This window comes from Cibotium barometz, chromosome 17 (genome assembly GCF_041138505.1).
Source record: "Cibotium barometz isolate CiBa-2024 chromosome 17, ASM4113850v1, whole genome shotgun sequence".
NCBI classification, from domain to species: Eukaryota; Viridiplantae; Streptophyta; class Polypodiopsida; order Cyatheales; family Cibotiaceae; genus Cibotium; species Cibotium barometz.
Genome location: NC_141062.1, coordinates 3,924,076 through 3,996,164, shown reverse-complemented (window position 1 = coordinate 3,996,164; position 72,089 = coordinate 3,924,076). Strand labels below are relative to the sequence as shown.

Sequence of the window (72,089 nt, the reverse complement as noted above, 5' to 3'; positions counted from 1 at the left end):
TCAATTCGAAGGGCCTCAAACTTAGTTTCAGATTTGGCAAGAGTTTTAAGTGTATTTTTCTAAATTGGTCACACTTTCTTTCCTCGAAACTGACGAAAGAGTTTGGTCTTGGTCATAGTCTGATTCAAGGTTCGAGTCGGATAAGATTTTTCCTGAACTATCTTTCTCGAAAAGGTTTGGTAATTCAGTTACTATTTTACTGAATTTCTTTCTTTGAATATTCACTTAGCTGATTTCTAAATTAGTTACGAGTTATGAGGAATAAATTAATCATTTATCTGAATATTTTGATCTCGATAGATTTCTTGAATTTTCTTTTTTACAATCCGTGTGAACATAAAACGATAGAAATTTGTCTCTTAGAGTATTTAACTATTCATTTATTAAATACTCATAGAATTTAGACCTAAAATTTAAGAGATTTCTAATTTTGATATAAAATTTCTTTCTGCATCTATTTATGCATAAAAATCAACTTCAATGGGAATAATACTTTTATTAAAAAAATCCTTTGATGCATCTATTTATGCATAAAATCAAATTTATTAGGAATAACACTTTTAAAATAAAAAGAATTTCTTTATGCATCTATTTATGCATATAAAAAAATTTTATAAGAATAACGCTTTTATAATTTAAAAAAATCCTTTATGCATCTTTCTATATATAAAAATCAAATTTAATAAGAATAACACTTTTGTAATTAAAAAAATTTCTTTATGCATCTTTCTATGTATAAATTTTTTTTATAATAAGAATAACTCTTTTATAATAAAAAATTCATTTATGCATCTTTCTATGCATAGAAATTAATTTTAATAAGAATAACACTTTTATAATAATAAAAAATTCCTTTATGCATCTTTCTATGCATAGAAATCAATTTTAATAAGAATAACACTTTTGTAATAAAAAAAATTCTTTATGCATATTTCTATGCATAGAAATCAATTTTAATAAGAATAACACTTTTATAATTAAAAAAAATTTCTTTATGCATCTTTTTATGCATAGAAATCAAATTTAATAATTAATATCAGTGATATCCATGCATATTCATAGGTGAATATGTACAAGTAATTAGAATATTTCTTTTAGGTGCAAAAATGGTGGGCATTACTCTTTTGGAATAACATAAAAACAAACTTTCTTTTTCACAAAATTTTGGAAAATTTTACCATAACCTCCTTTGTATGGCTGACCATTTCTCATTTTTATCTTTCTTCACTTAATTTAATTAACCCAATTTAGAATTATAGAACTCTAATCCACACAATTTTCTAAATTTAAGAGAGTAAACAATAAGAAGAGTTTAATTAATCACTTAGTTAATCTTTCTAGGATTAAGAAAGGTTGGAATGTAAAGACGAGAAGGGGGTGGCCTTTTCATCAAAGGCATATCATTTAAAGTTAATTCAATCATTTGCAAAACATAAAAATCAAGAAAACCATAGATTTTTCATTAAAATTCGTAAACAAAGTAAGAAAATTCGTAAACAAAGTAAGAAAATTAGCTTACATGGAGCTTGTAAGCTCTCCTTTGGCTTGAGGGATTGAGGGTTCTACTCTTGTTTGAAGCAATAGTGGCCACCAATTCACTTTGGAGAGGATTAGGCCAAAAATAATTAAATCAAATCCATTGATTAATGAAGCAAGAGAGAAGATCATGCACGATAGATTCTTTGGCCCTATTGCTACCCTACTTATATCACCGAAGTATCGGGATGAGCCCTTTCAAAGCTCTGTATGGACAACACTGCCTAACACCATTAACTTGGTCTGACGTATTGATTAGGATCGAGATGTCCAGACAGATGCTTCACGACATGGAGCAGCAGATGTAGTCAATCCACAAGGATATAAAAGCTACCCAGGATAGACAAAAGCAGTATGCAGATAAGAAGAGGTTAGGTAGAAAATTTGAAGAAGCAGATATGGTCTTCATTCCAGTACGCCCCAAAAGAAGTTCTCTATCTCTTGGGAAGGACAAGAAGTTATCCCCCAGATACTGTGGGCCATATCTGATTACAAAGAAAGCAGGTGACTTAGCATATGAACTTCTGATGCCTCCTCATCTCAAAGTACATAATGTATTTCATGTCAGCCTACGTAAGAAGTATGTACCGAGCCCGAATCATATGCTTAATGTGATGAACTCTTAACTTCTTCAACCCAAGGGCAAATGGAACTCCAACCTAAAGAAATCCTTGATGTTCGCGAGAGAAGGTTCTTAGGAACAGAATTCTGAGAGAATTATTAGTCAAATGGAAGTTCTATCCTTTTGAAGACGCCACCTAGGAGAAAGAAGTCGAACTGATGCGGGATTACCCCCAATTTGCGAGATGAGGACATCTCCCGTTTTTCAAGTGGGAGAGGATGTAAGATTTCTCCCCAGTCCCTCAAGATGTCTTATTTCTTCCCTTGTAATCAATCCCCTTTTTAGAATAATAAAAGATCTTGTTTCTATCTGTTTTGGCCTAGAGAGCGAAAATATTCTAGAGAGAGGTAATTCAGTTTTTAGATATCTTTGGATGGAAAAATATCCCTTCTTATTAAAATAAATACACCAAATACAGAAGTTTAAAAAGTAATTCCTAAGGTGCATTAGAAATAAATTATAATGTGCACAAAAGACCTTAGCCTAAGGGCCCCTATTTTCAGAAAATTTTGGATTAAGGTCCAAACAAAGGTTTGATAGGCCAATGAGATTAATCCAAATGTAAGGAGGAGATAAATTGGAGAATAAAAGAAAAACCTCCCAAAAATGAGTAAATACTCACATAAGATGAAGAGTGGACTAAGGACCAAAGAAAAGAATTAAAAAACTGAATTTTGACACCTCAGTGTGGGGATCTCCCCTCATGAAGTAGGCACCTTTTTCTCATCATTACCCCCAATTTTTAATCAATAAAATGAGATATTTTCATCTCTCCTCTACCCTGTTTCAAATCTAGATATTTTCATCTCTCCTCTCTCCTGTTTCAAATCTAGATCCAAAAAGTAAGTTGAACTGACCCAAAAATGGTCAAAAATTGACCAAACTGATCTGGAAAATTCTAGAGTCAGTTTGCTTGGTTAGAGGCTCACTTTTTCCTATAAATAGAAGCCTCCCCCTTTTGTAAAAGCTTAATAGTGTTTATGCACTGTTACTCTACTCCTGTCTTGAGCCATCTACATTGAATTTTTTAATAATTCAATTGTTTTTGGCCTCATCCTCTCCAAAGTGAATTGGTGGCCACTATTGCATCAAACAAGAGTAGAACCCTCAATCCCTTAAGCCAAAGGAGAGCTTACAAGCTCCATGTAAGCTAATTTTCTTACTTTGTTTATGAATTTTAATGAAAAATCTATGTTTTCCTTGATTTTTATGTTTTGCAAATGATTGAATTAAATTCAAATGCTATGCCTTTGATGAAAAGGCCACCCCCTTCTCGTCTTTACATTCCAACCTTTCTTAATCCTAGAAAGATTAACTAAGTGATTAATTAAACTCTTCTTATTGTTTACTCTCTTAAATTTAGAAAATTGTGTAGATTAGAGTTCTATACATCTAAATTGGGTTAATTATGTTAAGTGAAGAAAGATAAAAATGAGAAATGGTCAGCCATACAAAGGAGGTTATGGCAAAATTTTCCAGAATTTTGTCAAAAAGAAAGTTCATTTTTATGTTATTCCAAAAGAGTAGTTCCCACCATTTTTGCATCTAAAAGAAATATTCTAATTACTCCATATACATATTCACCTATGAATATGCATGGATATCAATGATATTAATTATTAAATTTAATTTCTATGCATATTACGATGCATAAAGGAATTTTTTTAATTATAGAAGTGTTATTCTTATTAAATTTGATTTCTATGCATAGAAAGATGCATAAAGGAATTTTTTTATTACATAAGTGTTATTCTTATTAAAATTGATTTCTATGCATAGAAAGATGCATAAAGGAATTTTTTATTATTATAGAAGTGTTATTCTTATTAAAATTGATCTCTATGCATAGAAAGATGCATAAATGAAATTTTTTACTATAAAAGAGTTATTCTTATTATAAAAAAAATTATACATAGAAAGATGCATAAAGGAATTTTCTTAATTACAAAAGTGTTATTCTTATTAAATTTGATTTTTATACATAGAAAGATGCATAAAGGATTTTTTTAATTATAAAAGCTTTATTCTTATAAAAAATTATTTTTATGCATAAATAGATGCATAAAGAAATTCTTTTTATTTTAAAAGTGTTATTCCTATTAAATTTGATTTTATGCATAAATAGATGCATCAAAGGATTTTTTTTATAAAAGTATTATTCCCTTTGAAGTTGATTTTTATGCATAAATAGATACATAAAGAATTTTTAAATCATTAGAATTCTCTTAAATTCTGTGTTTAAATTCTATGAGTATTTGATAAATGAATAATTAAATACTCTAAGAGATAAATTTCTATCGTTTTATATTCACATGGATTGTAAAAAAGAAAATTCAAGAAATCTATCGAGATCAAAATATTCAGATAAATGATTAATTTATTCCTCATTGGAACTCGTAACTAATTTAGAAACCAGCTAAGTGAATATTCAAAGAAGAAAATTCAGTAAAATAGTAACTGAATTACCAAACCTTTTCGAGAAAGATAGTTCAGGAAAAATCTTATCCGACGACTTGAACCTTGAATCAGACTATGACCAAGACCAAACTCTTTCGTCAGTTTCGAGGAAAGAAAGTGTGACCAATTTAGAAAAATACACTCAAAACTCCTGCCAAAAATGAAACTAAGTTTGAGGCCCTTCAAATTGATCTGTGGATCAAGATTATAGAATGCAAGGAATTCTGGTATGAAATTTTGAATTCCGATCAAGAAGTTTTGGGGATACTGATTCAAGAAATACTCCTTATATTCAAAAGAAAATCAAACTGAATACTTGCCTAGAAACCCTGTTTTCTTAAAGTAATGTCTTACGCCAGAATGCTGGTGGAGGGAGCATTTGGTATATGTTTTTCTAAGGGAAGTTCGGTTGCAACAGCTGGTGGCAGGGAGTTTTCAAAGGACAGCTCACGCGGGAAAGCCTGCCCAGGTTTTGATCGCCTCGGTATGGTTGAAAAATGGTGTGCTTCTAGTACGATGGGCGAGGGTCGATGAAGCGGTCCCTGAGTGAAGTGCCATGACACCTAAGGAGGATCCTGGAGGGTTCTGACCAGGAGATGCACAGGCTCACGGTGCCTATGACACCCATGTGTATGTCGTGGAAGATGTGTATGATGGACAAAATGATTATTGCTGACCAGTTGGCCTCAACGGAGAGTCCAGAGTGATACTGTTTTTTGAGAAACAAGGGACTGGATGGAATTTTTGAGTTATGACATCTGTAACCAATAACTGTTTGCCAATGGATTATTTTATATGTTAAAGTTTTAAAGAGGAGTGTGTGCGTATCTGTATTCGAAAGCAAAAGTTAAGAAAGGCATTCAATTATGGGTGGGTGAGTAATTGTCTGGTTTTACTGATTCCAGTGGTTGGGTGGTGGTGGCTAACCCATGGGCCGGATGGGGCTAGGCTGGAATCAGTGGAGTTTTAATAATTAAATTGAAATAATAGGAATACGATTAGAATTTGAGTAGTTAAATAAAAACCTAAAGAGTTTCTCAAATGAGTAGATCAATGGCTGTGTCGCCTGACTTCGGTTAGGAAAAAGGTGTTGATTTTCTCAAATGATTAGATCAATGGCTATGCCTGATTTCGGCTAGGAAAAAAACGTTGATTTCTTCAAATTAAGTTAGTGTTAGTTTTCCTTCTATCCGGTTTAATCAGGTAAAGGATAGTTTAGTCTCTTGACCCCGTTAGAAAATTCGTTAAGAAAATCAAAAAGGTGGAATCGTCCCTGTTTTCTGGGCAAGGAAAATTTTCCCGGTTTCGGTTTCGAAATGACCACCAAATTAGTCTCGTGTCCGGACATTCGAGGGCGAGGCCCTGAGTGGGAAACCCTGCCCCACGTAAGAGGAAGCTACTTCCGCTGGGCTAGCAACCGAGAATCCGGTGCGCAGAGGGGGTAAAGGGGTCTCACAGCAACAGCTGGTATCAGAGTGCTGTTGTAAACTTACAAAATAGCAACAGAAATTGCCTAAAATTTTATAGTAAATCTGTGAAATAATGTTTTCACTTGTTAAGATTATGTTTGAAATGAAATTCATAAATTGAACTAGATTTTTAGATGGATACCCCAAATCTGTCCAGCATTCCTGGACTCTCCCAGAGTCAGGATATGATCGCTTTTGCCTTCGAAAATCTCATCAACTCCGCTACAACCCGAGGAAGCAAAGTGAGACTCGCTCGTCACTTTGAGGATCTATACTTTCTTGATCCAGTAGAGCGACGTCAGCATATGTGGTTCTCTGAAGGGAAAAGTATTTGCGTCAATACAAATCAATGACAGAGACTCAGACAGAATATCTCGCTAGCCATGATCTTGAAAAGGCTAGGAGTTATTCATTATATACAACTCTATAATCACTCACCCCGGAATTTTAGAAATTCTTGTCGTATTTTTTGACTTCTTAGCCGCTTTATTCCTAGGAGAAGAATTACAGCACCATTATCAGTGATGAATCGTGTATATCATAGCATGTCTCCATCTCACAATATTACCTTTTTATGAGTACGCGATTGAGGCGGTGACTTTTGGAGTCGAGACGTTCTATGTATATATATAAAACTTTTGATAATAAAAGATGTTTTGCAAAAGATTCCAAATTGTTTTCATGGTTGTGAATATTGGTTAATAAAATTATCAGAGTGAATCTTGTTTTCAAGAATTATGATGGAATATTTATTTGTTTAAGAAATAAATCTCAAAAATTAAATAGTCATAAATCTGATGACAAAGTTAAGTTGACAAAAATATCATTTTGTCAGAATCATGAGGAGTGCGGGCCGTGGTAGGCAGTCTGATCCTCTTACCGATGATAAAGAGTTAGATCCGGATGTTCGTAAAGCCCTGCACCGATCCCAACCTAGTCCCTTCAAGGGTGAAGGAGAAGTAGCCAAAAAATGGATCGAGGTAATGGAAGGGTATTTTGATGTAACCGATTATTTTGATGTAACCGATTATAACGAGAAGAGCAAGATGGCTCTCGCTAGATTGGAAATTGTGGAAACGGCCAAGGTCGCATGGAGGAACCATTGCGAGACAAACCGTCTCGATCGAAATACCCAGACCTGGTCAGATCTTAAAGCTTACCTCAGGAAAAGGTTCTATCCTCTGGGCTTCCTGAAAACTAAAATGAATGAGTTCTTAGAACTGAAGTAGGATAGCCGGACGATTGAAAAATACCATCAGGCATTTTCCCTTCTCCTCAAATATTCTCCACTTTTGGATGAAGAGCAGCTGATGGCCAAATTCATTCGGGGGATGAACGAGCCATTGGACACTTTAGTCAAAAATGCCAAACCAGTCTGAATGGCAGAAGCTGTCAGAATGGCAAAGGACATTGCCAAAGCATTTGTTGTTAAGATCCCGCCGAAGCCTGCACCCTCAAACTTTAAAAGGTTCCAAACCCCGGGAAGTGCTTCAAACTTTCCACCCCCAAAGAGGCAGCAAGGCCCTAATCAGAATCAAGATGCTGGGAAATTCAGAAGTGAAGGAAGACCCTTCCCTCAGAACACTTTCTCAGGAGCCCCACCTCTTTCCTCCAGGTCATGGACAGCATAATTTCTCTCATGCGTTCCGAGTTTTCGGGATTCATAGGCCACTGCATGACCTTCCTGTATGAGCGCACCTCCCAGGGCAAAACCACTGACATCAGTAGCTACCTCAAAGGGTAGAGAGAAATTTGGCAACTTCAAAATGGGATTGGTTACCAAGGCGGTCTTCAGCTTATCAAAAGCACTTTAACACCTGGCAAACCATTGAAACGGGGTATTCTTCTTGAGAAGATTATTCAGGGGGGAAGCTATGAGGGCATACTTAGGTATAAAAATTCTATACTAATCAGTTAATCCCAATAATCCCCTGACTTCTTTCACTGTCTTTGTTTCAGGCCAATCTATGATGACTGCTTGGACTTTTGCAGAATCTGGAGAAATTCCCTCTTTCAATACCAGAAAGCCCAAGTATTCAACATGGTTGACAGAGAAAGTGCATTTGCTCTTTTTTGCAAAGAGTTGGTGCCTCCTTAGAATCTCAAGAACTTTATGGACGTGAGCTTCATGGTCAGCTGCATTCTTTGAGTAAATCAGAATATCATCAAAGAAAACAAGAACAAAATGACTATCACTAATTTAATTTGAAGAAATCAACGTTTTTTTCCTAGCCGAAATCAGGCACAGCCATTGATCTAATCATTTAAGAAAATCAACACCTTTTTCCTAACCGAAGTCAGGCGGCACAGCCATTTATCTACTCATTTGAGAAACTCTTCAGGTTTTTATTTAACTACTCGAATTCTAATCGTATTCCTATTATTTCAATTTAATTATTAAAACTCCACTGATTCCAGCCTAGCCCCATCCGGCCCATGGGTTAGCCACCACCACCCAACCACTGGAATCAGTAGAATCAGTAGAATCAGACAATTACTCACCCACCCATAATTGAATGCCTTTCTTGACTTTTGCTTTCAAATACAGATACGCACACAATCCTCTTTAAAACTTTAACATATAAAATAATCCATTGGCAAACAGTTATTGGTTACAAATGTCATAACTCAAAAATTCCATCCAGTCCCTTGTTTCTCAAAAAACAGTATCACTCTGGACTCTCCGTTGAGGCCAACTGGTCAGCAATAATCATTTTGTCCATCATACACATCTTCCACGACATACACATGGGTGTCATAGGCACCGTGAGCCTGTGCATCTCCTGGTCAGAACCCTCTAGGATCCTCCTTAGGTGTCATGGCACTTCACTCAGGGACCGCTTCATCGGCCCTCGCCCATTGTACTAGAAGCACACCATTTTTCAACCATACCGAGGCGGTCAAAACCTAGGCAGGCTTTCTCGCGTGAGCCATCCTTTGAAAACTCCCTGCCACCAGCAGCTGTTGCAACCGAACTTCCCTTAGAAAAACATATACCAAATGCTCCCTCCACCAGCATTCTGGCGTAAGACATTACTTTAAGAAAACAGGGTTTCTAGGCAAGTATTCAGTTTGATTTTCTTTTGAATATAAGGAGTATTTCTTGAATCAGTATCCCCAAAACTTCTTGATCGGAATTCAAAATTTCATACCAGAATTCCTTGCATTCTATAACCTTGATCCACAAATCAATTCGAAGGGCCTCAAACTTAGTTTCATTTTTGGCAGGAGTTTTGAGTGTATTTTTCTAAATTGGTCACACTTTCTTTCCTCGAAACTGACGAAAGAGTTTGGTCTTGGTCATAGTCTGATTCAAGGTTCAAGTCGTCGGATAAGATTTTTCCTGAACTATCTTTCTCGAAAAGGTTTGGTAATTCAGTTACTATTTTACTGAATTTTTTTCTTTGAATATTCACTTAGCTGGTTTCTAAATTAGTTACGAGTTCCAATGAGGAATAAATTAATCATTTATCTGAATATTTTGATCTCGATAGATTTCTTGAATTTTCTTTTTTACAATCCATGTGAATATTGTTGCCATATATATAGGCAGTGATGTGTGTGAACACACTTAGGACCGCCGGGGTACTTTTTCCCTCTTTAGGAGGTTTTTTCCCCCGGCTTGTATATACGCCCATCATTCTAGGGCTAACTTATCTTTTGTACATTGACACAATCTAATACTTTTTGTGTTGTGTGCATTCTTGCTCCTTCTTCTCCAAGCTTTGTGTGCTTTCCTGCAACCCTAATTCCAACAATTGGTATCAAAGCAGGCATCGGCTCCCAGGGCTACGCCGCCAGCTCCCTCCGACTCACGTTCTCCGATTGAGGTGAGTTTTCACGAGCGCTTGCAGGTCCCTATACTCAGCAATTTCGACATTTTATGCAAAAATTTCGACAATGCAGTTTACTGCAAAACAGGCATACGTGTTCTATTGTGGACCGTGCTACATAGCACAAGTTGTCTTCTGTTCAGTCTTTGCTTCATTACAAGTAGCTTTTGCGTCAGTTTCAGTCAGTGGGCCATGGCTGATAACAGCAATGATGTATTTCGCATGTTGTCTGCTGAAGACAAACTGGATGGAGACAGCAACTACCCACTTTGGGCATACATGATGCAGCATGTTTTGGTTGCAAAAGGAGTGTGGAACATTGTGCAGGGTACGGATGTATGTCCAGGTTCTGTGGATGTAGGATCTGTTGAGGATGTTGCAGGTTCTAGCAGCTCTATTGTTGCTGTTGTTTTACCCACTGCTGAACAAGCTCGTTGGGATGGTAAAGATGTGCAGACTCATGCCTTGATTGCACTTTCTGTCAAACATATCACCCCACATATTCATTCAGCTAAAACAGTAAAACAGGCTTGGGATATTCTAGCTGGTTTGTATGCAGGTCGTAACGAGGTAAAAATCGCTTACCTGCGTAAAGAGCTAGAATTGAAGATTATGCAAGAAGATGATGACATGAATGTTTTTCTTGCTGAGATTAAAGATCTCAAAGAACAGTTGATTTCTGCAGGTGAGATTATTCCTGATCATTCTCTTGTGCAGACTATTCTTGATGCTTTACCTGAGACATATCAGACTTTTGCTTCCACGCGGAGACTTCTTAATGAGGACAGACCTGATGCTATCAAGTATGATACTTTAGTCAACAAGCTCTTGCAAGAAGCGCAGTCCAGGCAAAACAGGGCCAGGCAGCGTGCAGTTGATCAAGCATTTATTGCTGCCCAGCAGTAGAGAAGAAGTGGTAAGGCAGCCCCTTCCACTATTTCTTCTCCTATTAGTAGGTCTGCAACTTCTTCTCCTTCCATAGGTAGCAACAATAAGTCTGAGAAGGCTCTTGATAAAGGCAAGAAAAAGACCAGGTGCAACTATTGTAAGGCAAATGATCATGTCATTAAGAATTGCCCTAAGCTAAAGGCTAAAGAGGCAAAGAAGAAAGAGTCAAATGCAGCCACAATAGCGGATGCTTCTACAAATGCAGATTCTGCAAATGTTGTGCAGGATACAGAATGGGCATTTAGCGTGTATTGCCAGTATGACCCATCTGTACATGATGCATGTTTGGCAGTTTCTGTTGACTCTCATGTATGGTATTTTGACAGTGGTGCTACAAAGCACATTACCTCGCATCGTGATATGTTCACTTCTCTTGAGGCTGTCCCTAATGGGAATACTGTCACATGTGCCAATAATGCTTCTTACCTAGTGAAGGGCATTGGTAAAATTATGCTTACTGCTGCAAATGGCAGCGCTTTCACACTTTCAGATGCTTTGTATGTGCCAAGGATAAAGAATAATCTATTGTCTGTCTCTGCGCTTGCTAAACTTTGACTTGTAGTCAAATTTGTGGATGACAGATGTACTGTTCATGATTTGACTTCTGGTGATAGGATTATTATATCTGGCACCTTGTTTCGTGGGCTATATAGGCTCAATTCTTATGACAAGTGTGTGGAAGATTCAGCAAATGCAGTTTCTGATGAAAAGGCAGTTTCAAATGCAAAACTATGGCATGCTCGTTTTGGTCATCTAAACTTTGCTAGTTTGCTGCGTTTGCAGAAATTTTATATGGTTGCTTCATTGCCCCCTCTTGAGGCACCATTGAAACATGTTTGTGAAGGCTGTATTTTGGGCAAAATGCAGCGTTCTGCGTTTCCAAAGGATGTATCTGTGCGGGCCAATCGCAAATTGCAACTTGTATATAGTGATGTATGTGGGCCTATGCAAACTCCGTCATTTGGTAAACACTTGTACTTCGTGACTTTCATTGATGATTACTCAAGGCATGCATGGGTATATCCACTGAAGGCAAAGTTCGAAGTGTTTTTGTGCTTCAAACAGTTTTTGCTTATGGTTGAAAATGTATCCAATTGTAATGTGGGCACCCTCCGTTTTGATCGAGGGGGGGAGTACATGTCTAAAGAGTTTGATGCATTTCTAGCTAGTCGTGGGATAAAACACCAATGTACACTGCCGTATAGCCCTCAGCAAAATGGTGTTGCTGAGAGGAAGAATAGGTCACTTATGGAGATGGCACGATGTATGGTCAAGAGCCAAGCATGCGTTTTGGCTTGAGGCTGTTATGTGTGCTGCATATGTACTCAACAGGTGTCCCACTAAGGCCTTGCAGTCTATTACTCCATACGAAGCTTGGCATGGCAGGAAGCCTTCTATTGGTCACTTGCGTGTCTTTGGTTTCTTGGCCTATGCTTTAGTGCCTGTGCAACAACGCAGAAAATTGGATGATAAGGCTGTCAAATGCATTTTTGTTGGTTACAGTGCTGAAAGCAAGGGTTGCAGATTGTATCATGCGCAGTCAAAGCGTATCTTGATTAGTCGAGATGTTGTTTTTGTGGAAGATGCTGTGCAGCCTTTGTTATCATGTACCAAAGAGACAGGTGTGAGCTCACGGGATGTATTTGATACATTGTTACCTCTATTTACAGGTGGGAATTCAAATGTAAGTCCTAATGAGGCAAACATTCAGCCTATGCAGATTTCAAACGACATCATAGATCAGCCTATTTCTGATGCAGATTTACAGGATGTAATTCATGAGGATAGGGCTGAAAATGAGCAGGCTAGAGGTATGCCTAAATGGCTTGTGCAAACCTTGCGTGATAGTAAGATTGATGCACCTATGACTAGTCGTACTCGTTCAAGTTTTCAGCATGCCTCTTATGCATCAGATTGTTATGCTTTGGCTGTGTCTAGTATGTGTGAAGAGGAAGAACCTCTTTCATTTGATGAGGCACAAAATTCAAAAAATTGGTTGGCTGCAATGCAAAGTGAATATGATGCTATAATGAAGAATGGTACATGGTCTTTGTGTGATTTGCCTATTGGTAAAAACGCCATTAGATGTAAGTGGGTTTTTAAGTTGAAACGAAAGCCAAATGGCAGTGTTGATCGCTATAAGGCTAGACTTGTTGCAAAGGGTTATGCTCAAGAAAAGGGCATTGATTTTGATGAGACCTTTGCTCCCACTTGTCGTATGACTACCATTCGTAGCATTTGTGCATTGGCAACCCATAATGGTTGGAATGTACATCAGTTGGACATAAAGACTGCGTTCTTGAATGGAGATTTGCATGAGGAGGTGTATGTATCGCAGCCTCGTGGTTTTGTTCAAAGAGGGCAGGAAAACAAAGTGTGCAAGTTAAAAAAGGCTTTATATGGTTTAAAGCAAGCTCCACGGGCTTGGTATGAAAAGATACATGCATATTTGACTGCACATGGTTTTCAGAATAGTCCAACAGAAAGCACTTTGTATGTTAAATGTATGGATGATGTACATCTAATCATTGCTCTCTATGTCGATGACATGCTGCTCACAGGACCAAATGAGAGTCATATTGCTGATTTTAAGGCTGATTTGAATGCCTCTTTTGAGATGTCAGATTTGGGGCATTTGCATCATTATTTGGGGATACAATTTAAGCAGTGTGATGGAGGTATTGCTTTGTGTCAGACAAAGTATATTGAGACATTGTTGCAGAGATTTGGCCTTGAAGACTGCAAGCCTATTGCTACTCCAATGGAGACAGGTTTGAAGTTGAGTCTTCATGATGCTGGAGATCACTTTGATGTCACACTCTATCAGACAGCTGTTGGTTGCCTCATTTATGTATGCATTACGAGGCCAGACATTCAGTTTGCAGTCTCACAGGTGAGCAGATTTATGCCTTACGAGGCCAGACATTCAGTTTGCAGTCTCACAGGTGAGTAGGTTTATGCATAGCCTAGGGTCTCAGCATTGGAAGGCAGTTAAACGCATCTTTCGCTACTTGAGTGGCACCATTTATCTTGGGTTGTTTTATCCCAAGGGAGGATCATTGCCGCTAGATTTACATACTTTTTCGGACTCAGATTGGGCTGGTTGCTATGACACAAGAGTGTCCACAAGTGGTTTTTGTTTCATGCTCGGTAGCTCATGCATATCTTGGTTGAGCAAGAAGCAACCTACTGTGGCCACTTCTAGTTGTGAAGCTGAGTACATGGCAGCTTTCACAGCTACGGTTGAGTGTGTGTGGCTCAGACGGCTTATGGCTGACTTGGGTGTTGGACAGAAGTCTGCCACCTCTATCTTCACTGACAGTCAGAGCGCATTGGCAGTTGTTGCGAGAAACCCAGTTTTTCATGCTCGCACAAAGCACATTGAGGTGCATTATCACTATGTCAGGGAGAGACTCTCAGCAGGAGAGATCAGCTTGACCTATGTGCCAACACAGGACAACCTCGCCAATCTTTTCACAAAGGCGCTTCCTCGTGAGAAGTTCGAAGCTTTCCGCAAAGCTTTGGGCTTGCTCCCCTTTGTGGATTGATCTACTTCGGGCATGGCACTCCCCTATACATGAGTGCTAGCTCTCGTTCACACCATCACTCCCAGGGGGGATTTGTTGCCATATATAGCAATGATGTGTGTGAACACACTTAGGACCGCCGGGGCACAACCGGCTTTAGGAGGTTTTTTTCCCCCGGCTTGTATATGCGCCCATCATTCTAGGGCTAACTTATCTTTTGTACATTGACACAATCTAATACTTTTTGTGTTGTGTGCATTCTTGCTCCTTCTTCTCCAAGCTTTGTGTGCTTTCCTACAACCCTAATTCCAACAAATATAAAACGATAGAAATTTATCTCTTAGAGTATTTAATTATTCATTTATCAAATACTCATAGAATTTAAACACAGAATTTAAGAGAATTCTAATGATTTAAAAATTCTTTATGCATCTATTTATGCATAAAAATCAACTTCAAAGGGAATAATACTTTTATAAAAAAATCCTTTGATGCATCTATTCATGCATAAAATCAAATTTAATAGGAATAACACTTTTAAAATAAAAAGAATTTCTTTATGCATCTATTTATGCATAAAAATAAATTTTTATAAGAATAACGCTTTTATAATTAAAAAAATCCTTTATGCATCTTTCTATGTATAAAAATCAAATTTAATAAGAATAACACTTTTGTAATTAAAAAAATTCCTTTATGCATCTTTCTATGTATAATTTTTTTTATAATAAGAATAACTCTTTTATAATAAAAAATTTCATTTATGCATCTTTCTATGCATAGAGATCAATTTTAATAAGAATAACACTTTTATAATAATAAAAAATTTCTTTATGCATCTTTCTATGCATAGAAATCAATTTTAATAAGAATAACACTTATGTAATAAAAAAATTCCTTTATGCATCTTTCTATGCATAGAAATCAATTTTAATAAGAATAACACTTTTATAATTAAAAAAATTTCTTTATTCATCTTAATATGCATAGAAATCAAATTTAATAATTAATATCAGTGATATCCATGCATATTCATAGGTGAATATGTATATGGAGTAATTAGAATATTTCTTTTAGATGCAAAAATGGTGGGAATTACTCTTTTGGAATAACATAAAAATAAACTTTCTTTTTGACAAAATTCTGGAAAATTTTGCCATAACCTCCTTTGTATGGCTGACCATTTCTCATTTTTATCTTTCTTCACTTAACATAATTAACCCAATTTAGATGTATAGAACTCTAATCTACACAATTTTCTAAATTTAAGAGAGTAAACAATAAGAAGAGTTTAATTAATCACTTAGTTAATCTTTCTAGGATTAAGAAAGGTTGGAATGTAAAGACGAGAAGGGGGTGGCCTTTTCATCATAGGCATAGCATTTGAATTTAATTCAATCACTTGCAAAACATAAAAATCAAGGAAAACATAGATTTTTCATTAAAATTCATAAACAAAGTAAGAAAATTAGCTTACATGGAGCTTGTAAGCTCTCCTTTGGCTTGAGGGATTGAGGGTTCTACTCTTGTTTGAAGCAATAGTGGCCACCAATTCACTTTGGAGAGGATGAGGCCAAAAACAATTGAATTATTAAAAAAATCAATGTAGATGGCTCAAGACAGGAGTAGAGTAACAGTGCATAAACACTATTAAGCTTTTACAAAAGGGGGAGGCTTCTATTTATAGGAAAAAGTGAGCCTCTAACCAAGCAACTTGACTCTAGAATTTTCCAGATCAGTTTGGTCAATTTTTGACCATTTTTTGGTCAGTTCAACTTACTTTTTGGATCTAGATTTGAAACAGGAGAGAGGAGAGATGAAAATATCTCATTTTATTGATTAAAAATTGGGGGTAATGATGAGAAAAAGGTGCCTACTTCATGAGGGGAGATCCCCACACTGAGGTGTCAAAATTCAGTTTTTTAATTCTTTTCTTTGGTCCTTAGTCCACTCTTCATCTTATGTGAGTATTTACTCATTTTTGGGGGGTTTTTCTTTTATTCTCCAATTTATCTCCTCCTTACATTTGGATTAATCTCATTGGCCTATCAAACCTTTGTTTGGACCTTAATCCAAAATTTTTTGAAAACAGGAGCCCTTAGGCTAAGGTCTTTTGTGCACATTATAATTTATTTCTAATGCACCTTAGGAATTACTTTTTAAACTTCTGTATCGGGGATATTTAATTTAATAAGAAGGGATATTTTTCAATCCAAAGATATCTAAAAACTGAATTATCTCTCTCTAGAACATTTTTGCTCTCTAGGCCAAAACAGGTAGAAACAAGATCTTTTATTATTCTGAAAAGGGGATTGATTACAAGGGAAGAAATTGGACATCTTGAGGGGCTGGGGAGAAATCTTACATCCTCTCCTACTTGAAAAACAGGAGATGTCCTCATCTCGCAAACTGGGGGTAATCCCGCATCAGTTCGACTTCTTTCTCCTAGGTGGCGTCTTCAAAAGGATAGAACTTCCATTTGACTAATAATTCTCTCAGAATTCTGTTCCTAAGAACCTTCTCTCGCGAACATCAAGGATTTCTTTAAGTTGGAGTTCCATTTGCCCTTGGGTTGAAGAAGTTAAGAGTTCATCACATTAAGCATATGATTCGGGCTCGGTACATACTTCTTACGTAGGCTGACATGAAATACATTATGTACTTTGAGATGAGGAGGCATCAGAAGTTCATAGGCTAAGTCACCTACTTTCTTTGTAATCAGATATGGCCCACAGTATCTGGGGGATAACTTCTTGTACTTCCCAAGAGATAGAGAACTTCTTTTGGGGCGTACTCGAATGAAGACCATATCTGCTTCTTCAAATTTTCTACCTAACCTCTTCTTATCTGCATACTGCTTTTGTCTATCCTGGGTAGCTTTTATATCCTTGTGGATTGACTACATCTGCTGCTCCATGTCGTGAAGCATCTGTCTGGACATCTCGACCCTAATCAATAGGTCAGACCAAGTTAATGGTGTTAGGCAGTGTTGTCCATACAGAGCTTTGAAAGGGCTCATCCCGATACTTCGGTGATATAAGTAGGGTAGCAATAGGGCCAAAGAATCTATCGTGCATGATCTTCTCTCTTGCTTCATTAATCAATGGATTTGACACCACTGTGATTGCAAGCAAGGAGGCTTTGCTGCTAAGGGTATCAACTACCACATTTTCTTTTCCTGGGTAGTACTTGATTTTAAAATCAAATTCCTGCAAGGTCTACATCCACCTTTTTTGGCGCATGTTGAGATCCTTCTGAGTGAAGAACCACTTTAAGCTCTGATGATCTGTCATCAAAGTGAATCTTTGACCCAGTAGGTAAATGTCTCCACAACTTCAAGGCATAGACTACTGAAAGTAGCTCTAGGTCATGGACAGCATAATTTCTCTCATGCGTTCCGAGTTTTCGGGATTCATAGGCCACTGCATGACCTTCCTGTATGAGCGCACCTCCCAGGGCAAAACCACTGACATCAGTAACTACCTCAAAGGATAGAGAGAAATTTGGCAACTTCAGAATGGGATTGGTTACCAATGCGGTCTTCAGCTTGTCAAAATCACTTTGACACCTGGAAAACCATTGAAACGGGGTATTCTTCTTGAGAAGATTATTCAGGGGGGAAGCTATGAGGGCATACTTAGGTATAAAAATTCTATACTAACCAGTTAATCCCAAGAATCCCCTGACTTCTTTCACTGTCTTTGTTTCAGGCCAATCTATGACTGCTTGGACTTTTGCAGAATCTGGAGAAATTCCCTCTTTCAATACCAGAAAGCCCAAGTATTCAACATGGTTGACAGAGAAAGTGCATTTGCTCTTTTTTACAAAGAGTTGGTGCCTCCTCAGAATCTCAAGAACTTTATGGACGTGAGCTTCATGGTCAGCTGCATTCTTTGAGTAAATCAGAATATCATCAAAGAAAACAAGAACAAATTCATCCAAGTATTCTCTGAGAATGTCCTGCATTAGGCGATTGAATATAGCTGGGGCATTTGTCAATCCAAATGGCATGATAGTAAATTCATAGTGCCCAAGCGAGTATTGATGGCTATCTTCGGGATATCTTGATCATTAATCCTGATCTGGTAATACCCTGATTTGAGATCTATCTTTGTGAAGATCTGGGCTCCATTTAGCCTGTCCAGAAGCTCATCAATTTCTGGGGATAGGATACTTATTCTTAACTGTCAGTTGATTGAGACCTCTGTAATCCACACAGAGTCTTAACGTTCCATCCTTCTTTTTCTGAAAGAGAACTGGCGCTCCCCAAGGTGAAACACTGGGTCTTACAAACCCTTGTTCTAACAGCTGCCTAAGTTGTTCCTTGAGTTCAATGGCTTCAGGGACTGGCATTTGCATCTCAGTTAGCTCAACTGGGAATAAATCATCATACTCACTTAACCATTTTGGTTCTTTAGCCTTTAATTTTGTGTCTACCGGATTCATTTTGACAACATAAATGAGCTGCTTCTTTCTAGGTCCTTCCAGTAACCTAGAAGCTTTTACTAATTGAGGATCCGAAAATTCCAGTTCCTTGAACTTTGTTCCCATGAAGGTCACGGAAGGAAATAGTTCCATTGTGACAGTGAATGTCAGCTTGACTTTTGTGGAGCCAATCCATTCCAAGGATTCGATCGAAAACTCCCAAAGGTAAGACTCTAAACTGACTGTCAGTTACATTCCCATCTGGATTAAACTGAATATGATCTGTCTCATGGTGAGTGAAAAGAATCTTCCCACTGGCCAATTCAACTTACATAGGTTTCCCTGATTTCTATTCTAAGACTAGCTTACGCAAGCATCCTAGGGAAATAAATGAATGAGTACTGCCTGAATCAATCAAAAGCTTAAATGGCTTACCCTTATACTCAGCTGGAGCATGGATGACAAAGAATTGACGCTTTGGCCCCTGGTTTTCAATCGCGGCATAAATCTGACCTCTTTTCTCTTCCACTACTGCTATCGTAACTGCTCTGGCTGCTGCAGATTGGGGCGGAACTCTTTCACTTTGGTTACCCTAGTTCTGGGAGGGAGTTCTGAGATTACTGTGAACAGAGGCAGATGGTTAAGCTGGAGCCCTCCTAGGATTGCCCCAATTTTGGTGAGATTTGACTGATACGAAGGGGCTGGTGTCTACACTCTGGGTCCTTGACTTCCCTGTCGTCTTGACATGGTAGGAGTCGGGCAGTCTTTAAGCTGGTGACCGAAACCCTAACACCCAAAACACCTGTTCTCACTTCTAAGCTCATCCCTCTGAATTCTTGAAAGAGGTGGGGCTCTTAAGAAAGTGTTCTGATGAGGGAAGGGTTTTCCTTCACTTTTGAATTTTCCAGCATCTTGATTTTGATTAGGGCCTTGCTGCCTCTTTGGGGGTGGAAAGTTTGAAGCACTTCCCGGGGTTTAGAACCTTTTAAAGTTTGAGGGTGCAGGCTTCGGCGGGATCTTTACAAATGCTTTGGCAAAGTCCTTTGCCATTCTGACAGCTTCTGCCATTCAGACTTGTTTGGCATTTTTCACTAAAGTGTCCAATGGCTCATTCATCCCTCGAATGAATCTGGCCCCCATCAGCTGCTCTTCATCCAAAAGTGAAGAATATTTGAGGAGAAGGGAAAATGCCTGATGGTATTTTTCAATCGTCCGGCTATCCTGCTTCAGTTCCAAGAACTCGTTCATTTTGGTTTTCAGGAAGCCCGGAGGACAGAACCTCTTCCTGAGGTAAGCTTTAAGATCTGACCAGGTCTGGGTATTTCGGTCGAGATGGTTTGTCTCGCAATGGCCATTTCCACAATTTTCAAGAGAGCCATATTGCTCTTCTCGTTATAACCGGTTACATCAAAATACTCTTCCATTGCCTCGATCCATTTTTCCACTACTTCTCCTAACTGTTTCCCTTCACCCTTGAAGGAATCAGGTTGGGATCACTGCAGGGCTTTACGAACGTCCGGATCTAACTCGTCATCATCGGTAAGAGGATCCGGCTGCCTACCACGGTCCGCGCGCCTCATGATTCTGACAAAACGATATTTTTGTCAACTTAACTTTGTCACTCATCAGATTTATGACTATTTAATTTTTGAGATTTATTTCTTAAACAAATAAGTATTCCATCATAATTCTCGAAAACAAGATTCACTCTGATAATTTTATTAACCAATATTCACAACCATGAAAACAATTTGGAATCTTTTGCAAAACATCTTTTATCAAAAGTTTTTGATATATACATACAGCGTCTTGGCTCCAAAAATCAATGCATCAATCGCGTACGCATAAAAAGGCGATACTGCGATGGAGACATGTTATGATATACATGATTCATCACTGATAATGGTGCTGTAATTCTTCTTCTAGGAATAAAGTAGCTAAGAAGTCTAAAAATACGACAAAAATTTTTAAAATTCCGGGGTGAGTGATTATAGAGTTGTATATAATGAATAACTCCTAGCCTTATCAAGATCATGGCTAGCGAGATATTCTGTCTGAGTCTCTGTCGTTGATTGGTATTGACGCAAATACTTCGCCCTCCAGAGAACCACATATGCTGACATCGCTCTACTAGATCAGGAAAGTATAGATCCTCAAAGTGACGAGCGAGTCTCACTCTGCTTCCTCGGGTTGTAGTGGAGTTGATGAGATTTTCGAAGGCAAAGGCAATCATATCCTGACTCTGGGAGAGTCCAGGAATGCTGGACAGATTTGGGGTATCCATCTAAAAATCCAGTTCAATTTGTGAGTTTTCAATTTATGAAGTTCATTTCAAACATAATCTTAACAAGTGAAAACATTATTTCACAGATTTACTATAAAATTTTAGGCAATTTTTGTTGCTATTTCGTAAGTTTACAATAGCACTATGATACCAGCTGTGAGACCCCTTTGCCCCCTCTGTGCACCGGATTCCCGGTTGCTAGCCAGTGGAAGTAGCTTCCTCTTGTGCAGGGTAGGGTTTCCCACTCGTCGAGGCCTCGCCCTCGAATGTTCGGACGACACGAGACTAATCTGGTGGTCATTTCGAAATCGAAATCGGGAAAATTTTCCTTGCTCAGAAAACAGGGACAATTCCACCTTTTTTATTTTCTTAAAGAATTTTCTAACGGGGTCAAGAGACTAAACTATCCTTCACTTGATTAAACCAGATAGAAGGAAAACTATTACTAATTAGTTTGAAGAAATCAATGTTTTTTTCCTAACCAAAATCAGGCACAGCCGTTGATCTAATCATTTGAGGAAATCAACGCCTTTTTCCTAACCGAAGTCAGGCGACACAGCCATTGAGCTACTCATTTGAGAAATTCTTCAGGTTTTTATTTAACTACTCGAATTCTAATCGTATTCCTATTATTTCAATTTAATGATCCAACATATTTGAACAAATAAATACTTGGGGAACACATGGATTAGAATCTAGCGCATTATGGTCAAACGGTTGCCTTCATAATTGAGGAGTGAGGAAGTCGTGCTGAGCATTGGGGAGCTGCCAATGTGTCCTACTTTTGCGAGAATTATGAAGATAATACTTACTTGGAGGAATCATTTTCATATCGTCGGCTACCTTCATAATTGTTGAGCCTTGATTATCTTTATACTTACTTAATTAAGGAGTTAGGAAGTTGTGTTTAGAGTTGGGGAGCTACCGATGTGTCTTACTTGTGAGAATTATGAAGAGAATATTCTGGAGGAATCATTTTCATAATCAGTTACCTTCATAATTGTTGAGCCTCAATTACCTTTATAATCGAGGAGCTAGGCCATCGTGTTGTTGAGCGAATACTTACTTGGAGGAATCATGTTTAATTCCTTGTGTAGGGATTATTCTAGTTCAGCTAAACGTGAAAACTGCTAGTAGATAGTTCAATGTCAAGATATTGATACACGAGGCCCCGAGTGGAATATTGTATCCTTATATTAGACTTTTGCTATATATTTATAGAGTTATTGAGGGGTAAGGGTAGGGGTAGGGGTAGGGGTCTTATAGATATTGGTCTAAAAACTATAGTTCCTTCGAAATCCCAAATACCAACTTGAAAGCTATCAAGGCATCACCTTAGTAATGTTGAGACTCTTTGATTAGGGCTTCACCACCTCACAAAGTTGGATGAGAGTCACATCCTAGGAGCTTGATCTCAATAGGTTAATCAAAACCAAAGGAAAGTGTGGCATGATAGACATATTAAAATTTGAGAGTTTGCCAAGGGAAGCCTAGTGTTGCTATTATTAGTCTAGGTAAATCTAGGCTAGATCTCAGAAAGCCTATCTTACAAGTTTCATGGTTAGGACCTTATCAGATACATTATGTTAATACTAACAAGGTTGTTAATTTGAAAGAATGTGCAAAAGTTATTCTACTAGGCATTTACTATGCTTATAAGCTCAAGGCTTTTGCCTATGTTAACAAGGTTATAAACACCAAGGAACTAGGAATAATAACACTTTTAGGGGCTAAGAAATGATGAATATTCCAAGATGTCAATGATAGTCGAGTGGCCTGCGGAAGTAAAGAAAGAACCACAAGTGAAAGCAACCGATTCCAATGACGTGCAAGCAACCGATTCCAAGATGAAGTGGATGCCGAGTATTGGGGATGTTGACTCATCCCACCATCATTGCCCAATCATAATACATAATCATAGCAGGATTTAAGGTGGACCAAGACAATCCATTGTTGTGGACAACATTGGACACTGATGTTTCTCAAGATGGATGATTCTCCAATAAAAGTACTTATAAGTTTTGGTCAAAATAAGGAAGAGATGAGATATCTCGGTGAAGAAATGTAAGATGGAAACATGTAAGGCCATAAGAGGGCTCAAATAGTTATGAGTCATATCTGAATACCAACTCTATAAAGCTTGATCAACTTTTACCCCAGATAGGCAAAGATACAAGCTAGGTCCAAAAAAGTACAAGAGAGGCAACTTTTCAAGGAAGCAGCACATGCAAGAGTACCAATTGCTAAAACTTTATTAGAGCGACTAAGGAAAAGATGCAAGAAGGCAAGAAAGATGCAACTAAGGAAAAGATGCAAGAAAGCTTAGGAGGACAAAGAGGCTACAAAGGAAAAAAGCTAGAGTAAAGAAAAGCAAGGTTGATCAAAGATATTGGGGAGTAAGCCGAGAAGTATTGATTAAGAAAGAAGTACAGAGAGAGCTAAGGAGGAAACCAAGAGGGAATCAAAGTGTGCCAAAATAAGTCATATAAGAAGATGATACTAAGTGTGCCAAAATAGGTCATACAAGAAGATGATACTAAGTGTGCCAAAATAGGTCATACAAGAAGATGATACTAAGTGTGCCAAAATAGGTCATACAAGAAGCTAAACTTTGAGCACTGGCAAAACATTGACGGAGGGAATTAGTCATAACAGACCAGAGTAAGAGGCTAGAAAAATGAGAAAGAGGTTATCCCTAAAGAAAAGACTATGGAGAAGATTGAGGAAGTTCATAAGGTAGATAGGTCATCACACAAAAGAAAAGACTGTGGAGAAGAGTACCACAAATTGATAAGGTAAGTGAGGAAGTTCATAAGATATATATGAAAGGGAATGGGAGCTTAGTTGGAAAAAAATGAGAGATGGTTTTAAGGACAGCATAGAGGAGGGACAAAATATATGACTGGTAGGAGGAAGCTAGATCTAGTATCCACCTGTTATGGCTCACCCTAACCCTCCTTGAAACACCAAAAAGAGATTACCTAGTGAACTGCAATTATCGTGAGGATCTTTCCAATGGGGCCGAGCTCGTAACCCTTGAGGTCTCCAAGCGCTACTACAACTCTTTGAGAAGCAATTCCACCACGTCTCCCGCGAGCGTTGTCACACTGCCGCGTTGCAGAGTGCGTCCACAGAAGAGCGAGCCAAGAGTAGCGAGCCGAAAGTAAAAATCACACATAGAGAAAAAATAGATTAGTTCCTTAGAGCGAGTAGATATGCTGGGGATGTCTCGATGTCTCGATGGGGCGAGCAATGTGAGGAAAATACATTTAACGTGGTTATAACCAAATCTGAAAAGCGCCCCCAAATTCATTAAAATTTTAATATTTGATGAGCTAGGATTTCTAGCCTGGTAATATTAAAATGCCTCACAACTTGAAATGAAAATTTCTAAAGGGCAAGGACTGTACCCATAAAGTTATAATATTAATAGTTGAAAATTTCTAAAGGGCAAGGACTGTACCCATAAAGTTATAATATTAATAGTTGACTACAACTTCGAACTTTCTATAACAATTTCAAATTAGCTTCTAACTTTCTATAACAATTTCAAATCAGATATAACTTTCTGCCCTATAAAAAGGTTGAGAGTTGCTTGATATCTCCACAAAAACTAGCAAGAATGGGCAAAAACAAGAGTAGATGTCCCTTTTTCTATGAGCAAGTGTTTCTCTCTTAGTCTCTCTATCTCCCTGTCTCTCTATTAAACATAATAGACTCTTAATTGAAGATAAAACTAAATATTACTAATTCTCTATTAAACAGACATGCAAATAGTTGAATGAAGAAACTTGAAATATTACTAATCTCCATTAATCAAACTGTTAAACAAACATGCAAAGACTGTTGTTAATAAAATTTCTCAATGAGTGACATTGGTAAGCAAACTGTAATGATTTACTAATTTCACCTTCATGAAATACAAAAAGCTGAAGCTTATCGAGATTCTCAAAACATTTTGAGAGGCGGCTCTCTAAAGTACAAAAAATATGAGATTCTCAAAAGAGATGTTTATAACTGTTGTGGTGGGTGGCTCTCTAACATACAAAAATATGAGATTCTCAAAACATTCTAAGAGATGCTTATAATTGTTGTGGGTGGCTCCTCTGAGATTTTGTGAGCATCTCTTCCAGAATATAATTGGGGATCTTAGCTTGATGGATATGCATATTGTTGTTCACATCTTGCCCAAGAACCATTAAGAAAACAAAGTAGATGTGTTTGCAACAGGCAAGATATGGCCTTCTTTTTACCAACCTGTCATTGAAATCTGCACATGAACATAGTGGGTGGTTTTGAATGGTTACTTCAACCGGCACATATTTCCTTCACATTGAATACTTCCTTGTTTCCTTCCTTCTGCACATGTCCCCCCACAATTTCTACATTCACACCTAGTGTAACATTAATTTGAGCATACACAGCTTTCGATATACCTTTTTGATAGGGGTATTTTTGCTCATCTTCCTCAACACTTTTTTGCTTATCTTCCTCACAGTCTTTTTACAAAATATTCTGAAGCTGTATACCAATCTCAAATCCAGCTTTTATCAAATTGCGAGCTTCCTTGACTTTCAATTGTGTACCTCTTACTATTGGCCAAACATCTGGAACACTTTCAGGTGGATGTAAGATTGTCTTTATAATCTTCCAAGTATGTCGTAAATCAGTATTGCAGAAATAGCAATACTTTTCCTTCCTCCAAGAAGATAATTGACAATCACTCCAGAAACATGGTGCCACTTCTCCCCCTCATAGCTTTATACTGCATTTTTTTCCTCCTGCCCAATGAATAAATTCTACCATGTTGACAATTGGTATCCTGCATAATGCCCACTTCGTCTCATGAATATCTGTCTCTAATGATTGAAGTGCTGCATCACCTTCTTCTGGTATTACTGATCCTTGCCCTTTCTCATGCTTGTCCATGGTCACATACACAAACTCTAGCCACTGGCTAGAGCTTCCTACATTCCCCTCTTGGACTTCGTGAAGTGCATGTTTAGCTCGAAGAGTCTTTTTCTCACCCTTGAAATTTATCATGTTAGTAAACATTGGGGTGCCCATCACTGCATCATCAATTGCCCTTGAAGTAGAGAATGGGCTTGAAGTTATCTAGAAAGAGCTCTCTCAATCAATATCTCTAGGTCAAGCCCTCCACCTATATATTTACCTTCCATGAAAGAAATTTGATGAGCACACTTGAAGTAGGCATTGATGAGATTTGACACATATGCATCGTACAAACTAATTTTATTTTTATATCCTTCTCCTGCAAGCCAAATAGCATGCTTGGCTTCAGAGAGGTTTGTCTGTAGTACCAAAGCATTCATAATAGGCTCACCATCTTGTTTATTGAAGACCATAATATAATCGATTATGTCTAGAAGCTCATTGCATAAAGACAAACTAGTAGGATTTCAACTTCTATTTAATTACGTACATTAAAAATACAGTGATGTACCATGGATAATTGCCCGTTTTGTACACTTAAGACGTTAAGAGTCGTATTTTGTGAGATAACTTGCATTGAAGCAACTTGTCTTGGTCAATCTTGGAACATGTGATCAATGCCACATCATTCACACATGGGTCGCAAAGTGTCAGTGACTATGGGCATGGAAGTATTCCAAACTGTACAGTCTGCCACCTTGTGAGGTCCACGACAATAGAAACACTGAAGTGTTCGATTAACTGCTTCCTGGTGAGATGAGCAGTTTCTACTCTTTGGATTGTTTCTATTTAGTGCACAGGAGATGGAAGTTTTAAGTCAATTGTGGATGAAGTGGGACACTTTTTAGTATCATGGTTAAAGGTTTTAAATATATGCAGTATGGAAAAACAGGTGCCTTGTATGTGCAATGGGGATTGGGATGGTCGTAGTGTATTGCACTTAACACAAGGCATTTCGTTCCTCCTCACTTGTAGAGGCATTAAGGATGTTTGGTTTTGAAGGAGTTCATCCTCTCTTAGAGATGTCAATTGAAAGGTTTCAAGCAAGGCTGTATAGAATTCTAAGAATGTCAATTCCGAGATCGATCTTTCGTTTGTCATTGCTTCACTTGGTTTAGATGAGAAACACCTCGTAGCATGATCATCGTCCAATATGTTGTCATCTAGACATATTTCTTCGTTACAACATTGATCGAATGTTTCCGGATTGGATACAATGATCAAGTTGTGTAAACTGTTATTCTTTATGCTCATTATGAAACATCTCTTCAATTGAATATCATTTAATTTTTTCCATGACTCACATCGTGAGTCCAAGAGTTTTATTCGAAGGATAAAGTCTCTAATAGATTCATTTGGTTGATGCTCAATTGAATAGAGTTATGTTGCTGCACTCCACCGATCACCTTGTCAGGAAAAGCCATGTATAAAGGTTGATTTCAAGGTTTTGAAGTTGGTCTTAATTGTCAACATCAATGTGATGAGCCATCGACTAGCTTGTCCCTCTTCTAAGCATAGGTTCAATGCATGTACTTTGGTGGGACACTTGGGATTTCCAAAGGCTTCACATCTCTGTTCAAACATTTGAATGAATTGAACAGGGTCTGTTGTTCCGTCATATTTGCCCATAATTTTAGAAATTTGTACGATCGTATTTCTGTATGAGTCACTGAGGCTGTATGTGAGTATTATTGGGAGAGACTCACTGAGTCCTTGGGCTACCCCCCTTCCTAGACTAGTCAGTATGTCCAAGGTGTGGGCATCCAGGAAAGGGTTGGTACCTATAGGATTTGTGTGAATGTTAGGTAAGGAACCAAAGCCCGGTGGGATCGAAGTGACAGGGGTGTAAAACCCGATGACACGCTTGTTATAGGCATGGCCAATGATATTGGGAGGTGCATTTGCGGCATAGATCTCAATGGCTCGAAGATGTCAGCCATTTGGGTTCAGTCCTTATGTGATCCCTGGCAATCTCTCGATCATTGCCATGTCTGATTGCGTGAATGCTCCTTAATGAGTAACCATAGTTTTTTTTTTTGCTTTTTATATTCTCTCACAATCCATTACAGCCTCAAGAGGCTTGGCGTTCTCTTCATTGGGTCAAACAGGTGTCCATTCACCCTAATCAGCTTAGGCGCTATACACACGCGAACGACCTCTTAGAGATAATTTTATGGAAAAGGTGCATGCTAGTAACTTTCCAGATGGAAGAGGAGGTCTCCACCACTGTCTCAAGACAAAAAAATTTCCCTGTTTCGCAGCATGTTTTAAAAGGTATTCCAAAAAGAATCTTGAAAAACTCTGTATGAGAGAGTTGTAGTATTTTTAGAGTACTACAACTTTGGTTCCCTGAGTCATCTGTGATTTTGTTGTTTAGACCCTCAAAAAGTAGCCCGAATATGGTTCGTCATTGTTTTCGCACTGTTTTTGTGGTTTTTGGGCTATTTTTTGCCTCGATTTTCAGGTCAAATTTTGAGGCTATTAGTCGGAGGCCAAAATGATTGATTTTGACTTTGGACAACCGGGTCCAAAGTCGAAGAGCTCAATGTCAACTTTCCGATAAGTCCTAGAATGCCCTTATCGAATACACGGTTTAGGAGATATGGGCCTCCAAACAGAGGTGTTTTTCATAGTCTTTTTTTTTTTGCCAACGGACCCCTTTTCACGTCATGAACTAGTAGGGTGCAACTCACGCCATGAAGAGGACCACAGATTTTATAAAAAAAATTTTTTGTCACATGAACGAAGAGTCTCACATCGTGAATCCTTAACAGTTCACGTTATGAAGCGGACTTCATGAAAAAATTAAATTCTTTTTTTTTATCGCGTGAACGAAGGGTCTCACGTTGTGAACCCTTATCGGTTCACACCATGAACTGGACTTCACGAAAAAATTAAATTAGTTTTTTTTTGTCGCATAAATGAAGGGTCTCCCGCGTGAACCGGAGCGGCCTTCACGGAAAAATCAAAAAAAAAATTTGGTCGTGTGAAGAAAGGGTCTCACGTCGTGAACCCTTATCAATTCATGCCATGAACCAAACTTCATGGAAAAGTTAAATTTTTTTTCAGCGCGGGTTCCTAGGACATGAACCCTTAAGCTGTGAAGTTGTAAAAATGGTTCACAACGTGAACCATTTTTTAGAAAAAAAATATCGACGCAGGCTCCTAGGGCATGAACCCTTAAGCCGTGAAGTTGCAGAAATGGTTCACGACGTGAACCATTTTTTATTTTTTATTTTTTTATCTAGTGAAAAATACAAAATTCCCTTTTTGGAGATTAATTAGACTCTTAATTGTGGTCTCCTCTTTTAAGGCAAAATTAAATAAAGAGAGTAAAATTTATCCAATTGATGAAAAATTTGATATAATTAGGTGTTTTGATGCATCTAGATGCTCTCCAAACACTCAAAAACACCAATTTCGACTATTTATATGATCAATTTAGACCCCAATTAACACATTTTCTAAATTTTGGTTTCAAGAAATTTTTTGAAAGATTAAGCTACTCCTCATGCTTGCTAACACTCTAATGCAAACAATTTCAACAACAAACACACAATTAAGCTAAAATTAATGATCTTAGTTCTATGTTTAATACTTAGAGAGCTAACATTCACTAGAAATTACAACTATTGCATTGTTTGATGTAATGGATGCAAAATAAGCTTAATACAAAATATGTGCAAGCCCTAAGAACATGAAAAACCACAATAACTATAACAAAAATAACAAATTAAGCTAAAAATTAAGCAAAAGATATTCTTTTCAAAAACGAAAAAGAGAGCTATTCTACACCAAATCACACACAAATTACCATTAAATCCACATCTTTTTCATGGAAAACCATTAATCAAGACAATGGGCAATGGGTAATGCGTAGATTAGAGGAAAAATGATGGAAAAAGCCAAGGGATAGCTCCCCAGCACAACGACGTCAAAAATGTTATGGCTCACCTGGTGAACCGCAACTGTCATGAGAGGATCTTTCTAATGTCCGAGCTCGTAACCCTTGAGGTCTCCAAGCTCTACAACTCCTTGAGAAGTAATTCCACTGCACCTCCTGCGAGCATTGCCACATCGCCGCATTGCACTATAGGGAGACTACAGGTACTCTTCCCTCCTCTCAACTCACTTTACTCACACACACTCACTAGCATGCATTAGGGACAGAGATTAGCAAGAAGATTAGCAAGAGCAAGACTCAATTGCACAATGGGAGAGTATGTTGTATTATGAGAGAAATTCACTTATATACATGGCCATAAGTGTTCACACTCACTTAAATTATGGCCGACCGGGCACTTTAGGCTCATAAGAGACCTAATGCTATTACAATGACTAATCTCATAATATATCCATGAAGTACATCACTTAGGACTTCATCCTATCTTGCTACCACACACTCTTGAAGCGGGAATCGCCATAAATACTCCGTCACACCATTACGGCGCTTGTCCGAGTTGTAGCTTTGGACACTATTGCTTCATATCTTGAATGTATGACCCTTTGGTGTATTTATCATGACTCCTTGATGTAAGATAATGGCGGGCGGTAGATCTTATTAAACCTATAATTGGGTTAATACCACCTAATTCCTTATGAATGTTTGAATTAGGGTTAGGGATGCAACAATGCATACACACACAAGATAGAGACGCTTGAGAGCACACAAGATAGAGACACTTGAGAGCACACAAACTCACCATATTAGAATGAACAAATGTGTGCCTGATAAAAAAGATAAGTACACACCCCAAAATGAGTAGATAAGAGAGTGTACATACGCACGGGGAAAAAAACCTCCTAGTGAGGGAAAAAGTGCCCGACGGTCCTAAGTGTGTTCACACACATCACTACCATAAAATGCTACAAATCCCCCCTAGAGTGATGATGTGAACATGTATACGGTATGGCCGATCAATCCTGAAAAGGCAGTAAGCCCAAAGCTTTACGAAAAGCTTCAAACTTTTCACGAAGAAGAGCCTTCATGAATAAATATGCCATGTTGTCATGTGTAGGCACATAGACCAAGCTGATCTCTGCTGTAGAGACCTGACATAGTGATAATGCACCTCAATGTGCTTAGTGCAAGCATGAAACACTGGGTTCCTCTCGTAATTGCTAATGTGCTCTGGCTGTCAATGAAAATTGTAGTGCTAGACGACTGTCCACATAGACCAAGCTGATCTCTGCAGAGAGTCTTTCCCTGACATAGTGGTAATGCACCTAAATGGTGCGAGCATGAAACACTGGGTTCCTCAAAACTGCTAATGCACTCTGGCTGTTAGTGAAAATCGTAGTGCTAGAACACCTCAGCCATAAAATGTCTGAGCCACACACACTCAACTGTAGCTGTAAAAGCTGCCCTATACTCAGCTTCACAGCTGGAAGTGGCCATTGTACTCAGCTTCACAGCTGGAAGTGGCCATTGTAGGCTGCTTCTTGTTGCTGAGCCATGATATACATGAATCACCAAGGCGAAAACAAAACCCACTAGTGGACACTCATGTGTCATAACATCTAGCCCAATCTGAATCAGTAAAAGCATCCAGCTGTGACTCACCCCCCTTTGGATAAAATAATCCAAAATATTGAGTGCCCTGTAAATAGCGAAAAACCCGCTTAATAGCCTGCCAATGCTTTGTACTTGGGCAATGCATGAATCTGCTCAACTGTGAGACTGCATTAATACTGTATATCTGGCCTCGTGTTGCACATATAAAGAAGGGATCCGACAGCCTGCTGATACAAACTAGCATCAAAACAGTCTCCTACATCTTGAAGACTAAGTCGAGCACCTGTCTCCATAGGTGTAGCCACATGTTTATAGTCTTTAAGATTAAACCTCTTCAATAGCTTTTGTATATATTTAGACTGCAACATAACAATGCCATCATTGCGATGCATAAATTGAATCCCCAAATAGTAATGCAAGGGCCCCAAATGTGATATTTGAAACGATGACTGCAAATCAGCCTGAAAGGTTGAAATCTGATCTATATCGGGTCCCGTGTAAGCACCATGTCATCAACGTATAGAAAGATGACCAAAAATGTATCCTTACTCCTCTTCACATAGAGGAGGGTACTCTCTGTTTGTTGGACTGTTGTAAAAATCATTTGCAACCAAGTATGCATGAATCTTCTCATACCATGCTCTAGGAGCCCGCTTAAGGCCATAAAGAACCTTTTTCAACCTGCATACTTTAGACTCTTCTCCTTTCACAGAGCAAAACCAAGAGGATACGATACATACACCTTCTCATGTAAATCACCATTCAAGAATGCAGTCTTAATGTCCAACTGATGTACATTCTACCCATGATGTGTTGCCAAAGCAATCCGACACCTAGTGGTAGTCATACGAGATGTGGGTGCAAATGTCTCATCATAATCAATGCCCTTTTGCTTGGCATACCCCTTTGCAACAAGTCTGGCCTTATAGCAATCAATGTTACCATATGCTTTGTGTTTTAACTTATAAACCCACTTAGTACCAATGGCCTTCTTGCCATGAGGTAGATCTATCAAATACCAGGTGTCACTCTTGAGTATAGAGTTATACTCATCCTGCATAGCATGCATCCAATGATCATCATCCTATTTTTCCTAAAAGGAAACAAGTTCCTCATCATTACATAAAGTAGAAATGAGAACATGATCCACATGAGAATAATCTACATGATGAGAACCTGCACGAGTTCTGCTAGGTAAAGGAGCTGCCAATTTGCTATCCCTTAATGTCTGCACAAGCTATTTTGGCATACACGTAGATTCTTCTATGGCTTCTCTCTCCTCATGCACTACATCCTCAATAATTGCCTCATTCAAAAGGCTAATTTGCAGGTTGATTTTGCACCTGCAAAAGGTCAAATTTCAGCACTTGGTTGAGCATTCAATTGCTCTACATATGGCTACCCTCCATTAAACAAAGATAGGAGTGAATCAAACATGTCCTGTGAGCAAAGGTAGGAGTGAATCAAACATGTTATGCTGTTTTTTGCATGAAAGCATGGGCTAAATTGAGTTTTTAATAAAAACATATCTACTTACCAAAATCCTCTTTGGGGGCCGGATGGTAGAGTCTATATCCCTTGCTTTCTGAACTGCATCTCACAAATATGCATTTAATTGCCTTATCATCAAGCTTATTGTGTTGTTGCTCAGGCACAAGAGCATAAGCAAGACAACAAAAAACACGCAAATGAGCCACAGAAGGCTTCTTGCCATGCCAAGCTTCTTAAGGAGTTTTAGATTGGAAAGCCTTGGTCGAGCATTTGTTCAACACATAGTTTGCACACCTAGTTGCCTCGAACCAAAAACCATGAGGTAAATCTTGGGCTTTCACCATACATCATGCCATCTCTATGAGATACCTGTTCTTCCTCTCAGCCACACCATTTTACTGAGGTGTGTATGGCACTGTACATTGATGCCTTATGCCTTTTTAGTCATATATCAAATAAATTCCTTGGAAATATACTCCCCCCTTTGATTTGAACAAAGGGTGCCAAATTTACATTCACATGCATTTTCCGCCATGGATACAAAGTGCCTAAAGCACATAAAACCTCTGACTTCGGCTTTAATGGATGCACCCAGCTAAATCTGGAGTAATCATCGATAAAAGTGACAAAGTAGAGATATCCCCCAATAGATGGTGTCCTCATATGACCACATACATCACTATGTATAAGTTGTAATTTTGTAACAGCTTTCACAGATCTATCCTTTGGAAATGATGCCCGATGCATTTTACCAAGAATACACCCATCACGTACATGTCTAGCAGGGGTCTCAAGAGTTGGCAACTCAGACACTATATCATGCCTTTAAAGGCGTAACAAACTACCATAATTCAGATGGCCAAATCGTGCATGCCATAATTCTGCATCACTCATAGCACGAGTCGTAGAGATTGAGCAAGCATCATGCTGCAACTTCTTAAATACATCCATCTTGTATAGACCAAGAAACAAGGTACATGAGACAATGATAGAATAACCATCATTTCTATCCTGAACTGTACATCTGTCATCTCTACAAATTTTCACCATCAAGCCTAACAAGGCTAAGGCTAGCACATATAAAACTTTAGAAAGAGTAAATGTGCCCCCATTTGCAGCAGTGAGCACAACTCTAGCAACTCCTTTGATAGGATATGAGGAACCATTTGCACATGTGACAGTTCTTGTACTTGGGATAGATTCCAAAGATGAGAATATTTTTTTTTATGAAGTAATCTGCTTACTAGCACCACTGTTAAAGTACCAAGCATCCGATTCTTCCACCACTGACATGCATACATCATGAATAGAAGGGTCATAACTGCAATGTACAGTCCATGCCCAATCATCTTGAGCAAAACTTATAGATTCCTTTAGATGCATCAGCTATAGCCATGCTCGATTCTATCTTTTTCTCCTTCTCTAGCCTTTTCTTGCACTCATTTATATAGTGCCCTGGTTTCCTGCAATATTGACACTTGCCCTTCTTTTTAGGCTTGTCACCTTCTTTCTCTGCATCCTCACCTGAGGATTCTGATTTTGGCTTATAGCCACCATGCGAAGAAGCTTTATCTTTGCCTTTCTGAGACTGGCAACAAAAGCTTGGTCACTAACTCGCATAACAGATTTGTTTTGCTTAGACTGCTCTTCTTGTAAGAGTATTGAAACCAGCTCATCAAATGTAAGGGCATTTGGATTTCCCTTCATCATGAGTCTAAGGGTAGAGGCAATGCTCTGATAAGAATCTGACAATGCATTGAGAACTGTGGGCACCAATGTACTATCAGGATATATCTCATCCACACTAGCGAGCTGCTCCTTAAAATCTTTGATCTTGGTCACGAAGTTATCCATTGAGTCTCCGTCGTTCATGTGCTCAGATTCCAACTGTTTACGCAGATATGTAACATGTGTTTCATTACGCACCTGGTATAATGCAGCAAGTGCATCCCATGCCTGTTTTGAAGTCTTACATAACCGAATATGAGGAATAATGCTTTGCTTCACAGAAAGTGCAAGCAATGCATGTGCATGTGCATCTCTTCCATCCTATTTTGTTTGAGTAGCAATGGGAGGTACTGGCAGTGCATGTGGAGGAGCCACATCTATATCAGATTCTACTTCAGATGTACCTGCAGCACCTGGTTGCACTGGTAGTTGTAAAACAGGACAAGTTTCACTACCACTAACCACATTCTAAAGACCTTTAGCAACCAGGACATGCCTCATCATATAGGACCACAATGGGTAGTTAGTCCCATCAAGTTTGTCCTCAAAAACAGGCAACATGTTGAATACATCACTACTGCCAACCATGACTGTCTACCAAATGTAAAATCTTTCAACACACTGCAAGTACTCAGTATTCACTGAATGCAACCTCGGATGGCTGCCAATTGATTGAATCACCTGCAAAGTGTATGAAAAATAACACAGAGTAGAGAATAGAGTGTTACTAGCAAAAGTATGATGGCCAATGTTGTTGAAGACACTGTAGATGGTGCTACACACCAAATCTTTGTCATTGCACAGCCCAAACACCCAAAATCGAGCAGAACCAATCCAAAATGACGTCTCTCTAGGACGTCTATAGTAACCTTGTGGTGCCCAAAATGCACCCGAATTACACCACGAACCCCAAAAGCGTTGTATACTTTGTATATAACACACTACAGTATATACCTTCTTCTCCTAAGAGGGTATCTTAATCGGAGACAGAAAAACAGGGTTATGAGGAGGGAGGCAAATTACTAGATCAAGTGTCAAGGAAGCTAGCTTTGATACCAATTGTTGGAATTAGGGTTAGGGTTGTAACAATGCACACACACAAGATATAGAAGCTTGAGAGCACATAAACTCACTAGATTAGAATGAACAAATGTGTGCCAGGTTGTACAAAAGATAAGTATACACCCCAAAATGAGTAGATAAGAGGATGTACATATGCATGGGGAAAAAAACCTCCTAGTGAGAGAAAAAGTGCCCCGACGGTCCTAAGTGTGTTCACACACTACCGTATAATGCTACAATGAAATAGCAAATGTCATGTGGCCCATGGAAGAGGCAAAGCTCATCGATAGAATAGATCAAAGAAGCCTAACTATGAGCAAGCTTGATCAACATAAATACTTTAATCAAGAATCTAGTAGATTCAACACTTGTAGTAGCATACGAGAGAGCCACGAGTGAGAAAGAAGAGAAAGACTAGGAGATTGCATGATTAAGAGCCTAGTTACAAGCAACACACATAGCACATGAGGAAATATGGATCTAGAAAGCAAATATAGAAACACATAGTGGAGCTTTGCCAAGGGACTACGTATGGACTTACAAGCATTGCCGATAGTGTGGGGGGAACTCAAGAATCTAATATATTCAATAACTATAGTAGCATACGAGAAAGCCATGGTCAAGAAAGAAGAGAAGGATTGGGAGATTGGATGATTTAGAGCCCAATTACAAGCAACACACATGGCAAGTGAGGAAATATGGATCTCGAAAGAAAATACAAAAATATATAGAGGAGCTTTGCTAGGGGACTGAGTATGAACTTAGAAGATGTGTTGGGGGAACTCATAATGAAGAGGATATCTTGGAAGAGATGATGAAGAATATGCAAGAAGAAGCTTGTTTTGTCATCGTTTATGAAGTTGGATAATAACATGAAAGATAAGTTTGAGAGGAATTTGACAACACATACACCCTGAATTGTTTCTCAAGCAGCAAAAGCCCCTAATCCAACTCCTAACAATCACTTTGATGTCAGTCGTGACAAGCTTAGCATTGCTAGAATGATTGGGAACTAGACTAAAAATTGGAGAAGACAATTATGCTACCCACCTATGGATGTGTCTATGGGATTTGAGAGGCTTGCAAAATATGCGATGATGGAGACTTGAAAAATATGTGACCACAATCTAAGAACCAATGGATACTTGATAAACGAGATGACATATGTTACCCCACCTATGGATGTGTCTATGGGATGATGGATACTTGCAAAACATGGATCAAATAGCTTGTGTACGTGACTATCTCCAGCTGGAGTTGGTCTGGATGGAGGCCTTTCTCGCACATGAAGGGATAGATCCGATCAGTCATCCAAAAAGTTCAGTTTTGTAAAATAAACAATTACTAGAAGTACCTAACAAAAGGGAGAAATGTCCATGAAGAGAGTGGATGCATGCATGCGTACATTGGGAATATACTAAAATATGACAAAAAAACGATATAAAGAATAGTAAGCAGATGATGTTCAAACAACAAATACAAAAATTTAGTTACATATTAAAGAAACTATTGGGAATAGACTAATATATGACAGAGAAACGATATAGAGAATAGCAACCAAATGATGTTCAAAGTGGAAGAGCATGCATACATGTGTTTTATTGCCAATGTTGACAGCATGTAGTGAATATTACAACCTACATTAAAAAAATTTTTGGAAGAGGAAAATTACATGTCATGTGGCAGGATAATATTCGTAGCTAGCAGGCCAGCATTGGGGACGTTGGAGTGTTTTTGAAGATGGTGCTCCGTTGAACATGCAGACTGAACAGTGCACTCTAGTATTAGGGCCCGCCTACATGTGTCCCAAAAAACATAAGAGAAGATGGTTGCACCGAAGATATTCGCTACATGTGCGAACCATGCCTAACCCTATGGCATCTATGACGACCACCGTCGTCTAAAAGACTCTAGGGTGAAGAAGACGACCTCGACCCTTGATATACTTGCCGCCAGTGCTAAAATTTGAAGCCTTCGGCGGACATGAAACCCTTCAAACCTTCTAGAGAAGACCTCTTAGAAAATAGGGTTGTAAAAGAAAGCCATAAAAGGCCACTACTTTAAAAATTCTAAAATTTAGAGATAAACATATTTTGAAGAAAGAAAGCCATAAAAGGCCACTACTTTAAAAATTCTAAAATTTAGATAAACATATATATTTTGAAGGTCAACCTAGTTTATGGAAGGTTAGGGTAGGCCTTGGCCGCCCAATCCGACCGGACGGACCACTCTAAAAGACTACAGGGGGCCTTGAGCCTTGATATGCTGGCCGCCCAATCCGACCGACGGACTTTGATTTCGTTGCCATTCGTACCCCCCTCAGCATTTTGACGTGATTTCATGTTTCTCTTCATCTGCGCATCGGCATACCCACTTCTCGCAGACCATTGTTTCTTTGCCGTGGCTTTTTCTGAAGAAGTGCTGTTCGAGGAGATGAATTTTTCTCTGTACAGGGGAAACCTTCACAAGGTCCCTGATGTCCCACGGCGATGGCCGCTTTCCAAGCCCTCCATGTCTTTGCAAGTGTTTCAGAAAGCCTTAGCCAAGCGGCGAGAAGCTGTTCATCGCCTGCAGAAGAACCGGCAAGGTCAAGGTCAGTATGTATCTGATGCACTTGATAATGGAGGACCAGGGCAAGAACATTGTGAAGGAGAAGCCGTTGATGTTATGGATTACAGTGGGGATAAAGCATCATTACATGATGAAGATGGTTCAAAAGATGGAGAAGAACATGGTAGGAAAAGGAAGAGAGAGGATTCCAAGGCTTTGGGCATGGAGACGGAAGGAGATGGCATCAAGGATGAGGATGATCTGTGCAGGGTCAGAGAGAGAAAGACTAGAATCAGCTCTGAGACAGATCCCATGATGGTGGAAGGCATGGCTATTGATGCCTTGGATGACATGGACTGTGACCATGCATCTCAGCCTCACAAGATGTCTGATACACGGGAAAAAGTTGGGCTTGTTATACAGGCAGAAGATGCTAATGTTACACATGGATTGGGTGACACTGAAGAAGGAATTCAGGCCGAGAATGGCACAGCAACTGAGGAGAGTAACAAAGAGAAGGAAGCTGAGAGACTTGAAGCGCCACGCACACCAGCAGCCAAGGATGAGGAATGTATAAAACCAACAGAACGCGTAGGTGTTCTTATCTTTTTGGCACATTTGGCAGATCAGTTTATGTGGTTTTTCCTAATGCATTATGCGTGTACTCGGTATATGACCTTCCATATAACACATGAGCAGTCATGTTGTGGCATGTGAATGCATGCCCCTTCTATCACATGCCCCATTTCTATGTGCATATGTGCAGGTGACAACAACAGGGCTGGATGGCTGTGCCACTTCTTGTGTTCTTACAACCCAGGAATCTGCCAGAGGAATGTGGAAAGCAAAGAGAAAAGCTGAGCTGGAGGAAAAGTTGAAACAACTACAAGAAACAAAACACCAGCTTGTTCAGATACTTAAGCAGGTGGGTTTGACCTTTCTGTGCTGATTTTGATTTCACAATGCTATTTTTTGGAGAATTTACATGTAATTCGAAAAAATTTTGCTTGTTTCGTGTTGTTGAAAATCAAGTGTAACGAAGTAGATTTGGTGTCACATGCACATGGGGGATGGGGCCTAGGCACTTGGGCTTAGGGTCATTTACATATGTGCCTTTGGGAGCCTTAGGCTATAGGATACATAGGGCTCATGGGTATCGTACACATTGTTGATCATTGTGACTATTATCTTTCTTGGAGCTCTCATGCCCAAGCTTTCATGGTGAACTTCTACCGTATGAGATGTGAGGATGGTGACCCACACCCATGTTGTCACTCCATGCCATGAGTGGCCAACCTAGTTTCTTGCATCAAGTAAAAAACTAGGGATGTGCTTGGTCTTTTCTATGGTCACTTTTTGTATTCCATCACGCATGTGATCTGATTGTTTTTGAGTTATTGAGAATTTTATCTCCATTGCTAGAGTAGTGCATAAACTGTTTTGGGTTTCATTCTCTGTTTATTGTACTGTTCATAGTTGGTCTTTATCAATCATGCTTTGTGTGGTGTTATGATTATAGTTTCGAGAAAAGATTTGTTGATTACTATCTTTACCTCTCCTGATTTAGATAAAATAGGATTGAGCTCTATTTTACAATCCCCTAAGGTTATGGAAGCTCTTTCCCCTTGTGTTAGAAAAGTTTGGAATCATCGTTTAGTAGCTTTCAAATATGTAAAAACCTTAGGTCAAAAAGCTTTCAATTATAGTGATATTGAGAGAAACTTTTAAACTTTCTTCTTCAGTTGACTCTTGTCTTCTTAAAGCCATAGAAAAGGGCATATCTAGTTTTGTAGTGAAGCTAGAAGAATCTTTAGGAGTTCAAGGCATTTTTTCTCATTGGAAAGCTACTATTTTGAGAAAGGCCTCTGAGAAATAAAATTCTGTTCAAATAGTACTCTCTCTGTTAGCAATTCTTTATCTTCTAGCAATTTAGTTGCTCTCAAGAAATTTCATTGAGATTTTGTTATTTCCTACGTAGACAAGTGTTCTAATAATTTTGTTTTTACTTGTAAAAAGTTTTACTTAGAATGTTTGTTATGTGAAGTGGATTCTTCCTCTTAGACTTATTCTAGCTGTTCACTTTCTTCTCAAGACGTTATCTTGAAACACCAAGATTTTTGTAAATTGTTTGGTTTCAAGTGCAACCCTACTTTGCCTTTTTTGTATACAGTTTGGAAGTTTCAAGCCATGCTTTTGAGTCGAAGTCTTTTTTAAGTTTAGCTTAATGTTTGCTTGTAACTCTTAGTGCTTTAGGTCTAGAGTTTACAGTTCTCTGTTTTGCTATTTTGTTTTTTGTTTTTTTGTTTTTTTTTTGTTTTGTTTTGTTTTTTTTTTGTTTTTTGTTTTTTTTTCCCAAATACCCTTTGTAGAGCCCCACCACGAATGGTGTATTTGCTTTATTAGAATGATGCAAATCATAAAATAAAGACTGTACTTTGACATGTTTTGGCTGAGATAAATGTCTACCCTTGACCTTCAGCTTTCACCCTTGCGTTAGCTTCTCCCTTGGCTATCCGGGCCCTTGAGATGCTGCAGCACTTTGTGAAATATGAGATGAATGACTGGATTCCAACATTGGGTTTATACACTCCCTACTCTATCTAGTTGGCTAGTTCTACAAGAGTCGGCTTGCAAAAAATAGCTCCACGACTGCTTAAATAGAAAATAATGCTAAAAATACCTATGCTTTCACAGTATGCACTGGTTGGGCACCCCAAATAAGCTAGCTCGATGTTGGGCGGCTTGTGTGGGCTGTCCCACACCTGGCCGACAGGCTGCAAAGGGCCTGGTGTACTGTCGGCCTCTTGTCCAGAGGCCCTAGGGCTGGTTGATAGCCCTTCTAGCCCAACACATGGCTGGTGGGTATAGCCGGGGTCTTCTTGGTCCTTGGGGGTGGTTCTACACCTCCCCCATGTCCACATTAATGATCTTGGGATAGCCCTATGGGCTGGGCCATCTCTACATGCAAATCCTACATGCCTACACAGAGGTCTGGCATCCAGTAGCACACTATATATACAGAACAATTGACATCATTCCAGAGGGAGACTCACAGCACGGATTGGCACTGCTTCATGTGCAGGACAATGCACACCTGACCTTGGACGCATAGAGTGGACCCTGGATGACTCGTCCCGAACTGGGCTCACATGGGACCCCTTCTGCTTAACTTGACGGAAGCTGCATAGCCTCCAAATAGGCCGTCAATAAAGCTGGATAGTTGTTGAAGAACTCTTTGTCAAGCCATACTGCTTTGTGGGTCCCTCGGTCCTAAAACTTTGTGAGGAACTGTCTTTGTCTCTGGCCTGAGCCATGCTTGAAGCAGTGAAAAAGGATCTGTTCTGGAACCATCACTTCAGCTTCATCAATGATATTTGGTTTCTCTTTGTCTTTCACTTCTGAAGGGATTGGACTTGCATACGGTTTTAGCCAACTGACATGGAACACATCATGCATAGTCCAACTCGGAGGTAGCTTCAACTTCATTGAAACCTCGTTAATCTTTCTCTGGATGGAAAAAGGTCCGAAGCTCTTGAATGATAGCTTTGGGCATCGCTTGTCCACCTGTTTCAATCTTTGCTTCATGATCTGAAGATAAACCTAATCGCCTTCCGAGAACTTCATATCCCTTCGGTCTTTGTGGGCCTCTCGAGTGTAGGCCTCCTGTGGTTTAGCCAACCTGTCTTTCACCGACTCCAAAATCTCTTGGTAGGACTCCGTCATTCTGTTCGCTTCAGGTATTGAAGACGAGGTTCTGGTTAATAGCGATTGGAATGGTCTTCCAAACGCTGCTTCATATGGAATCCTGCCAATAGTTGAAGAGAAGGAATCATTCAAAATAGCTTGTAAAGGCAAATAAGATTCCGGCTTACCTTGCTGATCATGGACATTGTTGGAAATTATTTCATTCCTAGATGGACTTTCCCATGCACATTCATGCTTGATCTGGCTCCATTTGAAGCCCTGCAAGGCTGCATATGCATCTAGGCACTACATATTTTTTTTGCTATTTTTTTTTTGCTATTTTTAGGCATCATTTCAGATTTTTTGTGCATTGTCGGCCAGTCCTCTGATTTGCTACTGGCCGACCAGCTCTTTTCCCACCTATATAAAGGTGGTTAGGCTTAGCCTCATTATCATCCATCTTTTGGGCTTCTGCCAGTGATAGGTAGCATCTACGGGACCTCCGGCATGTTGCTCCACATGATGTACTACCTTTTTTGGTGATATTCAGCAGTGATCTTCTTTTCTCCTTTATGCTTGCTGTCCATACACAGTGTTGTACAGTTCTTGTAGCATTTCTTTGTGGGTATCACAACATAGTACCCATTCTTTCATGGTATCAGAGCGGGTAACATCTACAAGGACCTGCGTTTCTTTTCCCATGCTGTAGTTGTTTACTACTGCGTTTCTTCATCAGTAACCTGCGTTTCTTCATCAGTAACCTGCGTTTTACTATGGAGCTTTGGGATTGCCTCAAGTGCTGCATTTTTCTTTCTACAGCGCTGCGTTTTTTCTCTTGGAGGTGATGGCTTCTAGAGATCACCATTCTCCCCTCTTGGGGATTCTCTTCTCCTCCCCTACTCACAGTTCACAAGTGTCCTCTACACATATACCTATTCCCTCTACCCAAATTCTTGCGCCCTTACCCACTACTTCTTCTTCTCTCTTGTATCCGTTGCCATTTACCCACCCCACCACTTCTCTTGGTTCTCCTCTTCCATTGTCTCTACCATCCTATGCTCCTCCCCAAGTCAGCGATTCTATGAAGCTGACATCCACCAATTATCAGTGATTCTATGAAGCTGACATCCACCAATGCTCAGAAATCAGCACACTTTTCGTGACGAAAAATAATGCACAAAACTGAATATAGATGTGAAGAAAATAGAGAGAGAGAGAGGGAGAAGAGGACACAATATTGGGTCCCGAATACCCTCTGTAGGGCCCCCACCATGGATGGTGTATTTGCTTTTATTAGAATGATGCAAATCTGAAAATAAAAGACTGAACCTGAACCTTCTTGGCTGAGCAGAATCCTCTGCCCTTGACCTTCAATCCTTCACCCTTTGCGTTAGCTCTGGCCCTTGAGTTAGCTCTAGCACTTTGTGAATTATGAGATGAGTGGGACTGATTTATGCCCTGTGTATTTATACCCCCAAAAGATGCAATTGAAGCATACTTACTCTAAAGGCAAGATCTTCTTTGGCCACATGATAACCAACTCTGCAAACAGATTCAAAATACTAATGTCAATTTTGTCTTTATTCTTTGCCAAAGTATCAACTATTACCACCTTTTGTTTTTCATAAAGGTCTCAAGCCTCCCTATGGGATTTACTCTTCGCATGATTTGTAAGTGCACTATATTGGATATTAATTGAGCTAGATTTACCCTATGGGATTTACTCTTCGCATGATTTGTAAGTGCACTATATTGGATATTAATTGAGCTAGATTTCCTGGGTTCACTTTTGCTCTTTTTATCTTGCTTACAAAAAGTACACAAGATTTTGGCTACATCCCTATCACAAAGTAAGCCTAATCAAAAACTATAATCCAAGATTTGTTCCGGTCGGCTGGTTATTTTTTTCCTCCACGACTTGTTTAAATAGCTTTAAATGCTGAAAAGTCCCATGTGTTCACACTGGACTGCTTGACTGTCCTGGCCGCCTCTGTGGGTTGCTGTCCAGGCCAGCGCAGGCTGCTGGGCAGCCCCTGGGCACTGGCCGCCTGCAGTCCAGGCTGCCCTATGGGCTAGCGAACTGTTTGGGCTGGCCCAAAAGCTAGTCAGCTGCCTGGCCAAGCCCTCTTGGGCTGGCTGACAGCCTGCCCAGCCCCTCCTTGGGCTGGTGGGCAAGTCCTGGGGCTTGCCTGGCCCCCTTGGAGTGAGTGGCCTATAGCCTTCCCCGTGCCTAGACCTGATGCATACCTACATCTTCACAGCCGTCTGACATCTGGTCGTAGATCAAACATAAAGAACAACTGACATCATTCTAGATGGAGACTCACAGCACAGACTGGCACTGTTTCATGTGCAGGACAATGCACACATGACCTTGGACGCATGTGCAGGACAATGCACACCTAGGACAATGCACACCTAGGACAATGCACACCTGACCTCGGACGACTGGAGTGGAACCCTGGTTGACTCGTCCGGCTTGGGCTCACATGGGACTAGTTTTCGACCCCAGGTCTTGCACCTTCTTGTATAGATATGTCTATGTGGCATCCAAGTGCGGGATGCACGTGACATCTTCTGGAGAGTGCTGGTGTATGGACTTCTGTCTCTACACCTTCTTTGGTGGATCCAACGTTCCGAGAACAATTGGATGGTCGTGCTCGTCTCATCATCACACATTGCATGACTCCCAACATTAATGCTCAGTTCATCTCTTTTGGGAGTAACCCACAACAGATATGGCTTGAGATTCAGAGGAGGTATGGTCGTGTTTCCTCTGTAAAGATTGCCAAGTTGGAAGAAGACCTTGAGAAGTTGACGATCAGTGATTCTGACAATGTCACTGAGAAGATTGTGGAGTTCTCTTGGCTTAAACGACAACTTGAAGTATTTGGGAGCGCTATCAGGAGGTCTTGAGCTACTTACATGATAAGTGCTTGATGACAGGCAAAGGGAAGTCGACCAACTCTTTTTCCCCCTATATAAAGGTGGTTAGGCTTAGCCTCATTATCATCCATCTTTTGGGCTTCTGCAGTGATAGGCAACATCTACGGGACCTCCCTCATGTTACTCCACATGATGTACTATCTTTTTTGGTGATATTCAGTAGTGATCTTCTTTTCTCCTTTATGCTTGCTGTCCATACACAATGTTGTACAGTTCTTGCAACATTTCTTTGTGGGTATCACAGCATAGTACCCATTCTTTCAGACATAACACTTCAGCACATCAAAGGCCAACTGGTTGTAGATTTCTGTTTGGCCATCAATTTGTGGGTGAAATGCATTGGAAAAATTCAATTTAGTACCAAAGTTATCAAACAATGCTCTCCAAAAATGACTAGTAAACTTGGCATCTCGATCTGTGTCACATGTAGTGCATGGTGACAAGCTGGCTCATCATCATCAGTGCAACATTGTACAGTATTAGCACCTTTTAGGATGATATTTGTTATACGCCGTGACCCCATTGTATTCCTCAGTCCAGGATAAGTCAGGCACGAGCTACGTAGGTCATTCTCAGCCTTAGATAGTCAGTCAGTCAGTCCAAGTCCCTTAACCCACTTGAAGAGACATGTTCATGCATGTAGAGTCAGTAGAAACCTTAGGGTTTGCATTAGAAAGCATTCCACATATTGCATATCATTCATCCATTGCATATAGATCATAGTCACCAGGGGACGGGGACGGGGACGGGGACGGCGACGGCTAAAGGTAGGGAACGGGGACGGGGGGTGGGGACGACACTCAAAATTGTTAAATTTAGAGGAGTAAAGAATCAAGATTAATCAATCAATAACTGGAAGCTTTCTAACTCCAAAAGTTATGAATCATGATACACATTACATTTAAAATTAAATTACGCTACGAGGTGCAAGAGTCAAGAGTCAAGACTTGCAAAGTCGGAAAAGAAAGACTTTAAAGTTGATAACATTAAATAGATATACTCAAAAGATGTTGGGGCTTGGGCGATACAAAATATAAGTCACTCGGCGCTCCCAATAAGAGAGGTGCTAGCCTCATGATCATGAGTGCGTGAAGTGTGGATGGGGGTTGTGTCATCCGATGAAGGCTCATGACGAGAACCATCTGTCCCACTCTCTTGTGCAATAGTTGTAGCTGCCTCCTCTTGTTCCATCTCCCACTGTGTAAAAGTATCAGCATTGCATCTTGCACTCTTGCCAAGCATGCACAAGTTTGCGCTAATGAAGACAAGATCATTAGCTCTTTCCACCCCAAGCCGATTTCTTTTCTTTGATGAAATGTGACTGTAGGAGGACCATAATTGCGCTAGGCAAGAAGAGCTAACGGACTGGCTCAAGATCTGGATCGCCAACTGTTGTAGCTCTAGTCCATCTGATCCGAAGTCCTCCCACCATAATGCTGCACCAACCTTGAATCTGTCCTGCTGCGCATCTGCACATCCATATGAGCCTTGAAATGCCCTGTAGTTAGAGAGCTGGTCTCTAATTTTGCGCCTGATTTTTGCATCCGGCGTGAGGCGATCCAAGATGAGTCTCCAACCGTTGCTCACCTCTTTATCACCCTCCTGTCCTTTTCCCTGAAATTCTGGGTCCACCATAAAAGCAGCTGCATGTAAAGGAGAGGAATATGAGCTCCATCTCGCCACACAAAGCGAGTGGATCTCCTCATATCTATCTACGTCTGGCTCAAGCTTCTCAAGACTCTCTATCATCCGGTCCATGGCTTCGTATACTTTGCCGATGCATGGCTGCATAGCATCAACAATCCTGAGCAAGTGGACAATGGGATGCACCATGGCGTCGGTACGCTTGAGGTCCTCCCAAAAATCAGCATCGTCGACCTTTTTCTTGCATGAAATCCCTACCTGTGTACGTGCAAAAGATGAGGAGCAAAACTCATCACTGATGAATAGTTGCCGCACGGCACCCTGACAATCCTTCAAGCGATGCAACATAAGAAAGTTGTATGCAAAGCGAGTGTCCGAGTACTTGAGAAGGACCTTTGTGGACCTCTTCCCAAACTCGGATCGAAGGTATGTGTGATTGTTGATGAAGGTCACAATTGCGCATGCATCATCAATCACCGATTCAATCCATGACAATTTCCCAATATCTTTCAAAAGATTATTGAGACAATGTGCCATGCAAAAAGAGACAGTGATTTGAGGATACATACTCTCAAGAATAGCTCCCGCTGCCCTATTTGTCGCCTCACCATCCGTGACGAAACCGATCACACATTCGGGGCCGATAATCTCGACAGCGCTACTCCACTCAGCAGCAAGTACATCCGCACTCTTTCTCGTCCCTGAAGCATCATGTGAGGAGACAAAGTACATCTCCCCATGGATAGACCTTTTCCGCGTCACTCCATCCGTCTGCAATCAAAGAGACTCCATTGCGAGTCCATTGTCTCTTTGTGTTTGCCGCCGCTTGCTCAACAAGGCGTTTCTCCTTGTCAAGCATAGTGGTCCGCAAGGTTTCGGAGGATGGAGGTGTGTAGTGAGGACCGTACTCGCCAATCTTCTTCACCATCATTTTGAAGTAGTCGGATCTATTTATCATTTCAAAAAAAAAGAGGGTAAGTAATTAGAATGGCAAAATGGTGACCCGTGAATCGTGACTCGTGAGACATGATGATGAAATCATGTGAGTGAAATACGTACCATGCCACACGAAAAGCAATGTGGTCATGGAAAAAGAAGCGGGCCACTGCGGCATCAACCTCCTCCTCCTTTTTGGGATCCCAACTCCCCTCGAGAGTCCTTTGCCGACGAGAGAGAGAGGGTGGACTAGGTTGCGGCATTGAGAAGGCGGTTTGTGTGAAGCCTCGAGTAGTGCCACGAGGAAGACGTGATGGAGGGGTAGATGAAAATGCACCTCCACCCGATGTAGAACCTGATGTTTGGGTTGGAGTTGTTAGACATCATCCCCTACTTGCTGGCTTCCTATTTGGTGTCCTATTTTAGCCTCTAGGGCTGACCATGTTAGTCAGAGGGGCTGGTCACCCCTCACTCATATTTTACCCATATTTATTCCCCATTTTATGGTCTTGGGATTTTCCCCAGTCGTGGAGGTATTTATCCCTAGTCGGCTGCCTTCATGTAGAGGTATATATAGCCGGCATGCCTCCCTCATATTTTCACTGCTTGCATTGCTTGCCTAGCTTGTCTAGCTGCAGTCCCTCACTTACGAGGTTCTCCCCTCTTGCTCGGGACATGTATTCCTTTTGATGATGATATCGAGAGCAGGTTCTCACCTGTGTTTTCTCTCCATCTTTCTCTCTCTCTCTCTCTCTCTCTCTCCTGTGTTTCCACTTTCCCTTCTTCCGCTACACATTCTATCATGGTATCAGAGCGCCGGTGATTGTCAGCGTTGGATGCTCCCTCCTATACCTCTTCATATCTGCGTTTTTTCTGCCCCTGGACAGACCTGCGTTTTTGCGTTTTCAGCAAGGGCAGCAGCACATAGGTTGCTGCGTTTTTATTCAGGTGGCTGTCTACAGCAGTTTTCAGCAGTTCTTAGCGTTCATATCCCCCCTGTAGTGCTGGTCGCCTGTTTTGTACAGGCCAGCAGCAACATATTTGCTGCGTTTTTTCTTCTACAGGTTTCTGATGCTGATTTGCTGATCTGAGGCTTGGGTGTACCTATTTCTTCAACGTTTCCATATTCAGCCCCTTATACCTCTGCGTTTTCAGATTTGCAGCCATGATTGCTGCGTTTTTTTCTGAACCGATCTTGTTGGTAGCTCTACCTTCAACTGGGCTTCATCTGTGGACCCGAAGGTACCTTCTCTTCAGCGTTTTTCCTCATAGGAGGTGTGGACACTGGTTGGCCTGAATTTTCAGGTTTGTAGCCCTTGTTTGGCTGCGTTTTCTTCTCCAGTGGACACAGATCACTTGCAGAGGGGGTTTCTTGATTGGATTGTGGCTTTGGAGGCAGTTTGGTACTTGAGGAGGATTCTGAATTTCTGATTTCAGTCAGCGTTTTGCTGATTTTGAAGCATCTATACCTGTGTTTTGTTCTTGGCCTACACGGTTTCCCGGTTTCTACATGTTCCTTGCCTTCTATTTGGCGGTGGAGTGCTATTTTTGGCTGGATAGCAGTGTTTTGGCTGCGTTTTGCTTCCCACAGGAGTTTTCTACACTCAGAGGGGGCCTTTCTCCAGCTACTTCACTTGAGGATCAGTTTCGGGAGCTGTGCTGTACCTGTGGAGACATTCTTCTTTGACAGGAGTTTACAGTTATCTGGAGGAGAGCAGTGATCTTTTCAGAGATCCTGAGCAGAGTTTATTTTGTCCAAGCTTGTGTTCTTTGCAGTATTTGCAAAACAAGGAGGGTGTTTTGTCCTTTTGCGGTGTGATCCTTTCACATGGATCTTTTATCTGTTGCTGATTCTTGGGATCTGTTTCTACTTCTGGAACAGTCTTCTGCTATCTGTGATGCTTTTGAGGACTTCGTTGCCACTGCAGTTTATATTCCTGCTTCCCTTCCTCATTGTGAGGAGTCTACCTCTGCCGCTCTTTGTGATGCTTTTGAGGATGCCCCTCCCCCTGCCTATTCTGATGGCTTGTTGTTTTGGAGGATGGTTTTTTGGACCCGGTGGGATGCTTTGGATCTGTGGTTGCTAACCGTGCCTGGGGCACAGTGGTACTTTCAGAGTTTTTTGGATTTGGATCAGAATCAGGTTGGGCTTGTACCAGTCCGACGATATCATTTTTCAGAGGGGGATGTGGAGTCCTTTCATCTTGCGATGCCCACCTCAATGGCGTGTACTTATGTACAGCATTGGGCAACTCTATGGAGTTTGAGCAGATGGACCCCATATTTTCTACAGAGTCTTTACATCTTGCGATGCCGACCTTTTCAGAGGATGCTCTTATACAGCATTTGGCTACTCTTGGTACAGAGTTGGAGCAGATTGACTCTATTTCTTTTGAGGATTCCAGTGAGGAGCAGTTTGCTTCTCCCAGGATTGGTTATATACAGAATCTGATGTTGGTTGGTTATGAGGTTTTTCATACTTTCTCCAGGCTGGATACACGACATTCGACTTCGGGGAGTGTTCTTACACTTGGGTTTGGAACCATTATTTGGAGCAGCACGTCGCAACCTATATGGTTGTTTTCTTCCAGAGGAACGGTGTACCTGGCAGCTTGTTCTGTTGCTTTTGTAGCTGAGTTGCTGAGGAGATTGCTTGTGGAGCTTTCTTGGTACCTGTTTTTGCAGTCTTTCATCTTTGATCGAGGACAGCGTCTCTGGCTTCTTGAAGTTTGCTCAGCATCCGGTGCTGAGAGGGGGTGTTAGACATCATCCCCTACTTGCTGGCTTCCTATTTGGTGTCCTATTTTAGCCTCTAGGGCTGACCATGTTAGTCAGAGGGGCTGGTCACCCCTCACTCATATTTTACCCATATTTATTCCCCATTTTATGGTCTTGGGATTTGGAGGTATTTATCCCTAGTCGGCTGCCTTCATGTAGAGGTATATATAGCCGGCATGCCTCCCTCATATTTTCACTGCTTGCATTGCTTGCCTAGCTTGTCTAGCTGCAGTCCCTCACTTACGAGGTTCTCCCCTCTTGCTCGGGACATGTATTCCTTTGGATGATGATATCGAGAGCAGGTTCTCACCTGTGTTTTCTCTCCATCTTTCTCTCTCTCTCTCTCTCTCTCCTGTGTTTCCACTTTCCCTTCTTCCGCTGCACATTCTATCAAGAGTGACATAAGTGCTGGGATCCACTGCACGCACCCTTTGGCTTGCACTCAAAGCTTGATGGGCGGCAAGCTTTGCAAGAAGCTCCTTTCTTATCTCCGGTGTGACCCGCTCACAAAATTTCACCTCATGATCGGGCTCATGCAACAAATGGGCCCTCACCCTATTGGCCCCACCCACACGCTTATATGGGCAAAGCTTGCATGTCCATGGACGTGCATCCCCCGCATGAGTAGGAGGCTCGAAGTTGATCTCATCCCACCATGACCACCCATCCGTTCTACTCCTACCGCCCGCATGAGAAGAGGATGCCATGAATAGTTAGTAACTTAGTAGTAGTCTAGTAGAAGAGGGTGGAGAGAGCTTAGAGGGTGGAGTAGGAGAAGAAGTAGAGGGAAGATTGAAGTAGTCTAGTAGGAGAGGGTGGAGAGGAAGCTGGTGGAGTAGGAGAGGGAGATAGTGGAGAGGAAAGCTTGAGTAGGAGAGGGAGATGGTGGAGAGGAACTCAAGTCTTGGAAGGCTTGAGTAGAAGAGGAGTAGCTTGCAGCCCATTATATAGTATATGGCAGCTGGCTCTCTCTCTCTCTCTCTCTCTCTCTCTCAAACGGCCAGCTGCCAACAGCTAGTAGCCGTTATTTGAAAAAAAAAAGGGCTGGAAATGTAGCCGTTGCAGCCGTCCCCGTCCCCGAATGACGTCCCCCCGTTCCCACGGGGGGACGGGCGTCCCCTGGTCACGTCCCGTTCGTACCGTCCCCCTGGCCGTCCCAGGCTGTTACGCAAATGTCCTTGCTCGGGACGGCGTTCCCACGTTCCACGTGGGCGTCCCCCTGTCACTATGATATAGATCATTGCAGAAGCCTTGAAATAGCATCTGGTAGCCTTAGAATATTTATTAGGATTTATCTGGCATTTTTTCCATAATTTTCAGCATTTAACACTATTTATCCATCATCTACAAGTCGTGTAGCATTTTATATCCAATCGGCCAGCATTTAATGCCAACCGACCAGCCCTCAATGTAGTATAAATAGGCATGCTTTGCTCATTCAATCATATCATCTCATATCTCAGCAATCAGTCTCAAGCGCTTCAGTGTTTGTCTTCAGCCCATGGTTCGCTTCAGCAACCAGCATTTTGGAGAAAGCGTTTCATCCTTCAGCCATAGGAGTATCAACGCATGTGCATCGAGCCCTCCATCAGCAAAACGTAGCAATTTTCAGCATTCAGCCATCAATAAACCTTGCGTTTTTTGCATTCAACCAGTTTTTAGCATTCATCTCTTCATCGTTTTGCTACAACCCATTGGTGAAGGTAAAACTCAGCATTCATATTCATTTTCAGCATTCATACATAGCCTAGAACATGTTAGCAGTCATCTCTTGTCTGTACACTATGTTAGGGCCTCTGTTGTGGGTGTGCCTGCCTAGTTTTGGTGTTTCCCCATTTTTCCTCACTTCCATGTATTTTTTCCATTTTTTGCTTCGTGTGGGAGGCAGTCCTTTTCCTGTCGGCTGTTCCATTTGTTGGCCGACTGGATTCCGGGCCCGACCTGTTGTCCAGCCGACTGTCTTTATGTTGGCCGACTGGGTTTTGTGCTGGTCGTGGACAGATGGGCTGCTCTGTCGGCTGTTTTAGTGCTAGCCGACCAGGAGCCTGGGGCGATATAAAATGGCCCCTTGCCCCCCACACTTGTTATTTAGCATTCCGGGATTTATTGGTGTATATATAGCAGAGTTACACTATCTTCTCTCTCTTGCATCTGTGTGTTGCTCTCAGTAGCAGTTGTCTTCATTTCCGCTGTGCATTCTGACATGGTATCAGAGCCCCAGGTGGCTTGAAGCTTCAAGACAGTGGGACGTTGAGGGTTTGTTGATTTAGGTGTTGATTGGAAACTGTTTTGGGCTGTACGGGGCTTGGAGATCGGGTAGAAGGCGGCCATCATCGTTGGACAGCCACCTTGCATTCTATTTGCAGCCTCTTCTTCTTCTTTTTTCCCACCCACCCTCCCTTCACAAGACCTTGTGAACCCTTGAGATGGCAGATTTACTCGAGATGGCTGAGAAGCACGTGAAGATCCCGACACTCCCCACGTTCCCGGTGGACCGCCACTTGGACGGGAATAACTACGGCATATGGAAGGTGATGATGGAATCTGTTTTGGAGTCCTATGACTTGGCTGATTTCATTGTTGTTGGGGTTTCACGGCCGGAGTTAGAGGAAGGGGGGTTATCCTCTATTCGGAAGGAACGGGAGGCACAAGCACAGTTATGGGATCGTGTCAATGCTAGAGTCTGTTCTTTCATCTTCCTCAATTGCACACCACAGGTGATCAACCATATAAAGCATATGACGCTGGCCAGAGGTATTTGGCAGCATTTGGCCTCTCTATAACATGGTATCACCCATGAAGAGAATCTCCTTGAAAGTTCAGATGCGGGTGATGAATCCTGCAAAGTCGTCGACGATGCGTATGTGTTAGCAGTCATCTCTTGTCTGTATATTTACACCAGGGCCTCTGTTGTGGGTGTGCCCGCCCGATTTAGGTGTTTTCTCATTTTTCCCCACTCTCCATATTTTTTCCCTATTTTTCCTTGGTGTGGGAGGCTGTCCTGTGCCTGTCTACTGTTCCAGATGCTGGCCGACTGGACTCTGTTGCCCCCACGCTGTCCCTTGTATGCTGGCCGACTGACTACTGCTGGTGCAGGTGTTTTTACTAGCCGATTGGAGGAGAGCAGGTCGTGAGCATTTCTGGTGGCTGTCGGCCGCTTTTCAGCAGGTCGACTGGTCATCTGCCTCTTGTGTTAGCATCTCCAACATTCATTGTATGGCTGTCCATAATGTTCTAAGTGTAGAGATAGCTAGTGTTCACAGTGATCGTCTCTTACGATAGAAGTGAAAGAGAACCGTATGCTATGATACCAATGTAACTTGGTTGAACACATGCTAATCAATACACTTAAATACACTAAGATTTGATGGACACTTGCTCAAATACAAGAAGTAAATTGCTGAATTGACAAGAGACACACAATGAGGTGGAACGGAAAGTATATTGATCTTGGGAGAATCAAGTACATAGTGTCATGGGCATTTCTGACCAGATTTCCATACCAATGCATATGAATACAGTATTACAAACAAGTGGTTGTCGTTGTAGACTTGCAATCCACACTACCCTCTCAAGTGCCCATGTTCCCTACCATCTGCTCTCTATTGTTCCACCAACACATGGTAGCAACATCTGCAAGAGAGCACGTAAGACAAGAGAACACTACACAGGATATGTGATCTTGTAATCCGGTTCCTCCCTCCTGCTACTTGCTTCCATAATTAAGCATTAAATCTTACCAATTGCAAGTAGAGTCGATGACAGCGGAAGTCTTCGCGATGGAAGTCCTTGGAGTGGGTGTGCTCGCTCAGTTTTGGTGTTTTTCCATTTTTCCTCACTTCCATGTATTTTTTCCATTTTTTCTACGTGTGGGAGGTAGTCCTTTTCCTGTCAGTTGTTCCATTTGCTGGCTGACCAGATTCTGGGCCCCGACTTGCTGTCCAGCCCTGGCCGACTGTCTTTATGCTGGCCGACTGGGTTTTATGCTGGTCGTGGACAGATGGGCTGCTGTCGGCTGTTTTAGTGCTGGTCGACCAGCAGCTTGGAGCCATATAAAATGGCCCCTTGCTCCCCACACTTGTTATTCAGCATTCTGAGATTTATTGGTGTATATATAGCAGAGTTACACTATCTTCTCTCTCTTGCATTTGTGTTACTCTCTACAGCAGTTGTCTTCATTTCCGTTGTGCATTCTGACAGAGCAGTCCAAAATAGCTCCTATCTCAGCCTCAGATTTGCAGCCTTCCCTCATTCCATTGGGAAGAGTGCATAGGCTCGAGATTGGACATCATTGGTGCTTCTACAACCGTGTACAGTTCAGCCCGACTCTTGGTCTTCCGAGATCTTGCGTTTGGCTTATCGTCAGTCTCTTCAAAGCAATAAAACAAATCTATTCCGGTAACGGGATAGGGGACCCTTCAGTGGCTAATTCGGGACCCCATACTGTGTACAGTTTCCATCTCTCTCTCTCTCTCTCTCTCTCTCTCTCTCTCTCTCTCTCTCCGTACTTCATTTTGTTGGGATGACAGAGGATACCCCATACAGGTACTCCGATTTGTCTCACAGGCCGAGTTCGGTCTTTTGGAAGACGTTAATAAAATCTTTCTTTCTTTCTTTCTTTCTCTCTCTCTCAATCTCTTAAAGTTTGAAGTCTTAAAGTGGATTGCTAAACTCGCGAAACTCAAGATACAGAAGACGGTGTGAGCATTTCAATTTGTGTGACAGGATCCTCAATTACGAATACTTCCGCTGCATGTTACAGTCTGACACTATGGTCCTACCAATGCCGAATGAACAAATGGGTAACATCCTCGGCGGTCACATTGGCCCTTCAAGGGATAAGCATAATAAATTTGCTAAATCTATCAACAATAGTCAAGCATTGAGTATTACGCTTACCCGGATTGGGAGGCAAATTCATGACAAAATCCTGTTAGAAGTCATCTCCTGTCTAGATTTATACACCAGGGCCTTTGTTGTGGGTGTGCCCGCCCTTATCAGGTGTTTTATCATTTTTCCTCACTCCCCAGATTTTTTTCCTATTTTTTCCCATTTTTCTGTGGCATGGGAGGCAGTCTAGTAGTGGCAGGAGGACCCTGAGCTTGGCCGACTGCATCTGTGACATGGCCGACTGCAGTGCATGAGTCGTGGGACTCTTCTGGTGCTGGCCGACCCATTCTGATGCTGGCCGACTGTGATTTTCCAGTCGTGGAGGTTCCTGTGTCCATTCGGCTGCCCTACAGTAGGCCGACTGCTGATGTGGGGGCATATGTATAGGCCCCCAGCCCCATACCACTATTTGTATCATATTCGGAATCTTCTTGTGTATATCAGAGCAAAGTTACACGCCTACATCTCTCTTTCTCTTGTGCTGTTTTTCTGCCTGCGATTTTGCTCGTGTGTTCCCAGATCTGGTCATCATCTCCGCTGCGTATTCTGACATGGTATCAGAGCCCTAGGCTCTAGATAGGTCTTGGGATTTGTGTGAGCAAGAGGGGGACTGTTTTGTGGCTGATTGGTGGACTGTTTTGTGGCTGATTGGTGGACTGTTTTGGGCTGATTGGGAAGAGAAGGTGCAAGAGGAAGGCGGGCTGATTTGCTGGACAGCCACTTGCAGGTTTTAGTTCTTCTTTGTTCCGACCCACCCACCCTTTTTAGAGTACATCCCCGCTATGGCAGATCTGTTTGAGATGGCCGAGAGACATGTGAAGATTTCGACACTCCCCACGTTCCCGGTGGACCGTCAGTTGGACGGAAGCAACTACAGCATATGGAAGGTGATGATGGAATTTGTTCTGGAGTCTTACGACCTCGCCGATTTCGTCGTTGTTGGTGTTTCACGGCTGGAAGTAGAGGAAGGGGAGTTACCGTCGATTCGGAAGGACCGGGAGGCCCAGACACAGATGTGGGATCGTGTCAACGTCAGGGTCCGTTCGTTTATTTTCCTCAATTGCACACCGTAGGTAATCAATCATGTAAAGCATATGACGCTGGCCAGAGGTATATGGCAGCATTTGGCCTCACTTTACAACAGGGTATCGCCCATGAAGAGGATTTCCTTGGAAGTACAGATGCGGGTTATGAGCCCTGCAAAGTTGTCGACGATGCGGGAGCATATTAACAAGCTGCAGGCTCTTCAGCAGGAAGTTCTTCAGGCTGGGAAGGAGATATCGTCAGAGGACATGGCCATAACGTTGCTGTCACCTTTGCCCTCTTCGTACTCAGCATTTTACTCGTCGTTGATTACTAGTGGCAGGCTCAGCACCATCACGTGGGAGGAGCTTGTGCCCATGGTCCTGGACCAGGAGGAACGATTCACGAACCCTCCTCAGGGTGGAGGTTTGGAGGCCTTTACTGGCCAACGGTCAAAAGGCCGTAATTCGGGCAAGGGGAAGGCTTCATCGGAGAAGTCTTCTGAGAAGAAGTCCGACGCTGATCGCGAGAAACTGAAGGCAGAGAGGACTTGTAATGATTGTGGCGAGAAAGGCCACTATTGGAGGCAGTGTCCCGAGCGGAAGACCGAGAAGGGTGAAGACTCCTCAGCAACAATCATGAAGACTCCGGCTTTTGTGCACCTGGAGGTGATGGACACCGATGCTTCATTTTCTTCAGGCAGGGAGGAGATCGGAGGACTCTCCGCAACGGATACTCGGGAGTGGATTCTCAATAGTGGTGCTTCCAGGCACATGACTCCTTCCCGTTCCGGTTTACAGGATCTCTGCAGGCCTTTGGTCATATTCTTACTGGGGATACGTCCACTATCCCAGTTCACAGTGAGGGCAGGATGGAGATAGTTCCCGATGGCAAAGGGGGGAAGCATTCCTCCCAGGTGTTGTATGTTCCGGCACTTGGTTTTCATCTGTTGTCAGTGCATCAGGTTTGCAAGACTGGCGTACGGGTGGAGTTTGATGAGCATGTTGTTGCTCTCCGGGACAAAGCAACAGGCCAAGTGTTTTGGGAAGACGGAGTGGAGAATGGAGTTTACAGGCTTTCAGCACTCTCTCTCCCAGGTCCTCAGGTTTGTGATGAGTGGCAGTCTGGTAATGGCCACTTGAGTGTGGATACGCTGCAGGTGCGGGCTTTCCGGGACCAGATGGTGGATAGCTTGCCAGTAGATGGCAGCAGTTGGCAGGAACTCTCCAGTATTGATGTTGGTAGTTCTTGTATTCGTGAGTCAGAGGAAGCTGAACAGGTCACTTATGCTCTGATGTCTCGTAGTGTTCGGGACATAGAACCTCCAGTAGATGAGGATGTTCTTTCCACGGGGACCTTTCGGAAAGCCAGGCAGGTGGCAGGTGCTTACTTGCAGAAGGAGGAGGTTTCTCCAGGCTTTGTGGTTCCGGATTCAGAGGGGGTGGTTGACAGGTTTCATCAGGTTTCCAGGACTTGTTTGTGCACCGTAACAGGTGCTGATCCTTGTGAGCAGTGTGATGTCTCTGTGACTCAGAAGCTGTACGGTTCATTGATTTGGTTGATGGACACCAGATTGGACGGGAGCTTCCTGATGAGGCGGTTGAGCTCATGGTTGCGGATGTCTCTTTGGAAGGCAGGATTGCGTTTCCTGTGGTTTCTGTGGCATACGAAGGATCAGGGACTCTTGTACACAGGAGGGGGATTGTTGGATGGAGTCCGACTCCACGGTTGGAGTGACTCGGTTTGGGGAGGAGATCCGGACACGAGAAGATCTACTTATGGCCCAGGAGCAGTTTTACGGAGCAGCAGGAGGAGGTTACATTGCAGGTTTGGGCTTCCACTGGAGGAACCCATGGTCATCTAGAGGCACTTTGTTCGTGAACAGATCGTTGCTGATGACATCTTGCTGGAGTTCTGTTCGACGGAGGACAGTACGGTGGACCTCTTCACGAAGTCGCTATCTCAGGATTTGCTCAGGCGGCACCCCAGCTCCCCGTGGTTGGTTACACAGCCAGGAGCTGAGAGGGGGTGTTATTGTATCATATTCGGGATCTTCTTGTGTATATCAGAGCAGAGTTACACGCCTACATCCCTCTTTCTCTTGTGCTGTTTTTTTGCCTGCGATTTTGCTCTTGTGTTCCCAGATCTGGTCATCATCTCCGTTGCGTATTCTGACAAATCCATGGATATATCTTGGAAAGGTCCGTCGGGAATCGATAAAGGTTGTAACAACCCTATCTTCTTTCCACAAGGAGCTTTCACTTTTTGACAAATGTGACATTGTTGAACATGCGCAAACACATCTCGCCTCATTCAAGGCCAATAATACTACCTTTCTAACTTCTCCAGAGTCGAATTCATGTTCCGATGACCACCAGTGATGGCGTCATGGGCATCATGGAGAAGAGCTGCCCTGAACGACTTCATGACACACAGTTGGCCTTAGTAGAAAAGCCAACCATCATGTATCAAAAAGTGGCATGGTCCTGTGGCATCTAATGCTTGTTCCCACTGTGTACCGAATTCCTCGGAATCCGTGCACGTGTGCTTCATGTCATCTAGTCCTGTACCAACGAGGTCAAGTCTAGTGGTCTGAAACAAAGTCGCTTGTTCCTTCGTGCTTAAGCATCGGCCACTGGGTTGGCCTTTCTTGTAAGGTACTCCATCATACTACCAAATTGCTGGAAGATTTGGCTCCAGTGGTGTTGCCGGTCACTCCATTGTGGATTTGGCATATTGTCGAAATCCAACGTAATGCCTGATGGTCAGTGCGAACCTCAAATTCACGGCCATAAAGGAAATGTTTCCAATGTTTCAAGGCCTGAATAACTACTAGGAGTTTTCGATCGTAGACCAAGTAATTCTTTTCCGTGGGCAATAACTTACGAGACATGTAAGCTACTGGATGGCCATTCTGTTGTAAACGCCTCCAATTGCGATGTTACTCGCATCCGTGGTCACTTGGAACAGCTCGTCTCACGAGGCAAGCGCTAGACAAGGCGCTTTTGACAAAGCCACCTTGAGGTTCTTGAATGCCTCCAACGCTCGTGGAGTCATTCGAATCCGTTGCCTTCTAGTCTCGACACCCTTTAACAAACCGGTGAGATCCGCCGAGAGGTCAAAAAATTTGTCTATGTGGATCGAGTGTGTTTGGCATATACCCACAAAGGATCTGATGTCAAACGTAGTCTGTGGTGTTTCCCAATTGACAATCTTGGCCACCTTGGCTGGATCAAGTTGGATGCCCTCGGCACTGATAATGTATCCAAGATAGTGAACCTCGAACAAATAAAATTCCGACTTCTTCTCATTGACATAGAGCTTGTTGCTTTCCAGTAACTTCAGGACTTTCTCCACATCAATGTCATGCTGCTCAACAGTAGCTGAAAATACCAATATGTCGTCTAGAAACATGAACACACACTTTCTTATTAAGTCCTTGAACACATGCATCATCATGCGGTTGAATGTGGCTGGGGCATTTGTCAAGTCAAAAGGCATAATGGGCCCGTTCCGTATGGAAGGCTGTCTTGGGGATGCCCCCCTCAACAATCCTCACTTGGGTCCTGGTGGTGCCTACTCTTCAAGTCGAGTTTCGAGAACACCTTGGTTCCATTTAGCCTCTCGAGAATGTAATCTATTCAAGGCATCGGAAACTTACTCTTGATAGTCAGCTTATTGAGTGCAAGATAATCGACACAGAATCGAGAAGACCCATCCTTCTTCCTCTTGACAAACATGATCGGAGCTGCAAATGGCGACATACTGGGATGTATGAAGCCAGATTGCAACCATTATTGGAGTTGGCGGTGCAACTCCAATTCCATTGCCTTGGAAATGCGGTATGGAAACTTGCTCGGGGGGTCCGAGTCTGGGAGGAGGTCTATTCCGCGGTCCTTCGGTTTGGACGGGGGGAGCTAGGGAGGGAGATTGTTCCGAAGAAAAATCTTCTAGAACTCGTCATGGAGAACCTGGTACTTCTCGAAAGCCTTGGCCACCATTTGGACAGTATGGATGCACACTGTGCACCTTTCTTGATTTCTCTTTTAGCCTGTAAATGGCTTATGAGAGGGAAGTTCGGGATTCCTGGCTCACACTTAATGGACACTGGCGCTTTAGACACATTCTGATCAATCACGAAATTGTGCTTGTCCCACTTGATATCTGGCTGGAACTTGTGAAACCACTGAATGCCCAAAAATCACACCCAAACACTACACCCTGAATGACTAATCTAGCACTCTGAGTTTCAAACTTGATGCTCGTCGTCATGCCTGTGCTAAATCCCTCAACTTTCTTGTCCACCGAAGACAAGATGAAACGGGCTCACTGAGCGGCCTATTCCGTGACCACATCCTCCGTGCTTCCGTTGTCAAACGAGACAACGACTCTTTGGCCACCTCTTTGGCCACCTATGTAGCCAAAGGTCTTGAGCAATTCGTTGCACTCATACTGCTAGTTATGGGCACCCTTCTGCTTATCTTCGAGCTCTCGGCTAATGATTGCTCCAACCGAAGCTCTGGGATCCGAAGAACTAGGGGCAGCCGCTGGAGTTTGTGGGAGTTGGGCTCACCACTGAAGTCGTGGAGGCTGGGGTGGTTATTTGTGGAGTGGTAGTCTTCTTGGGGCACTCCCTAGAAGTGTGTCCTTTTGTATGACACCTATCTTCCTTCTTGTACTTAGCTGTCTCCTTAGCACTCGATTTACCACTTGTCTTGCCTGCCTGAGCTTTCTGGTCCGGAGTAAGCTTGGGCGCATTGGTCGAGTTCTTGGAGCCAGAGGCTCCCGTGCTTTGTCCTCGAGAAGACCCCGTCTGGTTCTAGCCTTTTCCTCTCGAGGCGTTAGCCTTGGGAGTAGCATGCTAGGAAGTCTTGGGCTTTCTACCATGTGCTTCATTTTAGCACTCTGCGCAAGCAAGAGTGCGTCTTCGAAGGTGGTTGGCCTAAACATACGCACCTCCCACTGGATTTGCGTGTCCATGCCATAAAGGAATTGCCCTTTCTTGTTCTTGTCAGATAAGCCCAACTGCAAACATAAGTTTGAAATTTTATTGACAAATTGAAGGACTGGTTGTGCGTTTTGACGTGCTCCCCTAAACTCGTCTTCGAGTCGCTCATGGTAATGGGGCGGTAGAAACCGCCGCTTAAGGTGGAGGACAAACTTGTCCCACACATAAGCTGCCATACCTAATCTGGTGTGGGCATGAGCCCATTGGGTCCACCAAGGAATGGCCTCACCTTCCAAATACCAACTAGCCAAGATCACTCTGTCGGTATCACTTTTTCTAATTGCGGCAAAAATAAGATTCAAACTGATGCAACCAGGAAAACAAAGTTGTGGGGTATCTATCTTCTCTCTTCTCTTCTCTTCTCTTCTCTCTCAAAGTAATCAAGATTACCTTTTGGGATTTGGTCATAGACTAGCATAGTCAAGATTCCTTTTTAGGTGTGGTTCAAGCCACCGGTTTTTGTATAGTTCTGATACTATAAAGATACAGTGGAGTAGGCGAAATCTCTGCGTTTTTCGCGCTCTTCTTCTACATGGCTGCATCTCTGTGTTCCTATGAAAGGTGCTTAGGGCTGAAAGAAGACACAGAGCTTCCGCGCGTGTAACATTGGTATCAGAGCATTAGGCTCATCAAGGCTAACCATTGATAGTCCCCTAGATGAAGGTGCACAGTCCAAGGTGGGTAACACAGGCATGAAGAAGATCCTAGGAGGTTGGTTGGTGATGTTCAGCAAGACCCAAGGGGAATGGAAGCCTTGTGAGCCCGGGCACTTTTGGGGGCATCCACATAAAGCTTTCAAGAAAACGGTTCCAAGAGATTTGTGTTTTAGGCCACTGGTTTTTGTATAGTCATACACACTTTTGACAATATGAAGATATAGTAGATTAGGTGAAAACTCTTGCGTTTTTCTCTCTCTGCTTACATTGGTATCAGAGCATTAGGCTCAGCAAGGCTAAGCATTGATAGTGTCCTAGATGAAGGTGCACAGTCCAAGGTGGGTAACACAAACATGGAAGAAGATCCTAGGAGGTTGGTTGGTGATGTTCAGCGAAACCCAAGGGGAATGGAAGCCCTGTGAGCTTGGACACTTTTGGGGCATCTATGTGTTCCTATGAAAGGTGCTTAGGGCTGAAAGAAGACAGAGAGCTTCCATGCATTCTTGACTTGATCTTCTCCCCTATATATGGCACTTCAAATTCCCATGCTTCCACTTATGGGATAATCCAAGGCACGCTCTAGCCATAGATCACAAGCTCGAAATCGCCAACCTTCCAACACCCTCCCTCTATTCGAGCTCTGCAAGCCACCGAGGCGCAAGGGGGTCGCCTAGGACCACCGCCCGAGCTCTAATACCATGTCAGAATGCGCAGCGGAAGACTAACGCACGTAGGAGACGCACCACCATCGAGCACCACGAACACCCCCGACGGGCACTGCAGCATCCCTCCACCGGGCTCCCATCTCCCGGTGAGCTTCCCCCCATAACACCGGCCGGAGGAGATGAATATGACAAGGTGCCACGACACCCTATATATGGCGCTTCAAATTCCCATGCTTCCACTTATGGGATAATCCAAGGCACGCTCTAGCCATAAGCTCGAAATCGCCCCCCCCCCCCCCCCCCCCCCCCCCCCCCCCCCCCCCGCGCCCCCCCGACCGTTTTTTTTTCAGGGAAAAAAATTGGCCGTTTTTGACTGTTTTTGACTGTTACGGGGCTTGCTTGCTTTGGGCTTTGGTCTTGGGTGGATGCCGTGCACTCTTTGGCCGCCCTTAGTACTATGCTTTGTACTTTTGTTTGTAACTTGTTTTTAATGGAATTTTGGCTTGTAACAACCTCTGAGCTCTCTAGCCTTACAGTACTGTATTTCTAGGAATGGTAGGCCAACTAAGTTGGCCAATCCTAGTCAGCTAACTTTGCATTCACACAGTAGCCTCTTTCGTCTCTTTCAGGTTAGGGTTCACAACATGGGCCGGTTCTCTATAAAACTTTAACCCTAACCTAGTTCTAACCCTAACTAGTGGGCCAACCCTAGTTCTAATCCTAATCCCAATTGGCAGCCTAGCACCGGTTTTTGAGTGCTCACTTAAGCATTGAACTTTATTTATTGTAAAATTTTAGGATTTGTGTAATGATGTTGCTTTGAAGAGGCTTTGAGCAAGTTTACTGTTGTTTAACTCATTTGTAATTGCATGCTGATCTAAAATTTTTACTGTTTTCAATCAGGTTCTTATCAGTGAAGAAGAGTCTAAGAGGAAGAGCCAGGGATTATCACAGTATTTGGCTGCATATTCAACAGTTGGAACAATTGATCAACCATTGGACCAGAGAACAGGATCTGACTTGCACATCTCAGCAGATTTGGAGGAGGGTGAGTTGGAATATACCCGAAATCCTGGTCAACCAATAATAGCTTCTAGCCATGGTAGCCATTTTTCTATTGCTCATCCTCCGCCAATGAGTGCTACACTTGGCAGACATTACAACAACTCTCAACAGCTGAATAAGGTACAAACACGTGTCTTGTCTTTGGTGTATATATTGAACTCATCAGTGTTACTTCAAAATCACCCATTATTAGCATAGATCACCTAGCCTCCCTCTACTCTCCAAAGGCTCATCTTAATTTACAAAGAAACAAAGCATTCATGGTGCCAACAATTTGTGAAATCTGTAGAACGTTAGCAGTCATAAAGAGAGCTTAAGGTAATTGTGTGCACTCTAGGGTAGGGAGGAGTAGCACGCACACGATAAGAGGTTAACTGGAGGATGAGTTGAGAAAGTTTGGTTCATATGCCGATAGACTGGTCACGAATCTGTGGGCTGCCCAAGCACAAGGATTGCCCATCATGGGCCTTGGAAGGTCCAATCATGGGGGCTTGCCCAAGCTTACAGGCTTTATAGGCCAACCAAAATGTGCAGCCCAACCCATGTTTGTTAAAAGTGGGCTGCCCATGCTTACGACCAAACCTTAACCTATAGTAAGATTAAAGATAAAATTGCTTACCATCACATCATCAAAGTTCACATTTTAAACTTCCTGCAGGAAACTATTTTTTTAGCAAGCATTTTTATGTATGGATATCTAATTACAAAATCAAAATCATCAGCCAAGTTTATGCTTAAATCAATCTTTTCTTTCAATTGTACAAAGACTGACTAAATCAGTTATTAATTAAGCCAAAAGTCAGCATAATCAATTCTTATTTAAAACCTGATATTCAAAATCTGCCCAAAGTTAAGCTGTAATTAGATTACATAAACCTGCAATGGGGCTTAACTTAGATTTGCACCAATTGAGATCCGGATCAGCCCAATTGAACCTCATCAGTCCCAAATCAGGTTTAGGAATCCCCAATTTCTGAGTGATAAATTGCATTATCAAAAAAAGAAAACCCTTGAAAATGAACAAAAATTTGTAGCTAAAGTTGAATTGATATGCTTTGATTTTAACTGAGACATACACAACAGAATTAGGGTTACATTTCCAATGTACATGTCAACTTTATATTATTAGGATTAATCTAATACGTTTGCAACCATCTTAATGGTTGTTTTCTTCGATGGAGATGGGTAGTTTGGCTGTCCCTATGGAAAGATTTCACTAGGGCCAGAGCCCTTCACTAGAATTTATTTAATTAACCTCACCCAGTGAGGATAGATTTAATCTCTAGTTTCTGCCATAAGCAAACTTTGAGTAGGTTTTCTAGCACATAGCTGTTTAGCAATTTGTCCAATTTTTGCAGGACTGTTTAGTATAAAATATTGGAATTTCAAGGGTTCACATGTGATGTACATTGGGAAGCTAATGTAGATGAGACCTCATTTTTGTAGCATTGGGAGGTCTGTGTGCTCATGCTGCTTGTCATTTTATCCATGATATTTTCAGCTATGAGGTAATTCAAGGAGCATTGTTTTGGGGAGTTGTTGAACAACAGGAGTCAAAAGAGTATGCTTTTACCAGAGAGCCATGTGGAGGTGAATCTTCAATGCCTTTCAACCATTTATCAGTGATTGAGTTTGAAACTTTGCATTGATTTTGATGTAATTTTGTTCCCTAAATTAGGGTGAACATGAGATAGTTTTGTCCATGCCTAGTTACCTAGATATAGAAGTTCTGAATGCGGTGATGCACGTTTACACAGGTAAATTTCACGAGTGTTGGCGTCGATGCTAGATGCAAAGTGGTTTGTTGGAGTTTTTGTCCTAAAAGTGGACCTTCTAAACAAGGGTTGTACAGGCTTATGAAGTATGACCATCAAACTCTGTGAAGCTGCTCTTACTTTTTTCAACTATAAATTGTTGAGAGTTGTTGGAAGTTTGACAACAAATCGTTAGCTTGATTGATTGTCTGTCTTCTTTCACTTTTAACTTTGAGTAATGATATAACTATAGTCTCCAATTTTGATTTAGTGTAATTGTACATCCTATGCTTTAAAATATTATGCCTCTTCCTTTGAGTAGGTAATTTACGTGCTTACAGTTGCTGTCACCATTCATATATTGTTATGGGTTTATAGTGGAACCACTTAAAACTACTCTGAAAAAGTCCCTATTAGAGACACTTGCAATGGGCCGATTGCAGTGTGGACGGGTTATACAGAGCTTTGATTGGTTCACCATAAAGTCATGAAAATTGATGGGAAGTCCAACATCACTCAATATAAATGATATGAAATGTTAGTTTGGATGCATGGCAATCAAGGAGAGGATTGGAGAGCACATAAAAAGCTTGTACCCTCGATTGCTGATCATGACTCCAAACATGTCAATCTGATTGAATGCCGTAAGTCAGTGAAGGCTTGATTTCTCGATCCCATATTTGGCCATCTTTGTCGTCAAAAACTAGCAAAAATAAAATTTGGCATCAAATAACATAGATATACCATACCTTGCAAATAAATCCAAAGGACATGAAAGAGAAAGGATGTGTTTCCAAAGTGGATGTTCATAAAGGGGGTTATAAATTCAAAATATGAACATTTATACATAAAAAAGGAATAAACGATTGTGTAAAAAAAGTAAAAATAGGGTATTTTAAACACATGCATTTGCTATGTGCATTTTTATAGTGACACACCCCTCTTCTTGCTAGGCAATCAAAAATCTGAATGAGACCTTAAACCGAGCGAGCTATTAGTGATTTCAAGGTGTCTTGAAAGGGTAAAATGTAGGGCCTTTTTGCAAGTTCTGATTGCATAATGATTCTCAAAAATCTGAATGAGACCTTAAACCGAGCGAGCTATTAGTGATTTCAAGGTGTCTTGAAAGGGTAAAATGTAGGGCCTTTTTGCAAGTTTTGATTGCAAGTTTTGATTGCATAATGATGATTCTCATGAAGAGTAGAGCCTATTTTCCATAATATTTTTATCCATAAATTAAGTGACTTAAAAAGGGCAATGTAGGGCCTTTTTGCAAGACTCGACTACATAATGACGATTCTCATTTAAGAGCAGAACTGACTTTACATCAATAATTTTTATCCATAAATCAAGTACCTCCTCAAATTGGATATACTCATTGTATAGAAGAGATCAACATAATTGAGCTAATAAAACTCAAAGACAGTGTTGTAACATATGAAGCACCCTTACCATAGAGAAAGTCTATGGACTCTGTGTACATAGTTGCTTAAGACTAGTAATAGAAGTCGGACTATTTTTAAGTTTGATCGTCCTAGTGTGAAAACTAGTCTTTGTATATGTTATTTTTGAGACACAATCATTCCCTTGTAATAGTTCACTTGTGAGCTCTCCTTCTTCCATCTTCTTGCTTGCTTATATGTTTTTGAATTCATGCTTGCTTAAATAGGTTTGATTGTAGGTTTCCCTCTTTCATTACCTGCTTATTCTATGCTTTTTTCCTAAAAGAGAACCATTGCGATGGGCTATCTCTTCTTGCCTCCATCTAGGCATTGAGAGCTTTCCCTTCACCCCTTTGGCAAGGAGCATTCTGGTGTGACAATGGAGCGAGGACACGACGGGCGAACCCACAATGGGAAGTTACATTTGCGGCTCAAAGGCAAAACCCAACGACACATGCTTCGGCAAGGCTAAGGTAAGCTCTTGATTGGAACATATTTGGGATCGCTCTGGGAAGGACTAGCCTAGGGCTTAGCTTTGTTTTTCCGTCCATTTCAAGCTTTTGGGATTACCCAATATTACCTAGTGCTGATTAGGAGGTCATACTTCGAAAAAAAAACGTATAGTTTTAGAACATTGAATGTGTTCCTTGATTTTGATTTTGATTTGAAGTTTATTTTGCATTTATGCATTCTATGTTCATCTATTGGTAGGGCAAAACCCTGGTTGTTTGGTGATTTGCATCAAATAGAGGTCTAGATTTCATTGCTTTGAGCCAAGGATTAGCTTAGCAAGTGTGAATAGGAGTGGAATCCACTCCGAAAACATGAGCATGAGCTCCATTAGGTTGAATTAGAGTGAGATTGTTAATTTTTGTTCATGCATTTCATATTTTGTCATAATTTGTTCACGCATTGTTGGAGTTGGTAGATTAGAAGTATGCTAATCCATAAAAAAACAATCATAAAATATTTAATTAGTTATATCATAACCATTAATTAAGATTAAGATTAGGAGCATTAATTACACCCCATTAAGTCCAAAAATCTTAAAAACCAAGCCAAACCAGCTCTGGAGTAGGAGACATGAGCACATAGTCCCACACAAAAAGATGTGAGCTAGGACACATGAGTTTGTAGACGTAAGCCGTGGAGTGTCCAATGCTAAGGCCTAGACAACAAAAATATTATACTCATTGCTAATGCCACAGGAACCATGACACTACTCATTGTTGGTACCAGGAAAACTCGACACCACAACCTTTGCTCTCGGCATACCAAAGCAACCACTAGCCCTACTATCCATACCGAATGCTTCTCAATAGGCACAAGCTGCAGGGCCTACATATCGAAACCCCATATTATGAGGAACACCACCAATGCGATATTACCTCCAGTATTACCACCCCAACTAGGTCCTCTTGAAACGATGCTAGTACAACAGTACTGGGTGACACTACCCCAATGGAGTTTGGGAGTCCAAAACAAGAGAGCTATGAGTCATATGAGCAATATGATTCACATGGGTATCCAGAGCAACCTACCACTCCAAGGACTCAACTACAACTTTAAGACAAACTACGTTGTTGTCTTGGTGATACATTATTTTCACATGCCACTTACATGAAAAACTAGGTGTACTCAAGAGCTCTCCGGCAACTCAAGTTTGTAGACTACGCTACTAAATATTTATAGACTACGCTACCACGCTATGCTACCAACTTGTTGACTATTCTCCTTGGATAGCTCTATGACCATAGGAGATCTAGATTAGAGTCCATAGAAAAATGTAAATGGAGCAAATCTAGTTATGAACAACAAAAATAGATTCCAAAGATGGGAGAGGTACTCCTCTCCACAAGATTATTCATCTATGCACAAGCATATGCTCTAGAACCTCGTTGGGTTTTTAGTTTCACCACCATCAATCTACGGATGGTTGATTTCACTCTTACTTAGAGAGTGATATTTAACCTTTGAAGATTTTCCTTTAAAGATGACTATCAAACTTTCTATCTCTACCCAACACTATATTTGCGGGTAGGCCATATAGTTTGTAGAGATGTTTGATATTAAAGAGCCTAGTGAGCTCAGATGTTTTTACATCTTTTAGTTGGTCAAATGTTGACCTTTTTACTTTTACCTTCTAGAAAAGTTTCGTGAAAATGGTTCAGAAAGTCGTAAACAAATGTGTGTGTGTAGACCATATGGTTATCGATGTCTATAACTTTCCTAAGAACCATGACAAGGAAAGCACGACACATATCACACATATTCCTTAAATACCATGACCAAGGAAACATGCATTACTTGTGTTTGATCTGCAACACGTGTTTGATCTAGAACACCAAACCATAGTTGCCACTTGCAACTATGAAAGATGTCAATAAAATACAAATTGCTACTAAGGCATCGAATAACGTCATGCCTTTAGTATATGCTAGAAGTTCTCAAATCCTCAAAAACCTCATAATGAATGTGCTCTTACATTCAAGGAATTATTTTGCATGTTCTATGACATCGAAGATGTTTTTCTCGTGTGGCTAGAAACCACATGGACTTTAATTCAACAAATCCGTACTACTATTACAAGTCTTTAGCAAATTGTTCTATAACGTGGTTTGACCTTACACATAGTTTAAGGAAAGCGACACTTTCCTCTCTCCAAAAGTTCTTGTGCTCTTCCAAGAACAGTTTACACGTCTTGGAATGAAGATGATTTCCACATGGACAACATGTATGTGATGTATAGTGTCTACGCACTACTAGAAAGTCAAGAGTAACGTGCACCAATGAGTACCACTCTTAGCCCACGAGTAGATACATGCCTATCCACATGTTTACTCCTGCAACCACTTTGGTTGCTTGGCAATACATGTCTATGTATATACGTCCAACCATGTCTCTATGGACATGTCCATGGGCTATTTATGGTCACATCCAAAAGCTAATAGCACCACCCACAAGTGTGGTCTCACTGGACACCTTTGCTATGTGAAACAATATTGTAAACCATTTCAATTATGGGAAATGATTTACCATAAAGCAATAAACGAGAAATTGTTTATCGCTTATCCAGTCTAGTCTGTATATACATATGGTATGATATGTGGATTAGGTATGCCTCTAACACACCTCACTCAATCTCTGTACTTTGAGACTACTTCGACATGAATAACACAACATCCAATTTGTGTTCAATACCAATACGAAGTCTGGCGTATAACAAATCTTTGTCACCAACTACCTACCCGTATAGGTGGCAATATACTACCCAACTGTAAACGATAGCAACAAAAATTAATGGATCCTTGTACGCACTTCATAAACATATTACAAAACACAAATGTGTATGATTATTCTTTTCCTAGCGTAGTAAAGAGGAACAACATCAACTTTACCCTGTCTATCAAAACACACAATCTTTCCCTCGATTTGGTTGAATAACTCCGTACTCCTCTAACAGTAACTTTGTACCCATGAATATACCCTTCTCAAGTTGGGATATTTACAGAGCCATCTTTAACAAGACGCTCGAGCCACTTACTACTACGAAGTGCCCATCCAGATTGACTCAAAACCTTTGGCACTTCGGCACAAAGTATGGGGAATTCTAGCACCAAATTATTGTTGATCCAACATCTAATCAACAACTATGCCAATCTCTGAACTCTATGGCTCAGTATCTATGAGTCCCACTAGGCAGTGATAGAGGCCTTAGACTCAGCTTCAGTGTGAATACAAATAGCAAAGTTCATATACACACTGAACACTCTTGGCAATTTGGCGACACCAAATTCACAAGTTTAGGGCTTTATCTAGAATAACAAGCACCTAAGGTTTGTGACTTCCCATAAAATTTGAGCTCGTTGGAAGTCAACACCTATATCGGTTAAATGAATCTATCAATTTCTTCCGATAAATTTATCACCCCCATTTGACACAAGGTCAATCGGGCAGCATGAAGGGTCCAACCCTGAGTGCTCCATCTCAGTACACATAACCCAAGAGATTCTTTTGATCACTTCAGATCAGCACTCATTCTTCTTCTCATAGAAACCTCGACTAATCCCTTGGAATTAGCACACCTTTCTAATGAGAAAGGTGATGATTGTTGGAAAGTGCGTGTGCATACAACAATACCATGCAAAAGTATAAAAAACAATTAAGATAACAGCTAGGCATTTTGTACTAACATCAAGATCAAGATTTGTGTAATCACTTTGGATTAACTTGCCAAATCTAGTGTGGTTTATCTCTAATCTCTTCGGATTAGCTTCAAACCTTGAATTTACTTCTAAACCACCATGTTCAGTCCCAAACTCACCAGATATGTTAGAATACTCCGCTAAGCTCTCCGGCTTAGAATTCTTTCTAACAAACACAGTCATGGTTTATAAAACTATGTTGGATCCAATGACAATAAGAAACCATGCTCATCTGGAGTGAAGTACTTCTCACTTTAACAAGTAGTAACCCCATCACATACTAGTAATGATCCACTCATTTCCCAGTGCCTTGCAACTGGTAGGTTCTACAAGGACATGAACTTTGCAACACTAAATAGCCCAAGCAAACTAAGAATTTACTTTTTTAATTTATGAAAGTAATTCCATGCTTCCATAATTTGTATGGTAGTAGCCAAACCTGTGCTAAAAAATGAACACCAATGTTGGATATAGGTGAGATTACACTCCCTGAATGTTGTAGGGAATCCCCACATATCACAACCATCCAACTATACTAATTTTCATGCTCACCAATGGTTCTATAGCATTCTCAAACTAGAAACCACTATGTCCACACTAGTATTTAATTGTGGCTATGCTGCACAGAGCTTCTCTAAACTTTGTTCGCTGGATTTCTTCCCAACAAAAGGCTATAAGTGAGTCTCAAACTCAATCTTGTCCAAACACTTGATCACCTACGGAACAAGTGTACAAGCAATCAAAGGGTTAACCTATGCGTATAAGCCTTAGTTTCCCATACCACCGAGACCACCATGACCTTCATGAACATTTGATGTCCCATACCATTAAATGAGCATGATTGTCATGGTGCACACAAGCATACTCTTTTCCTCTCCTTGAGAAATAAAATCTCAAGCATATGGATGACTACGCACCCATGAGTGTTTGCAATGGTGGGGACGAACCATGCACACTGTTCCAAAGCTCAACATGGCTATAATTTTAAGAACT

General features: G+C 41.2%; 1 protein-coding gene across 2 annotated transcripts; it reads left to right on the top strand.

The window, feature by feature from the left end:
- Nucleotides 1-38,089: 38,089 nt before the first annotated feature.
- On the top strand, nt 38,090-65,713 carry LOC147629601 (uncharacterized). Of its 2 annotated transcripts, none has more exons than XM_086811090.1 (5): nt 38,090-38,991; nt 39,167-39,325; nt 63,534-63,815; nt 65,197-65,285; nt 65,453-65,713. In XM_086811090.1, the coding sequence occupies exons 1-4, from the start codon at nt 38,191-38,193 to the stop codon at nt 65,200-65,202; spliced, it is 1,248 nt and encodes a 415-aa protein (XP_086667216.1). In that variant the 5' UTR covers nt 38,090-38,190; the 3' UTR covers nt 65,203-65,285; nt 65,453-65,713. The 2 variants fall into 2 exon arrangements, with proteins under 2 accessions (XP_086667216.1, XP_086667217.1); XM_086811091.1 differs by having other exon boundaries at nt 38,091-38,991; nt 63,534-63,678; nt 65,453-65,586.
- Nucleotides 65,714-72,089: the final 6,376 nt, after the last annotated feature.

Excerpts from the sequence above, each read along its gene's own strand:
- LOC147629601 (XM_086811090.1), top strand. The coding sequence starts at position 38,191 with ATGTTTCTCTTCATCTGCGCATCGGCATACCCACTTCTCGCAGACCAT. Across the intron at positions 38,992-39,166 it reads GTATAAAACCAACAGAACGC|GTGACAACAACAGGGCTGGA; the intron begins GTAGGTGTTCTT and ends GCATATGTGCAG. Across the intron at positions 39,326-63,533 it reads TTGTTCAGATACTTAAGCAG|GTTCTTATCAGTGAAGAAGA; the intron begins GTGGGTTTGACC and ends GTTTTCAATCAG.